General features: G+C 40.7%; 2 protein-coding genes across 4 annotated transcripts; one reads left to right on the top strand and one right to left on the bottom strand.

The window, feature by feature from the left end:
* Positions 1-469: 469 nt before the first annotated feature.
* Positions 470-52,848, top strand: CCDC149 (coiled-coil domain containing 149). 3 transcript variants are annotated; one of them, XM_065699661.1, is made up of 13 exons: positions 471-632; positions 10,500-10,661; positions 11,195-11,233; positions 22,657-22,764; positions 29,217-29,333; positions 30,935-31,107; positions 32,211-32,283; positions 33,596-33,680; positions 34,942-35,086; positions 41,336-41,412; positions 46,504-46,611; positions 50,468-51,046; positions 51,694-52,848. In XM_065699661.1, the coding sequence occupies exons 1-12, from the start codon at positions 561-563 to the stop codon at positions 51,043-51,045; spliced, it is 1,737 nt and encodes a 578-aa protein (XP_065555733.1). In that variant the 5' UTR covers positions 471-560; the 3' UTR covers position 51,046; positions 51,694-52,848. The 3 variants fall into 3 exon arrangements, with proteins under 3 accessions (XP_065555748.1, XP_065555733.1, XP_065555741.1); XM_065699676.1 differs by lacking the exon at positions 51,694-52,848 and having other exon boundaries at positions 470-623; positions 50,468-51,578; XM_065699669.1 differs by lacking the exon at positions 51,694-52,848 and having other exon boundaries at positions 50,471-51,578.
* Positions 52,849-55,469: 2,621 nt separating this feature from the next.
* SOD3 (superoxide dismutase 3) lies at positions 55,470-57,171 on the bottom strand. Its single transcript, XM_065699688.1, has 2 exons — positions 56,869-57,171; positions 55,470-56,393 (listed from the first exon to the last, which is right to left on the bottom strand). The coding sequence occupies exon 2, from the start codon at positions 56,375-56,377 to the stop codon at positions 55,655-55,657; it is 723 nt and encodes a 240-aa protein (XP_065555760.1). The 5' UTR covers positions 56,378-56,393; positions 56,869-57,171; the 3' UTR covers positions 55,470-55,654.
* Between the last annotated feature and the right edge of the window lie 14,315 nt (positions 57,172-71,486).

The raw sequence follows: 71,486 nt of genomic DNA on the forward strand, positions 1-71,486 counted from the left end.
TGCGCACATAATTTGCAAGAGGTTTATTAAAGCCTCTGCTGCAGCACAGCCCCGATGCCGTTTCCCATCATGAAGCGGTCCATGGCTATGCCTGGCTGTTCAGACCCTGGGACTGCAGCAGAGCCCTGCTGTTGTTGAGGAAAAGCACCAGAGAGAGATGGTCCCTTCTCTGGGCGACGCAGCTCGGACACGTATGCACAGCCCGAGGCCGGTGCCGCTGGCAGCGAGGAGCTGCAGCGCGCCGCCGTGCTGTGACCCACACTGTCCCTTGCGCACCGGCCCACCTGCCCAGGCACCACGGCCCGGCCCGGCCCCGCTCCGCTCTGCTCTGCCAGGGAACACCGCCGTGTGGAGGCGGCCCGGGCGCCCCAGCGCTCAGCGCGCACGGCCGCGGCAGGCCCCGGGCGCTGAAGCGCCACGGCGGGCCCGGCTCCGGCAGAGCCGTGCCCGGGACGCCCCTGGGCGGCCCCGGCCTGCCGGTAAGAGGCGGCCGCAGGCCCCGCCTCTCCCCGCAGGCTCCTCGGCAGAAGGCCGGGGCGGGCGCAGCCGCTCGTTGCCGCATGCCGCCGCGGCCCGCTGGAGCCATGGGCTCCCACCGCAGCGAGAGCGACTGGCAGGGGCTGGTGAGCGAGGTGAGGCGGCGGGGTCCCGGCAGCCGCGGGCAGGGGTGCCATGCCTGCAGCGGCGCGGCCTGGGCACCGGCCCTTTCGGGGCCGCCAGGGGAGAGGCGCGGGCGGGCCCTGCTGCTGACCCGCTCCTCAGGAAACTTCAGTGCGGCGAGGGGCATAGCCATCGGGAGGGGGCCCAGCCTGCAGCCCACAGGACCGCCGCGGCTCGGCCGCGGCAGGTGGAGCAGGCGGCGCCGTGGCGTTGAGCTGTAGGCAGGCAGGGCTGAGGTGTACGGCCACGTCTGCCCCGCGGCGCTGCCCTGCCGCCAACCGCCCTCAGGCTGCCGGGTCCGACCGCGCACGGCGGCAGGTACTGGGGGACGCGTGTCTGCGAACCTCTCGTGTGTACTAGCTAGCGTGTGGCTGCCGGAAATGGGGTTTAGGCTCCCGAGCCTGCTGTTGGCTGGCAGTTGCCAGGGCCTCGCCTGTGGCGATGGGGTGAGGCCTCTGCCTGGCCCTGGTGCCAGCGGGGAGCGGAGTCCAGCAGCAACGCGGCCCTGCTGCAGCCGGCAGCGAGGGTGACAGGTCTGGTCCCAAGACTTCACTCCTGCGGCATGTGCTTTGTTTTCTTACTTAATCTGAATCAGAAATGAGAGGGTTTGAGACCCATGGTGTCATTTGTATAATGTGAGAAAAATCCATAATAACAGTGGCCCTGAGCTTCAATAAGGGGAGGATTTTTAAAATATAAGAGTAGAAAATGATATTATCTACTGTATCCACATTAAAAGATCAACAGTGTCTGCAGGTACACATTTTCATGTAGGACAAGTTACCTAACTCTAACAACTTGAGGTCAGTGTGGTTTGCAGGGGTATCATCAAGTCTGTTTGACAGGCAAACCCATAAAGTTTGAAGTAGGTTGGCATGCCGATTTTTACATTGCATTTTGTATTGCGTTAATTTTGCGTAGGTATAAAAATAGTATTTTTCTATTTACAGCTAGCAAAACTTCTGTGCAAATGGCATAAGCCTAAGTGAACCAGACTGAGCCTACTGTCCTGGAGTACGATGTTCACAGATGAATCCCTCTGGTTTCAGGAGAGCTTTGCCTCTGTTATATTATGTCAGCATAGCTTAAGGTCCAGACCTGTCAAAAAGAAGTGTAAATTTAGGGTCCTGAACCTGTCACTTGTCTAGGCAAGTTCAGTGGGAGTTTGTACAGGCCTAGATCTGTGCTAGAATGGGAGCCTACCTGTGCACACAGTGCTTGGAAACACACAGACCAGTCCACAATAAAATGAAGAGGGTACTTCCAGTAGTATCCTGATTGTACACTGTTGCATCTGACATCTCATTTACCAAATGGATTTTTATTTTGTGGTGGGGTGGTGTCACATAGCAGGGAAAGGTAAGAGACAGAGACAATTCATGAGGTGTGTTCAAAGGAAACATCCCTATTCTTGGGTTTAAAAAGTAATCTAGACTTAATTTGGAACTTTTTTACTTTTGATATGATTTAACCTAAAAAGTTAATCCTGAAATTGAGTACTTGTTTCTGGTTTAGGGGCTTCTTGATAGTTGCGAAGTTTAATGACTGCACTAAGCTACATTATTGCAAATAATTAAGCATACATATAGTTTTGGTTTTTTTTTTCCCCAGGAACAATTGGAGGCCTGGTGATTCGCATTTCATTTTTCCTTCCTTTCCCTCTGTTCCCACAGCAAGCTTACAGCCTGTTTTTCTGCGTGAAGTCTGTAGCATGTGCTGTAAGGGTATAGGCTTTCCTCTTTTGCCTTCCTTTGGCTGTTGTGATTAACTTTGCGTGATTTACCCATTAACAGCAACATCCTAATGGGTCTGTGAGGAAGTGGTTCTAACTTCTGAAGCAGCTTGTGATAAGTTTTTCCAGTTTCCTGTATCCTCAGTTGCACAGAGCTTCTCCAGATCTCTTAGCTTCAGTGTCTGCCAAGATAATTAAAGCTTTGTTCAAAACGCATTTTGTAAATATTGCGAAGTGCTTTCAAAATATAACACAGGCAAGAAAAGACATGGTAGCTCTAAACAAACACTCTCACATTGCTGATGCTGGACAGTTAAAACATAGAATGCAGTTCAGAATCTCCAGAAACTGGTGAGATCAGATCTATGGTCATGTTCTTTTTCATTTCCACAAGCTCAGTCCTCAAATTTGAAATCTAGGAGTAATTGAAGTATTTGCCAAAGCAACTGTAATATTTTTTTTAAGTGTGGTAGTGCAGGTGTTAAGTGGTAGGATGTATTTTTGGTCCTTATATATATACACACAAACACTTGTACACACAGCTTTATTTTTTTGTAGTTTGTCTTTTTATTCTTCATTGGATAAAAACAATGCTTGGGTTTTTTTTTTTTTTTGTCACGTTCCAGTCTTTTTCTGTGTTTACTCTTTTTTTTCTTTTTTTTTTTTTTAATTTCCTTTTGACTTTGTTTCATTTCAGTGCCTTCTGCTCTTTGCCCTTTCATAGAATCATAGAATAGTTAGGGTTGGAAAGGACCTTAAGATCATCTAGTTCCAACCCCCTGCCATGGGCAGGGACACCTCACACTAAACCATGTCACCCAAGGCTCTGTCCAACCTGGCCGTGAACACTGCCAGGGATGGAGCATTCACAGCTTCCCTGGGCAACCCATTCCAGTGCCTCACCACCCTTACCATAAAAAATGCTAAACTTCCCCTGTTTAAGTTTGAACCCGTTACCCATTGTCCTGCCACTACAGTCCCTAATGAATAGTCCCTCCCCTGCATCCTTATAAGCCCCCTTCAGATACTGGAAGGCTGCTATGAGGTCTCCATGCAGCCTTCTCTTCTCCAGGCTGAACAGTTCACGTTTCTTTCTCTGCTTTAATTATGCTCATCACTAACTTCTATGATTCTATGATTCTTGCTTGTTCTTTTGCCTCCATGTTTATGTATTTTTCCACTTATTCTACAACCACATCCATTTCAGGTCTAGTGTGTACCCAGAACTCTGAACAATCTTTGCAGCACATGTACTTGAACATTCTTTAAACCAAATGAATAGGATGATGTAGGAAGGAATACTGGGACAAAACCTACTTAGCAAATATTGAAGGAGACCAAAGAATCATTATTTCCATTGAATGCAAAAGAACAAACTTCAGGAGTGAGAATCCACATAAATTTTGCCCATTATTCAGCTGAGTTCAACTATTGGTGGTGGATGAATATATATAAAAGGTACTCTGTTGGGCTACCACCTAATTTTTTGCTTGGGTTTTTATCTAATATTTACCTCCCATAATGACTCATGGTTAGGATATTTGAAAGCCTGTCTAAAGCTGTAGGATGAAGACCTGGTCAATAACTGCTTGTTTGACACAAATAAAACTGAGCCATAGCAAGAACTTTCTTGCTGGCTAGACTGCAGTGAACTGGCTGTTTCCTTCAGAAACAAGTGATCATCATAAATCTCAAAATACGATCCAGATTACTGCCCATTCCTTTGAACAGGCCTTTGAATGTCTCTTATTTACAAAAAGAAAAAAAAAGATAAATCCTTGATGCAAACAGAATACCTCTCCAACCTGGAAGAGAATGAAAAGAGGAAAGTATGACTGTTACTAGTTGGTTTGCTGAGTGCACTGCTAGAAAGCAGTCGCAGGAAGGTGCTTGTACTGTACTCTTTACTGAAGAGAATGGAATTCTTGAAAATAACATTGGTTGCCAAAATCTTGGTTGCAGAGTTTTGACTGGTTTTAAATGTTTTTAAATGTCCATACTTCTCAGCCTGACAGCTGAGCTGTGATTTACAAACTCATGTGAGTCAACTCCTTAGTGGGTCAGTTTTCCTGTCTTCATAAGGGAAGTGAAACATAACTAAATCCCATGAATACTAGTGGAAAGCACGATATATGAGCTTTGTTCGAGGCAAGAATGTGATTTCAGTTTTTGCATTAATTCCATGTAATCTGTTCTGGAATCATATGATCTAAGGATGGTGACGGAATCAGTGATGGAGAAAGGATTAAGTGGTCGCATGATCTTAGGGTGGTGCGTTGAGTTAAGCATTGTTGGGAGATCATGTGTGGTAGGGGAAAAATGCTTCTATATAATCACAGAATGGTTTAGGTTGGAAGGGACCTTAAAGATCATCTAATTCCAATCCTCCTGCCATGGGCAGGGACACCCTCCTCTAGATCAGGTTGCTCAAAGCCCCATCAAGCCTGGCCTTGAACACTTCCAGGGATGGGGCAGCCATAACTTCTCTGAGCAACTGGTTCTAGTGTCTCACTGCCTGCATAGTAAAGAATTTTCTCCTAAAGTCTAATATAAATCTCCCCTCTGTTACCTTAGAACCATTCCCCCTTGTCCTGTCACTACATGTCCTTGTATATATAATCAGCAAGACTACCTCTGCCCTTGCTTTAGAGAGCTCACTTCTACAAGTTTGGTCTCCTTTCTGGTGAAGTCAGTGAGTGTGCTTCCATTCACTTCATTGAGAGTTGGCACTAGTCCTAATTTAATACTGCTTGGAGAACATGCACTTTTGGCGGTGATTTCCACTGGAAGCAAGAAAGGTTTCCTAGGAAACCCATCAGACTAGAGTGGTCCTCTGTCCGTTATGCTTCTCTCTCTCAGATTTGCCAACTTCTAGAATTAAATCCAATGTCAAAATGCTTCCTTTTTCTTGTCACCTCCCACACATTAGAACATTTACTGTATGCTTTACAGCTACTCATATGTGACTGTGCCTCCTAAAAAAAACTTGAGGAAATTCAGTCTCCATTTAATTTGTCATTCTCAAGAGGATATTTCTTTATTATTAACTATGTCTGGTCTTCAGCACTGCAGAGGGAAGGAGCACGCTTGTGCTCTTGAATTCCCTTGCCTAATAATTGCCAACTTAAAACTTGGAGAAAGGATTTTGGCGGATTATTTATCCAACACTCAACTGCTGAGCAGTAGTTGTAGTTGGAATAGGTGAATGTTCCAAACATGAATTCTGAGTGAGAAACCTAACCTGCTTGTAATTGGCAGAGCATGCCTTTCCTATAGGTTGCACAATTTTATGTGGACAAGAGAGAAGAGGAAAAACAAATAGTGAGATTTTCATGTTTGTAATATCTAACTTTCTGTCATGTTGCCTTTTCAAACAGAGAATGAAATATAATTCACCAAACCTAGATGAGGGAACCTGACAGGCTTTGGAGCCACTAATTTCAGAGCTTTTCTAAATGCAGGCAAATACCAGTTGGCTGTAGGGAAGAACGAAGTAGACTGAATGCTCTAAGGCCCCTGCGTGATTGGGTTGGCATTATAACACCTTTGTCATTTGGAAAAGGAAGTGGAAACACTAAAAGAACTGGCACTGCCCTCCAGAGTTCTGAGGAGCTGTGGGAGAGGGGCTACAGAAACCTGCATGCTGGGCTTTCACACAAAACAAGTGTTTGCTTCTCATGTTTCCATGTTGGACTAAGATACCCACAGGGTATTGAGAAACAAACACGAATAAATTAATAATGTAATCCAGTGCACAGCATACAAAACTGTAGAGGGTTGGGCCATATTTTGCCATTGGGTGAAATATTGTTGTTTTGACTAATCAAATGATGGTAATTCCTAAATGACTAGTGAAGATAATGTGGTGTTCTGGGGAGCTGCTTATATCACTTATATCATCAGTGAATGATGCCAGCCTGCTTTGTGCTTCAGAATCAGGAGGTAGCTAGTGAAGCCGATCCCTGGGCAGCAGGAAAAGCAGAGCTGATATTGTGGGATAAACCCAAGGACACTGCATTGTCTCAGGCTTTATCAGAGATGAGGACATGAGATGAGATGGCAGGCAAAAGGCCAGTAATTGTGTGTTTCTCTGGGTTTGAGTGTTTGATTCTTTCAGATAAGTTGAAGTTTAATCTGAAGTCAAGGGGAGCAACATTACTGAAACACATTCAAAAACCACCCCAAATAGTAATGTTGCAATGCATTTTGGGACTCTTCAGTTTGTCATTTCCACAACACAATTGCCTCCAAGAGTACAATGAGGAGAAATTTGATACAACTTCACACAGTTCAATAGCAGTTGGATCTCTTGTTCAAAAGGCGGTGAGTAGAATTCTCTGAGAGGTTACCAGGCCTATGTACAATGTGGTCGCCCATTGCCATTTGGGAGGACGCTAGGTCCTGGAGTGTTGAGAGAACACAGTGGTTCCAAAGCACGGTTTAGAGATAGTATCTCTACTTTTACCCTCAGAAAATTAGATATTTTCCTGCTAATTGCTATTAAATACCCAGGTATAGGCCAGTAATTTGTACTAATTTAAGAGAAATTATTTTGTGATAGAAATTCAGTGTGTTTGTTGGTTAACCCCCCCACCCCCCCCAAGTCTAAAACCGTGACTCTCCCAGCTTCATCAGATTATTAGACCATGTCTACAGCGTCATTAATGAGATCTATGCAGATTTGTCACTAAAAATAGCAATGGACAAATAGTAAGAGTTTGATGTAGAGGGTCACCTTGGAGCAGTTACACTCTCCTGTAATGTCAGTCTCTTTTTACTCAATTTCACTGAAGTAGTCATCTGGCTGTAAAACAGTTCAGGCAGTAACGTAGAATGTCACATATATTCCTTTAATTATCATGTTCTTCCTTGTAGCAATTATAATTTGCTTTATTGCAGATAACAGCAAGTTGGTAGATAAAAGTCACTAGACAGATAGGAGAAGTTGTACGCTGTAGCTTTTAGATTGAAAGTATAGCAGCTGGTTCTTGGTTAACTTTGTTTTTTAAACTCAAAGATTATTTTGGAACATCAATTGAAAGGAAACAAAAGACAATAGGAATATTTTTTTAAGGTAGGTATAGTGCGTAACAGTATTCACTTGCTTGTCTCACTGGTAGACAATACATGAGGCATAGGCTTTCCCTCAGTTGCAGAGGAAGAAATTTCTATGTGAATGCCAGAAGCATCTATTGAATATTTTTTGTCAGACAGTTTGAGTTAATTTTCCTTATTGTGTGCATCGCTCCAAAAAGGCTGTTAAAGTCCTATGTACATTTTGACAGCATACCAATTTTGCTGCACTTACTTGTCCATATATGAGAAATTGTTGGGGGGACTCAAGCAGAATCCATTTCTGGTGAAACAGTTGTTAGGTCACCTTATGGACATTATTCATGCTTTTATGTATTTATTTATTTTAACATTCAGAAGCGTATATATTAAATAAACTCTTTGAGACCTGTCTTTGTAAAATTTGGTTTTCCTTCAAAAATGGTAATGGGAATTGGAAACATCGTTCTGTTGAATAATCAAATTCCACAGAAATGCTGTGGCTTTATTGTTTCTTGTACCCCAAGCCTGTGGAAACAGATTGCATTATCACTATTTTTAACCCATTTATTAGGGAAAGTCAATATATGCAAAAGGCAGAATGGCTTCAAAAAGTTTTCTAGGTGGTCATTTTGTTAGTAAAATCCAAACAGAACATTGATGAGAAATGCCAAGCCTGTTCCTTCTGTATGGCACATCATCAGTTTATAATTGATCAAGTTAAAACAAGGAGGAGATCATTATTCCTTTTCATTTAGACCCTGAACACAACTGTCTGTTTATGGTTCATTATCCTAAACCTAACAGATAATGAAAAATTCCCTTGCTCTCGCCTGTGCTGCGGTGAAAGGTGAAGCCTTCTTTTATGCTTTGAGTGTGTCTTTTGCGGAGGGCTGTGACTCATGGCAGAAGCAAGATTTGTTTAGCACTAGGTCTGCATTTCCTGCTTGCCAGATATTATTTTTTATAGTCTTATCCACATGCTCCAGTTGGCTTCCATTTCTCTTGTGCGCTGTTTCATATACCAGCACTCATGGCAAGGCTCGGAGCTGGTGGTGTGGGTGTCCGAAGGTGAGATGTTTAGCTTTGCTCCCCTCCATTGTGTACCTTGTATAGTCTGTTCTGCTCCTTGTAGGTGTCGGCTGGGTGGGCCAGCTTCATTCTTCCTGGTGGTTAAACGAACAGGACAGGCTACTTGGTTCAGGGGTTTGAGCTGTTGTTTTCTGTTGTTGTTTGTAGGTTTTTGTAAATGATTATGAGGTTTCTTTCTACTCCTTTTTATTTGCAATTACTGTATCAGATTGTTAGTATTTAAAAACAATTTTGTGAAGGCAAGATTTAGAATTGACTAAGACATGAGATGAAACTGGAAAAAGAGGAGAAGTTGTCAGAGGCAAATATTTAACTGTAGGAGAAGGAATTATTTTATCAAATTTGAAGCAGTTTATAGTGACACAGTTCTGTGTCACTATAATCGCTTGCTGACAATATTAAAGTTTAGCATCTGATACCATTCGGTGCTTTATCAAGGGACTTCACATTTGTATAAGGTATCAGTAAGGACATAAGTACATAGGTACAGTTGCCTTTGTTGATGCCAAGGCATCATAATCCAGAAAATTTATGGCAGGATTTCAGCTTCAGTATTGCCAGAAATAAAATTAATCCAAGGTGGAAGTGTCCTTTTTGAGAGTTCAACTCCTTCTTGGAATGGCTTTTCTCATTCCCTTCCTGCTTTTTTGCAACTAAGCATTTACCATTTTTGGAAAACATTGGCTATACTAATATATACCAAACTCGCTTTTCCCTTTCTCATTGACTTGAAATTGCTGTTAACAAAGTCAGTTCTAAGCAAGTAGTACATACGAGTAACGATTTTTGTCCCAAAGAACAGCACTGACTTGAACACTATGGAAGTGCTGATGCTCTTGCTTTGTGCAAGAGCCTATAATGACAAAGTATTCTTGTCAGAGAATATAATGGAACTATAAATTGTTTTCATGACTGCTGTGATATTTGGTCTCTTGCAGTGCACATTCAGAAAGTATTTAGCTCCATGTCTTAATGTGAGTAACATCAGAAATAGAAATATATGCTTTAGCATGAGGGTCGAGTGATGGGTAAGAAGAATCTGCTGATTGAACATCATGTTAAGTGAAAAAAAGTTGCCTGAAACTTCTGATAGGTAGCATTCAGCCACTGCAGGAAAGGATGATATACACGTTACTCTCTCCTTCTCTCAGTGCGGAAAGGCAATGAAGCAGGTCAGACTACTGCAGAACAGCTAAGATTTGCAAGTTCAGCTTTGCTTGGTGCGTGAGCCCTGTGCATAAGAGGTGGTGGCTGGCGGGGGAGGCCTGCCTCTGCCTTCCCTCTCCATCCAGGTTTTTGCAATATTCCTGCATTATTTCCCATTCTTTTGACTCAACAAGAGCATGCATATAGTATCACAGCTGAGTAAGTTTCCTTTACCTGGGCCAATAGGGTGCCACACTGTAACTGTTTCAGACTCAAGGTGAACTTTGGTTGTCACTTGTGCTACCCCTTCTACTGTAACATGGTCCTGTTTCACTGTCCAGCTGGGAGTCTGAGCCCAGAGGACATCACTCGTAGCAGGGAGGAGAAGGAGGGAAGTGAGAAGGAGGAAATGCTGGTTGGTAACATCTGGGTATTGTGGACACAACTAGGAAAGGGAGTTTGCAAAGGAATCTTTCTTCTAGCAGCCTTCCCAGGACTACAGGCCAAATTGTGAAGTTTCATATATTCCTCATGCTTATGAAAATAAAGAGGAGAAACTTGAATTGCTGATTTGTTTCTAATTCATGGTGGTTGGATGAGCAATCCTTACAAATGGATTTCAGTCTTCTGATACAACAGCTTCTGATACAACAAGCCCATGATTGTTATCAATAAGCTAAGATGACTTGTGGCAGACTTCGATCTCATGCAGGGGGGCTTCCATCTTTTTGGACAAATACTTTAGCCTCTCAAACCCAGTATTGGCTGGAGCTGAAATAGCCTGTTACAATTACATGGTTTTTTTTCTCTTCTGCAGTATCTGGTGTGCAAAAGGAAACTCGAAAGCAAAAAGGAGGCATTGCTAATCCTATCCAAGGAGTTGGATACCTGTCAACAAGAAAGAGACCAGTACAAGCTTATGGCCAACCAGTTGCGGGAAAGACATCAGTCTCTGAAAAAGAAGTATCGGGAGCTGATTGTAGGTTGTTCTTTATGAATACTGTATGACTGGGGGACACGGGTTAACCTCACAGAATTGGAAGGAAGTCCATAATGACTGCTGTAAAAATGTGAAGGTGCTTGTTTACAGCAGTCCTGCAGTTGTACAGTTGTGATCATGTTATTACTCATTTGTTCCACACTGATGAGGTAGTGCCTGTTACATAAGACACAGAAAGACAGTGCGTGATCTGAGGAAATTAGTTTCAGTCATAATTCTATTTAAAAACTGACTGCAGTATTATTATTCCACAGCAACTTAATGTACCGTTATGAAAAATAATGCAACATAAATTTGTAATGACCCGCTGTTCTAGAAATATAAACAAATCTTCAACCTTAGAGGGTTTTTTGAGTTGAAATTAATACTACTGGTATTAATCAAAATGCAGTATTTTAGAAATAATTTTAAACCTTTTAGTTTAAATACATTCTAAAATTTAATCCAGAAAGTTAATACGGTTGCTGGCTTCCGAATTAAGTTGCCAATAAAATATGTCCATTTATTTGTAGGATGGGGATCCATCCCTTCCGCCTGAGAAGAGGAAACAGGTAGGATTTATTTTTCAGTTGACGTTATTTATCTGCTACAGAAGTTCTTGGGAAAAGTGTGAAAATGTTAACAAAAAATCCTGGTGAAGATCAAGCATTTCTGCCTGAAAGCCTCAGTTTTTAAACAGTGGCTTCTTGTGCTTTTGTCTAAACAAGTTTTACTGTGAAATATCTGAACTATTGTTAATTTGAATATATGGCTGTTGCTTTTATGTTCACCTGAGACTGAAATTGGTCAGAGTACAGCCACTTGAGATTGCTGTCCTCGTTGTTTATCCCTGTATTGAGTCCTAGAATGGGTTCGTGACAGGACTTTTTATACTTAAAAGCAATCTGGGAATGCATTGTCTGCATTCCATAATTGTTAATTTAGTGTTGTGAGTACTGTTTTCCATTAGGTACTCCCCCAGGTCGGTTGGGCTCTATGAGTTGTAAATGATAAGAACAATGGTAATTGCATTTTATGCTTTTACTGAAAAATCTTTTCGCCTGCTCATTTGTGGTTTTTTTTTGTTCCCAGAGATCCAGGTAGTGTCCCCCTGTTGTGGAGTATTGGTTGTCACATCTTAAAATTATCTTCATTTTTAGAGAAAAATGGCACCCAAAACACAGTGTGTGAGCAGGAAGAGGGGAACAGCCCAAACCAACAAAAATCGTTACTGTAATTGCTAGTCCTGAAAGTCTTTTAGTCATATTTAAAACATGGTTATTGCATTCTCGCATGGATCAGAAGTTTTACTCGTCATCCTTTCCCTGGGAGTTTGCATGTAGTTTTTACTATTTTTAACATATGAGGGGCTTAGCATTTTTCTTGTTTTAAACTTAACTTTCAAAGGCAATATAATTACTCCAGGCACTTAAACAAATGGCTGCCAAGAAGTTGGTGGCTCAGTGTAGAATCATTTAACTTCCTCATTGTTTAGCATAATTTATTTGAAAGCCTGTTATTTCAACAACCAATAAAAATTTATGACCAGATATAGGTTTATGCATTCTGACTAATAAAAGTGGAGCTGTATACAATTAAAAAGTACATGGGTCATTACAGAAATAAGTAGGAAGGGAGATTTTCTATCCTATGGATGTTGTTCTAATTCATCTTCTGTCTTTCAAAACAAATAAATCTGACGCTTGTTTCTATAATACTAGCAAAATTCAGTCTAAATTCAGCAGCTGTGGTTATATTAAGTTTTGGCATATCTTACCATGGTAAGTGAGGCCTCCCTGTGCATGGCAGGGGGGTGGGAACTAGATGATCTTAACGTCCTTTCCAGCCCAAACCATTCTATGTTTCTCTGATAAGTACCGGGAAACCCATTTAATGATCTAACTAAGAGGGAGGATTTTTGGTTTCTTTTTTTTTTTTCCCTGAGGAAGTTATGTATTCATGCTAGGTAACAGTGAAAGAAAGAAAAATCTTGTTCTCAAATGGGGTCATTTATGGGTCTCCCCCAAGGACAATATATACATCAGGCTGTTATTGTACTTGAGTTTTCATTTTCCTGAGAAGTGTGTCTGCAGCATCAAGGTGGATAATCTGGCATAGTTAGGGCAACCTTTCTGAAGAAGAGTATAGTTTTGCTTTGAGAAATGCATCGAAGAATAATGAAATCAAGTTACTAACGTTTTCTCATTATTACTGTATGTACGTTTCTTAGCATTTTATCATCTAAGAAAGAGTGAAGTTGTCTGTGCTCCTCCGCATTTTTTTCCATTTCTTTTTTGCCCGGAAGCCTTGTTGCCTGCTGGGAAAAATTTCTGACCTCAGTCACTTCATAAAAAGAGTGACCCTAATCCTATAATGAATTTTGTGTGACAGAAAAAGGACGTGCTGTTTTCACAGTCAGAAATGAGCTGAAAACATGGTGAACAATGTGCTATCTGTTACGTTTCTTCACCAGAACTGACCAGAACTGAGAAATTATTGTTGAAATTGTAATCTAGAACCTTAGAGGTAATAGGTGGGTTTGAATTGCTGCTTTCTTCTTCTTTATGTCTTCATTTTTCACCTGCATAATTATCAATTATGCTTTGTGACTTCTTAAAAGATCTTGTTTCCCACACCGTGCCTTCTCTCCCTGTTTTGCAACAGAGAATTTTCATATCCTGTATCAGCAAGCAATTAATTCAGAATCTGTTTGTGCAAAAATGATGTTACTTACAGGTATCTCAATATGCAGTGCTCTGCAGTGTTATCCCTCTCAAAGCTGTGTGCACAGTGGTACCCATTTCTGACATAATCCATTTGGACTCGATGATCTTGAAGCTCTTTTCCAACCTAAGCAATTCTGTGATGGTTCTGTCCCAAAATTGCTCCATGTGTATCACCATCTGCCAACTGACTAGAACAGGAAATGAGAAACTGTGCTACTGAAATCTCTTTTCCTGCAGTAGGTGTTTTACCATTAGTGTTGTTATCACAGCCTGTGAGCTGTTAGGTGCTTTCCTGGCCCCTCTTACCAAACATTGACAATTAAATGCTGCAGTTGAATGTAGTTTTAGAATGTGTTGTGGTGTCAGGTATAGGGTAATTTTTGGATAGGTGATGGAGGGGTGAAATGTTTCAGGAGGATGGGAATAATGAAGAGTTGATTTTGATGTTAAAATTCACTGGGAGTGGTAAACAATAGACACTCCCCTGAGTTGCTCTGTCTACAGAGCCTCTGTTGTGCATCCTATATAAACAGACATTTTACCGTTCTGCAGTGGTATGCATTTATATGCATTTGCTGTGATACAGAATATTTTAATGACATTGGCAGACATATAGTGGATATCTGTTGGACAGTGTTGACATGCTGGGAAACTTAAAATAATAGGTGGGATTTCTAGCTTGATTTATACTATTATTTTCATCTACATTGCTTAAATTTTCAGTATAACTTCAGTTTTGGAGAAGCTTTGTTGTTGAAATAACAGACTGATAAATCCTTTGACCTTCTATATGAAATGGAAGTTCTTCTAATACAAATGAGATATTTTGAATAAACAAAAGTGAAGTAAAATGCATGCTTAGGAAAATGACCGTGCTGGGCCACAGTCGTAAATATGTTTTGCTTAATTTGATCTCAGTGAGACCATTCAGTTGAAGGTAATGGGTTTGCAGGGGGGCTGACTGTCAGAAATAAAGCCGCAATGCATATGTTAACTGGTGAAGGCTTATATTTGTATTTCAAATGTATAAGGAATTAAACTAAATGGAACTAAACATCACAAGATTGCAGAATGGTTGAGGTGGGAAGGCAGCTGTTGAGATCAGCTCGTTCAATCCTTCTGTCCAAACTGGACTACCTAGAGCAGGTCCAGACTGGGCTACCTGGAGCAGGTTGCCCAGGACTATTTCCAGTCAGGTGTTGAGTATCTGCAAGGATGGAGACTCCTCAGCCTCTCTGAGCAGCCTGTTCCAGCATTTGACCACTCTCACAATAGAAAAGGGGGAGGGGATGGTTTTCAGATACCGGCAGAATTGGGGTAGCTAAAGTCCCTCTTGAGGACCAGGGCCTGTGAACATGAAGCTTCTTCCAGTTGTATGAAGAAAGCCTTACCTACTACTTCTTCCTGATCAGGAGATCTATAGCAAATAACCAGTACAACAGCATGCATGTTGATCTGCCCAGTAATCTTGACCCAGAAGCTTTCAGTTGACTCCTGACCTGTCCCAGGGCAAGGCTTCATGCATTCCAGCTACTCTTTCACACAAAGGGCAACACCCCTCCTCTCCTTCCTGCTGTCCTTCCTAAAAAACCTTTGCCCCTCCATCACAGCACTCCAGTTGTGTAAGCTATCCCATAGTTTCTGCATGATCCAACTGATATTGTAACCCTGTAGCTGCATCAGTCTTCAAACTCCTGTTTGTTCCTCATGCTGCATGTGTTAGAAGACAGGCCTGTGCGGGGCATCCAAGTGTGCTGGTTCCACAGTAGAAGCTTGAGAGCTTTCCCCACAATGCTGTTCTACAGGCACTTCTTTCTTTACATACCTGTGCTGAGAGGAATTGCACTTCAGCTCAGTTGCTTTGTGAATTGCTGTGTTGCTTCTCTTCCCATCATCCCAGGCTCTTGGCTTGCCTACTCTATCCCAAGCCTCCTTGTTTCCTCCTCCTTATTTTCTGATATAAAGCTCTCCTTATGAAGTTGGCTGGCCTATTGGCAAAGATACGTTAACCTCATGTAGTCAAATGGATCTTGTATCTTCCAAGCAGCTGTTGAGCATTAGAGAGGGTCCCACGGTCATAGAACCCTCTTTGAGGGTCTTAATAATGAGCCTTATAACATAATGATGATATAGTCCTAGTACAGACCACAGCTTGATAGCTACTCTTCTAGCCAGGCAAAAAGTCTTATTAGAAAACTTGTGTTCATCTTTCCTGAAGAGTGTGGTCCTTAACTGTTACAGTTCTCCGTAGGTGTCCCAAAGTGCTTCATTCAGATGAAGACTCTGGCTGCTTCAGTGATCATTGGCATCACATGGGTATGTTGCACACTTAACTGAGATGCTGGTTAGAGAGCTTGACTACTTCTAGTGAGTTCACGAGTGTGGCATTTTGGGGCAAGCAAAACATCAGAAGGACCAGAGGTTTCAGGCAGGAGAATGTTGTGACATACCGCAAATGAACGCATTTTGATCCTTTCACTTCCACTTCGAGCTTGTAGCTTAATGTACTCGACTATCACAACTCACTTGCGAAACAAACTCCAGGGATTACCTTATGACTGTTTTTGACAGCATCAGAAAAAAATGGCTAGTGTATTTCTTGTTAATTAATGAATTTGGGAAGTTTTGCTAGTCTTGTGCTAAGGCACAAAAGCTGCTTTCAGAGTCCTATGAGATAAAATCTGCAGATAAAATATACTACAGGGTAAGCAATCATTTTGTGTTTATCTCACAAGAGTGCTGTAAAGATTAATGTGATTTCCTTCTCTCTTCGGAGGGTTTGAAGATGAAAAATATTATGCATGTGCCAAACTTAGACCTGTGTGCTTTGCTCTGGTTTGTAGGTGCATGTGTTTGACTCCCATAATATGAGGTAGCAGGTGGAAAACAGTGAGATCATTTGCTCTTGAAGCACATCGGAGAGCAATATTCCCATAGACTTCAAGCTGTGCCTGCTCTAACAGCATAGCTGGTGAAGAGACGGGTTGCTGCACACTGAAATTGTCTGTTCCATTGGTTAGGAGCAGGTAGCAGTATACAGAACTTCTTAGCCACTAAGAGTCATACTTTGAGAAGTGACACTTGTTTCTTCGGCACATAGGTTCTTCAGTAAACATGGGGTTAGAAGAGCAGAAATACTGATTCTACTAGATGTGATAGTCCCTCTTTAAATTCAGAGTGCTGTTCAGATCTGATGTGTACAACAACCTCTTCTGTGCTTGTTATGTCTTACCTTAATGGAATAGCGATACTTGTCCACACCCCTTCACCTAAACACTGTTGAAAAATACACTGTTAGTCACAACACTCTTAATGTTTAATGGATTTTGGTTGGTTTTGTGCATTATTTCAAATTTTTAAGTTGTCCTTAGGATCACTAAGCAGCTAAAGTATTTCTGATAAAACAAGCCAATGATACAGTCTTTTCTTCTATTGTAGTATAGTAGTCTTTGTATAAGTACAAATAAATAGTCTCTCTTTGACTACATTCTTCTGCTGTCAACAAAAACTTGATGCCTATAGGAAGCAGGGAGGGACTGAAGTACCTTACTGAACATTCACAGGGAAGGAATTTCTGCCAAGTAATTCTTCTCATGATATGGGTAGTTCATACTGACACCCTCGGTAGCTGCTTATAATGTATGTTAACAAGTTACTTTGCAAAATCTGGCCTCATAAAGAAGTCTGTAGTTGATGTTAACCTTATTTTGTTTGTCAGCCTTCAGCAAATGCTATAGGTCCAGCTGGGAGATGTTTGGTCCCGTACAACACTGCTAATCTAACACACAGAAGACACATTGAAAGGGAGGGAAAAGTACCCATTTTATATGTCTACTGCTAGAATGGCTTTTTGGTTCTATTAATCAGCTCTATAAAAATTCTGATTGCTGAGTGCCTCGAAGGTACGTGAGTGCAAGTGAGTCTGTCTTGTTTTGCAGAGCCTTGTCAGGTTCTGGCTGGTGTACATCTGTGAAGGGATTCTTGCCTGGTTCTCAGCGTGGCAGATACTCAGAGGAGAGGATTTTCTTCTTCCTCTAACATTTTTGCCCAGGGAGGTTGTGAGTGCTCCATCCCTGGCGGTGTTCAAGGCCAGGTTGGATGAAGCCTTGTGTGGGATGGTTTAGTGTGAGGTGTCCCTGTCCATGGCAGGGGGGTTGGAACTAGATGATCTTGAGGTTCTTTCCAACCCTAACTATTCTATGATTCTATGTCAAGTGATTGCTTGGCAAAGCTTTGATTTTTGCTGTTGTTTTTCTGTGGGGAAATATGACCCAGCTTAAGTGTATTTTGTTTAGTATGCCCAGGACCTGTAAATTCAGAAGTCTTCTCTACATGGTTCTTCAACTTAAAGAGAAAAATACAGTGATTTTTGCTTTTTATCATAAGGAAGCTATTGCTGGGGGAGGTTGTCAGTTCTTACGCCTTGGAGTGAACAGTGGTAGTTGGTAAGCAAAGCAGGTTTTTCCATATTAATTCAGCCATTACAATCATGTGAATGCATTGGAGTAGAAACTGCAATTAAATTTGCTATCAGTCACACCCATCAAGTGTGCTTAATGTTTCATCCAACTTTTTTTCTGTCAGCCCTATAATTCGGTGTTCTTCTTTGTTTGAAGGTGTGGCTGAAAGAAACTTAAATAAATGACTGTAAAGTGCAATATAGAAATGCTTGTTTGTATTTAAAAATATTTTTAAACTGGAAAGGTATGGTGGAAGTTTCCTTCTCTTTCTCCATCACCAAATTACTTTTTCAGGCAGTATCTAAAGGCAGAAAGTCCTGTTTTTTTAACTTTCTCTCTTTTTTTTCTTAACGTTGAATAAGATTTATGTGCAAGAGAATTGAGAGCTATATTAAAGTCTGTGTTACTATCCATCATTTTTAAAGTGGTGTGAAGAAAAATAACACTGTGTGTATGTGTAGCTAGATTTGCAAAATTGTTAAAGGAGCCAAATTTCAAGTGTAGTGCATAATGCCAGGGATGACTACTTGGAGTTACTTTTTATTTTCACTGTCTTCTTGGGTCATTGGTCAATAGTGAGCAAGGAACTGTTGCTGTCCGACTGGTATTCACTGGCTAATGCTAATAAATATTTATAGGTATTTTTGTTGGTGGTTTCACATGCTCATCTGTAGCTGGAAGTAAAGTTCTCTTTCACCTTCTATCCCAAACACATTCTTGCAAATGTCTAAGTAGAAGGCTAACTAGACTAACAAAGTCTAAGTGAAAAAGGGTGAGGTCTGTGCTTCTGTCCCACTGAATCTTTCACTCTCTGGTCTATTCTGATTTATGGTGTTCTTTTCCCCCTGATTTAGTAAAGGTAGGCCTGTTCCACTTGGCACCCTCACATCAATCTTTTTCTTCTTTCTTCTTAGCTTCTGGTGGGATCATTGGCTGTGGTCACACTTGATTTTGGTCAGAGGAAAAAACAATATGGGTGCAGTTTCTTAAGTATAGTACTGCAGTGAAGGTTTGGACTGTGCCAAGTCATACTTCACTGGGAGGGTTGGTCACTGGAACAGGCTCCCCAGGAAAATGGTCATGGCACCCAGCCTGTCAGAGTTCAAGAAGCATTTATAGGCAAACCTCCTAGTCATATGGTTTAGTTTTAGCTGGTCATGCAGGAGGCAGAACTCCCTGATTCTTATGGGTCCCTTGCAACATGAGATATTCTGTGATTCTATGATACATGCAAGCTTCCATGGCAGATGGATGTAAAAAAAAATAGCTTTTCATGCTGCAGATGCTCAAGAATATCAGCTAGAAACTGAACGTTGCTAGAGGTGGGCAGAGCTCTAGAAAGGCTGTGATACCAGGCAGTTAATCAGACTCCAATGAAGCACTGTTATTTAGTATTACAAGCAGTTGCATTGAGAGAGGGTAGGAGAAACAGTTTCCACTGCTGTGGGTTGTTGCAGAGGCAAAATAAAGCAGCAGAAGTGTATAGATCTCTGAGTCTTCCCCTCCCACTACCCACGGCTCAGAAATCTCTCTTCATCAGTACTTCAGAGTTAGTTTTGAATACTGTGAGTGAAAGAAGTGAAGTCTGTGACAGTTACAGGAGTCTTTTTAAGGCTTCAACTAGAATCAAAAGAAACTGTTGAAGAAATAGAGTCTAGAGAAGATGAATTTGGCTGATCTGCAGACAGTTGGTCTCTGTTGCACAGGTAAATGATACAGGCTTTATTGTCAGCTGAAATAACTTGTCTTGAATTGCTAAGTGAATTCTGTGTTTGTTCTATGAATATTGAAAGAAGTTGCCAGGTGGAAAAATGAATTGCCATTCTCCCTGCATAGATTGCTCCTCTCTCCTCAAAAAAATACATGCTTACAGATTCACGAAGCCAGTCCTCCATTGTTAGTTTTATCATCTTTCAGCCATATGGTATGTTTTCTTAGATATGCCAAAGAAATGGTACCAAGTCCAGGTGTCGTTCACCATGTCTTCTTGGCTGGTTCCCTTTAAGCCCACTAGAGCACTTTTGAAAATCCAGTATTTCTCCTTCTATCCATATTCAAACAAGGGCTTTAATGAGGTCTTGCCAAAACCTTTAAAACTTGGAACAATCTAAATGATATGTTGTATGGAACCTCTAAGCCAGGGAAATGAATAATTACTGGAGACTACTTCTGTGACATAGCTTGGTTGTTTTAGTTTAACGGAAGTATAATGGAAGCTTCGCATTAAGGAGTTATTCTGTTCTTAGCTCATTGTAATGCTCTTAGAATGCTTAAATGAGGCTGGTTTGTTGGGGTTTTTTTTGGTATCTAAAATTCTTTGTTTCAAGTTTCCTCCAAAATCCGTACCTCGAGTATAAAGGTTTTTGTCACATTAAGTCATTTATATGACTGACAAATAAAATTCAGCATAGAATTGCAATCCCAGGGAAATGGTTTTAAAGGAAATAAATCTGAGCAGGAAGATTTAGTATAGGCATGGTAATGCCTTTTCTGCAGTTGCTGTGAGCTGGGTTTTGACTACAGACTGCTAGACTCCTGGTGGTATGGCTGTAAACACTGATTAGTGAGTTTGAGTTCTTCCCAGGTGTTGAAATTACATGTGCTATTGCATTAAGAGTTGTTCAAATTCATCATAAAATGGGACTTTATAAGTTGAATTGTTTCAGAAAGGTTTGTGCAAATCATGTTCCTTTTGACTGGGTTTCTTTACTGAAAGTCACCTTCTTTTTTTAATGAAAAAGCATCTGATCAGTAGCCACAGATACTTCAGTTTAAATACAATTTCCTGCAAACAGGTTATTTGTTTTCTTTCTTTTAAACAGCCATTAAGAAGTACCTCTCAAAACCGTTGATTGACTGTGTTCTGAAACTTCGTGATTGATTCAGTATATGAATATTACACTTTTGTTGAACATGTACTAAAAAATGAACTCAGTACACTAAAGCACACTTGAAGAACCTTTTGCACTGCTTGAATGGTTGCTGTCTTGAAAACAAAACTAGAGGCAGCTTAATTTTGGCCCTATAATTGGCTGTTTACATTTTTTGCTATTACAGTTTTCCCAAATTATTTATTTGCAGTCTTTAGGTTTATCAGTAGTTTAAAAAACACTTTAATCTCTTCCAAAACTGTTGGGAAACTTACCTTATTTTCTTCTGAACCTTTGGGCTCGAAGCACCGGAAGTACAGAAGCAGTAGCAGTGAATTAGGCTTGTTGTTCCTCAGATAGGATTACAGTTTCTCAAGTTATTTTTCCTGTTTAAAGTTTGAAGCTATTGTTGGTTTAGACCAGTGGGAATTTGAAGCCAGTGTCATCATATAGTAGCATACCAAAGTTCCAGTTGATGATAGTCTAATAGTTTAGTAGTCTCATCTTGCAAATGCCCAGATACACGCATAGATAATGTGCATGTTAATATATTCATGTTAATATATTCATGTTAATGGTTCTCTTAATTCTAAAACAGGACGTGTTGAAATAGCAGCTGTTATTAAATAAGGGGCAAGATTGCAGGAATGGCTATTAGATGCCTCATTTTAAATGTAAACCTCACAAAAACATCCTATGAGGCTGTCAAGTGGTACTGAGAATGACTGGGTATAAGAGCAGGACTTGAAAAGGAAGAGAGAGATCAAAATAGGGAAATGGGGCAGTTGAAAGAGAAGCATAGCAAGTAGGGAATCTAAAACTGAACCTAAAATATCAAGAGAGGGCTAGGAACAATCAGTTGATGCATTGGCCTCAAACCCAGGGAGTACATAGCTTAGAAATATTCACTTGTGGGGCTTTACAAAGTCATGCTTAGAAGATCTGAAAATTCTTTTTTCATTTCTTTTTATACTCTTCAGATTTATGGCAATGGATGACACACGTAGCTGTCCATAGGCAATGTCTTGAAAGGCTGCACATTAGCCACTGTGATTATCTCCCTGAAGAGATATCAGTGGTAGGCTCTTCCTGCGCTGGGTCAATGTTTGTGTATTCGTGAGATATTTTTAGGATAAAATACAATCAATTTATCTGTAGTATTTACTATGATATTTTCAGATATCATAGATAGGAAAGGAGGAGATTGCATTTGGGGTTTTTTGTTAGTGATCAAACTGTTGGAATTTAATTGTAAAATTATAGTCTAGTCCCTTGCCATCCTAACTCAGTAGGTTAATGTGGATTGTAACTTTTGACCTGGATTATTATGGGGGGGTGGGGGGTGTGTGTGTGTTTATTAATCTCTAGCTTTCACCTTTATTTTTCTGGATATCTACATAGTAGCTAATATCACATTTGAAGCTTTGTGCTACTAGATATCCATGGTACAGCACCATATAGGGGTAGGAACTCTGGCTGGCATCCTCTTTACTGGCTGGGAATCTGCTCTAAGCGCTGTAAGGGAGTTTAATTATATAATAATTATTTCTCAGCTGTGGCTTTTGTCTAATTATATGCAAGTTTAACACTGTTATTTTGTCAATTTTGTATAAATATTATCAAAATACTCTGTATTTTGCTTTTCCCACCAGCCAAGATACCAAGATATCAGAACTAGCATGGATGTTTCCCCTTTGTCTTGTTTGGGGTTTGTGTGCTGTTCTGGGAGTGTGCATGCACACATGCTGTATGTCTTTCCTACTATTAAAGGAACCCTAGTGACTTTTGTTGTTATTTCTCTAATGAAGCCTGAAGTCCGGGTACCAACAACAATAAAAGTAAAGATTTTTGGCAGATAAGAAGTAAGCCTAGGGTTTCTTTTCAATCACCACTTCTCTCCATAGGCACTAACTTCTGACTGATATTTACTATTTTCTAGGCAAATCTTGCTCAACTACTGAGTGAGGCTCAAGATCGAAACAAACATCTTGGAGAAGAGATTAGAGAGCTTCAGCAGAGACTGGGAGAAGTACAAGGGGATAATAAGGTATTATAACTTCTGTTATCAGTAAATGGCATGGAATGTGCAAACTGGGTTGGAGTTTTGTATCTACTTCTTAGGAAAACAAATGAAACAATGGGTAACAGAACTTCTAGAATACTTTGATTACAGTAAATGCTCAAAACAGTAGAACACAAGAAGCTTGTACAGGATACGAGTAAGTGTAGTTTATTATTTTTCTATGCTGCTTTTGCCCCATTAACTATGTATTTTGTACCTAGCCTTCCTTTAGTGCTCTCAGACGTTCTTTCTCTTTTTAATACAATTTATTAGTGGTATTTTCTCTTACAAATAAGTACAGATAAACATGTTGTCTTCATCATGTGATGATTATTTTTTTCAATGAAAATGCAAGATTTTAGTAGACTGTAAAACCACGGGAGGCATAATTCTTCCCTTCAAAAATATGGAGGAGTTGATCACATATACAGTGAGCTTTGTATTAAGCCCTCATCCTATTACCCTTACATAACCAATATATTTTATTGCTAAATTTAGCGAGTTATATGGAACATTGCTCAAAATCTGCCATTTGGTATTAATCAAACTCCTGTTGTCTCTGTTAATTGAAATATTTAAACTCAAGGCAAATGTGTGTAACATTCACAGCTGGAGCTGTATGCAAAAGTACATTCAGAGATCAAACTACTGAGAGATTGAATTTGAGAGTCGAGGTGGTTAACGAAGTAAAAAATGAAACAAATAATGAATGATAACTTTTCTCCCTCAACTATGGTTTAAAGTTCCTGGATTTAAAAATGTGAATAAAAAATGATGCAGCTTTTAATTTTTCAGATGTTTGGTTTGGTTTTGGGTTTTTTTTTCCATGTAAGTCAATTTTATTTATTTTATTTTAAACTCAAGTATATTGTGGTAATGAAGTTTTATTCATTATTTATCACAAAAGACTACCTTGAAGGTGTGTAGGGAGCTGGGAAAGGGTTAAGGAAAACCTGAATTTGTAGCATGCACAGCATTCACTGTCACTTGCTCAAGTCTTCAAAGACCAGCTTTTTCAGTGTTTCTTTTCATTTGCATGTTATTGTTTGAACTGTATAACAGTGTAGAACACAGTGCCTTGCAGTTCTTCAGTACCAATATTATGCCATACAGCCTTTCCCAAGCCAGTCCTGAACAGATAACAAGGGTTTGTAAGTGTAAACAGAACACAAAGGTAGTAAAACTATGGCATATTTAAATATCAAGGTTATGTACCTATTCCGATTGCTTATAACAATACAATCTAGGTGACACAGAGCCTACTTTTCTGTGCTTGAACTGGCTTTGTTTAGATTTGCCTCTGTGGGTTCACTTGATATTAGCTGGTAATCTTTGTAACATCTGTACTCTCAGCATGAATTTAAATCCATAATCCTCACAACGAATGGAAGAATACAAAAAGAGGTATTCTGCCCACCATGGCTCTTTCCGAAAGGTGCAGAATAGTGCATCACTAAATAAAGAGGGGGAGGAAAGGACTGCATCAGACAGGGATTAATTTAGACTAGGATTTTCATTTCTGGAACACATTCTTCACTTTCCTAGTAAATGAGAAATAGAGCTTATTTTAGTCAGGTTGCTGGGTTTTGAAGTGCCTAAAAAAGCATTGCTATCTCTCTGAGGGATTTAACATGCTCCTCCTGTGTCAGATTTTGCTCCCTCCCAGCTTCCGTGATAAAATTCTAGGCTTGTTCCCGAAGCCATTCTGTTCTGCTCATCAGTTCTCCTGTACTGGCAGCTGGGTTACTTCAGGCATTGGAGTCCAGATAATGCATGGTATATACAAAAACAAAGAACTATAATAATTTGCTTGTTCTTACATTTTCCCCCTGCATTCTTCTCTCTGCTTTTTCCAGAGTGAGGGAGGGCATCGTGCCCAGCTGGTCTACGTCAACCTTACTTCTGGCAAGAGATGAACAAACAGCTGCTTTTGCAGCAAGTGAAGCTGCTTATGGACGAACAATTCTGCCTGTGTCTGAGCAGGGGTGACTCATACAGGCTTTGTCACTGGGTGGCAGGAGCTTTGTAGGACCAAAAAAGAAAAAAAACCTCTTTAAATATCGCACATCAGCTCTTATGGACAAGGGAATGTTTTGATGCCTTGACTTGTTTTTCACCACTTTAGTGTTTGCTGCTAGTAGGATACAGTCACTTGGATTAGCAAGAAGACCTTAAACTAGTGGCATTTTACTTGTTGGAATCACATGAAGTATGCCATTAGTTAGCAATAACAAATCACTTGCATTTGGCTTAACAGGATTGTTTTTTTCCTTTAATTTCAACTAGAATTCTGTTGGCACAGATAATACAACTTTTTCAGGCAGTTTCTGGAAGGATTTGTTGCTGCAGTTTGAGAAATACAGCAATAGACTGCAGCGCTCCACCAACAGATACCTAAGACTATTTATTTTTATGACTGATCGCAATCTCTTATCAGCTCTGACACATGAAGACTATTCTGTGTTTATGATAGTTATTTGTAAACCTTTTTTCTTCCTAATGTTCTGGCAGCCGTGCTTGGAGAACAATTACTGAAACTTAGGAGAAGATAGTTAGGAAATCTAATTCTGTCTTGTAAAAGGGTAAAAATAGAAAGCGTAAGAGAAGCTAGAGGCTTCTGGAAGATTAGATGACTCAGTTGCCTTCAGTTGAATGCCTACCCACACAAAGAAATGGTTTTGTAAGCTGTCGAGGGCAGTGCTAAGAAAGAGGAAGATGCATGGATAATAATGGCTGCTGTGTTACTGACAGTTTGTTATTATAAGGCAGACAATCATTCATGCAGCAGCAGTGCGAAATGTGAAATGCAGTGCATATGTCTTGGCAGAACTGGGACTTTAAGTAGCAAATTTGCATAGTTCCAGTCCACTTTTTAAGATTTTGTAGACACCGTGGTGAAGACAGTTGCTGTCAGTGACTGGCTAAGCACGATGGTTTCTGCCTTCCACAAAGAATTTACTGGTTGTGCTTGTTTCCCTCTCCCTTCTGCATGTTTTATTGTGAGTCAGGAATGTACAGCTTGGGCACAGGCATTGTTTGTGGACTCCTAGCCTGCACAGCAGCTATTGCAGTGAAGCCTGTTTGGGGCATTGTTGGGCTGTAACAGAGTTGCTGTTTTATAAATCATTATTTTGGTGGACACTGATTAAGAAAAAGCTGTGGATTTAAAATAATAAAGACTAGTGGCTTGCAGCACTGGATTGTTTTGGTTAACAATCCGTGGGTTCTTGACAAACAGGAGCTATCTCTGATAAGGTGCCATTAATTTAAATCCACTGTGCTGTGGCTGCTGTTCACAGAATCCCGAGGGGTAGCGTTAACCTGTTCTCTAGCTGCAAAATAAACTTGAACGTTCTTTTCCTCAGTGATTCCTGAATGACTGAAATAAAAATACAGCAGCCAGAGGGCAGGTGTATAAAGTTTATAACAAAGCACTAATATGTGGAATAAACCCTTAACGCTCTGGCATAACATGTAGTGTCTCTTTGGGTCACAGCATTTTCAGGGGAGAATTTTATGGCAGGTGGTGCTTCCTCATGAAACATTCACAATGCAGAATTAAAGGATTTGGCCTGTTCTGCCCTGTCAACTCTCTGATTGGCCAACTATCTGCAAGAAGCACTCTGTTGTTTTATGGATTGGTATTTTACTTTATGTATGTTTAGAATGCTACTTTTACTGGCTGAACTTGGATTCCTGAAGCATTCTTTTCATAAGACTTCATACCTTTTTTTCCTTATTGTTCTTTTTGTTTCAAAATCAGGAGTAAATAGAGAGTTCTCCTTTCATTGGCAGACTCTTTGACCTTGCAAATAATAATTGCTTGAAGTTATAATTGCATTTTCTGCGTCACCCCCTCCCGGGCTAGAGGAGAGTTGGTCATAGTGCATGAGTCACAGCTCTGATCCAGTTCCCAGCCTGGTGCTGAGCGTACGCAGAAGTTCTGCTCTGCTGCAGGCATTGGAGGCATTAGCAAAGTGTGATTTCCCCTTCCCATTTCCAGTTTTTCTGAACAAGATTGAGTCCTCAAAATGTTCTTTACGTTTGTTTCTTACTACTTCTGTCACTAGCAAGAGATTCTAGAAATTGAATTAATCTAGCTGAATTTGTTCAACATCTTTGTCGGTGACATGGACAGTGGGATTGAGTGCGCCCTCAGCAAGTTTGCCAGTGACACCAGGCTATGTGGTTCCGTTGATACGCTGGAGGGAAGGGATGTCATCCAGAGTGACCTTGAAACGCTTGTGAGGTGGGCTGATGCCAGCCTTATGAAGTTTAACCATGCCAAGTGCAAGGTCCTACACCTGGGTCAGAGCAATCCCAGGCACAGCTACAGGCAGGGCAGAGAACAGATTCAGAGCAGCCTTGCAGAGAAGGACTTGGGGGTGCTGGTCGATGAGAAAATGAACATGAGCCAGCAGTGTGCGCTCGCTGCCCAGAAAGCCAACCGTACCCTGGGCTGCATCAAAAGTAGCATGGCCAGCAGGTCGAAGGAAGTGACTCTGCCCCTCTGCTCTTGTGAGACCTCACTTGGACTATTGTGTGCAGTTCTGGTGTCCTCAACACAAAAAGGACATGGAACTGCTGGAACAAGTCCAGAGGAGGGCCACGAGGATGATCAGGGGACTGGAGCACCTCCCATATGAACGTAGGCTGAGAAAGTTGGGGCTGTTGAGCCTGGAGAAGAGAAGGCTGCGTGGAGACCTCAGAGCAGCCTTCCAGTACCTGAAGGGGGCCTATAGGGATGCTGGGGAGGGACTCTTCATTAGGGAAAGTAGTGATAGGACAAGGGGTAACGGGTTAAAACTTAAACAGGGGAAGTTTAGATTGGATATAAGGAGGAAGTTTTTTACTGTAAGGGTGGTGAGGCACTGGAATGGGTTGCCCAGGGAGGTTGTGAGTGCTCCATCCCTGGCGGTGTTCAAGGCCAGGCTGGACAGAGCCTTGGGTGACATGGTTTAGTGTGAGGTGTCCCTGCCCATGCAGGGATGTTGGAACTAGGTGATCTTGAGGTCCTTTCCAACCCTAACTATTCTACTATTCTATGAATTAAAGCACATTACTACACCTTTTGTTCATCAGCCTTTTAGTGTTACAAAAAAGCTAACGTCCCATAGCTATGAAGCCATTCCAGGATTTGCTAGTTGCCTTTTTGATTGACTTGTTTTGATAAAGAAATTAATAAGAATTACATCTCCTAGGATCCATTCAGCCTTACTAACTGTGCAGTGGTCTGTACTTTCCCTGTGGGGATAGGGAAATGTAGTTTGCCAAAACCAGTTACTTTTGGGGGCACAGCTTTCCCTGAACAAGTAGAGTGCTTATCAGAACAAGTTGTACTAGCTTCAGTGACTTGCACTGAACTGGAGCTGAAATAAGTGGGAAGGATGATTTTGGTAGTCTGTCTTGCATCAGCAGGATTTTAATTGGCACATTGCAGCTATGGTGACTGGCATCCCATAAATACCAAAGATAGATTTTAATGTACAATCTTCTACTTCAGAAGATTGATTTTTTTTCTAACTCTGCAATATAATGATGTACATTAATTCCTTGGTGCAGTCAAAGATACGGGGAAGGTCAGGCTGGTTATTGTGGTGGGTTTCTCTAGTCTCTGTGAAGCTCCTACAAATGAGGCCATGGGGAGGCAACACTTTTGCCTTGTTTTACTCAGCATAAACAACTGTAAATGCTGAATGCCTTATAGACTGTTATTTTAATGCTCCATTATTCTTAAAAGGTAGTTGCTTTTTGCTTTGGATATCAAATATAACTGTGTATTAATTCAAGTCAGGCTATTTTCAGCAGTCACAAAGCTCATGAGTTTATTAGTTGTTTAGCATTTGGCCAGGTCTTTCTGTTGTTGGCCTATTTTTTTGTTAATTCATGTTAAAATGAATTAACTTTTGTGAGGAGATGAAAAATACAGTGCACAAGAAAATGTATTAGCAGCTGTTAATTCAAATTCTGCACTGATGTGGCACAGTGGGGTTTTAAGTGGTATCAGAAGATGAAGCCACTTTGTGCCTTTTTATTCTTAAGTAGGAGATCTCTGCTGCAGAGAATTCTAAGATTTACATCTGAAAATGGCTTTCTGAGAATTCTCTAGTTTTAGTCTGACCAGGATTAGATCCTGTCACTCCTTAAAAACATTGATCAGGTGTCAGTGTTTATTTGGTTTTTCATCTTTGTGGACTCCGGTGACTTATTGTTGCAGGGGCTAATTCAGCTCCTGTTGATGATTTGCATGTTTGGAAGTTTTCACTGAGAAGAAGATTGAGCCTTCAGCTCAGAAAATTCCCTCTGGTTTAAATAATACCAGCTGTTTGGCCCAGAAGAGATGAATTCTGTAACAGCTTTGCTCTTCCTAATGCAAATGTACTGTGATGCTATAGCCTGTGTTCTCTTGCTTACCAAATCTGTTTTTGTAATGTCAGCTCCTTCGAATGACAATAGCAAAGCAAAGACTTGGAGATGATGAAGTTGGGGCTCGCCACTTTGCAGCACATGAACGGGAGGACCTTGTTCAACAACTGGAGAAGGCTCGAGAACAAGTAATAACTAAATGGGCATATATTGTTGTGTTTTAAAGGGCTAGTGCAGTCACAAGTAAATTACTGCTTCTGTTGTGTTTGGAGGGCTGGTAGCTGATTAACATTGCAAATAGTGGTGAGGATGTTGGGATTTTTACTGGAATAGTTGTTATTGAGCACTAACTTAAGCATGCATACATGGTTAGAGTGAGTTTCCTACTCCCAGGAATTTCTTCTCTAGATTACTGGATCTCTTATAATAATAATTACTATATTACTATTATATAGTAATATAGTAATACATTATATATTACTATATTATAATAATAATATAATAATATTATAATAACATTATAATAATATTATAATAATAATATAATATAATAATTACTGGATCTCTTATAATGTGCAGCAACAACTTGTGACAATTGAATATTGTTGATGCATGTTGATGAAAGAGACTTATTAGTGAAAGCTGTTAAAAGTATTTTAACGCAATATGTGGTTGCTGATGCAACTCCTAAAGATACTCTCTGAATCAAATTGTCTGTAATAGTGCTGTTAGTCTCCTCTTCTTCTTGCCTTTTAGGTATTTCTTTGTCTTTAGAAAATTTCTTGCACCATGCCTCTTTTCGCTACCTGTATTAATACTATGTACCATGCAGCATCCAGTTCATCAGACTGCTTCCCTAATCCTGATAGATAGCTTTCTGTAAAATTTTGGGGAGTTGTGTTCATGCATTCATTCCAACCAGTTCCACCCTGAATAAGCCATTCTGTGACCCAGGAGAAGGTATATTTCTTGTTTTTCAGTGTTCACTCAAGTGCAGTGTTACTTTAGCTTGCCAGAAGGACTGTTGGCTGCACTTGGTTGGTCTTCTTCCAATGTGATTCTCTCTGGTATCTCTGTTCCCAAGCTCATATTCTCACTGTTCATCATCTGGCCTCTTTTCACATGGTCTTCTGTTTTCCTTCCTGACTTACCAGTGTTTCCTTAAGTGCCATTGGAGACTTCTCAACTCATTGCAGACTTTTCTCACACTCTCTGTTTCTTCCTCTTGGAAGTTTGAAGCTCTCTATTCTTGAAGGAGCTGCACTCCTTCACCTTTTTGCTATAGCAAACCTTACTCTGTCAACTCCATGCTGGTTTATTTTATACTTTTTGTAGTTCTTTTTCCTGTTCTGTGGAACTTTATTGCTGAAATGAGTACATTAGTGTATATTCTCCCTTACAGACTTTTTTATCATCTTCCAAATTTGCCACATTCTTACTCAGTTGAGTTCATTCCACAATTCCTAGAAATTACGTGCTAAAACCAGCTTCATATGTTTGTAGCAGAAGCATAGTGTGGATTAAGGTTTCTTTTGCTGTTACATTTTAATTGGTTTCTAGAAGTTTTGTAAAACAAGTTTAACTGCTAAAGTTACTTAACTTCAAATTAATCAAATAATACTAAAATAGAATAAAAGTACCAGGGGTTATGGGCTTTGGAAAGACTCTTAACTCTCCAGTATCAGTCCTGTTCAGACATGCAGTGCAGTGCTGTTGTTGTTTTCAGTTTGGGTGCTATGTAGTTGTTTAAATGTCAAAATAGTCATACAGCTCTCCTTTTTTTTCTCAGATTGAGACTCTGAGATACGATCTTCAGGCTGCACTGGATGAGTTACAAGATGTGAAAGAGGAACGCTCTTTTTACCAGGATAAGTCTGACAGACTAAACCAAGAACTTAATCATGTCTTAGGAGGGCATGAAAACCGTATCATCGACGTAGATGCTCTGTGTATGGAGAACAGGTGAGTGCACTGCAAACCTTACTGTTACCCTAGAGCAAGCAGTGTATTGCTTTAATAGGAGCATCAGGAAGTCAGTCACAACAAAACTTCAGATCAAATAGATCCAAGAATAAAAGTTAACAGATATTTTTGCCACTTGCTTGGGAAAAAAATGTGGCTTATGGTCTCTGCTAAGAGTCAGTGACAGACTGGAGTCACTGACAGAGCCATAGCAGACACCTCCGTTAATGTCAACAATTGCCTTAAAGTGTAATAGATCTTGTAAGACACTTTCTATTTATAGAGACTTATACTCCAGATAGGAAAGTGTAATACCAAAGGCATTGCTTCCTCCCAGCAACTCCAGTGGTTTTTTCTGTTTTGGTGGCCTACAGAGTTCTGTATCAATTTAAGCCTCCTGCTTCCCTGGCAGTGAGATGTTGGTTTTTTTTATTTCCTATGAAATACTTAAATTTTCACAAACCCTAATTCAGTTGCAGTTGCACTACATGAAAGAGGGTATTTCATAAACCCTTTATATGTGAAAAAACTATTTTCCTATGTGGAAATAGCCATCTAATCCAAGCACATAAACTGTATTAGGAAGAACTGTACTCTTTCAGTTATACCATTTTTCAACTATGCTGTTAAATTTTCTACTTTGTGATTGCTAATGAGAAGTGCCATGTAAGTGATGGATATTGCAATGCAAATGTTCTGCATAGTTGAGTCTTGTTTTGACATACATACAAATCTTCATGTGTCCATCTCACAAACCTTCAAGTACAGAGGACACGACTAAATGCTTCCTATTTCATCTAGCCATAAATACATCCTTTTAGCTTCCCTCCCCCAAAACCTAAGGACTGATATAAAATGGTTGTGCATCCTACTTGACAAATCGAACCAAAGAGCCTTTGGTCCTTTCCTCATGCCATTTGTTTCCCTACTTAAAGTTTTATGGGGTCAAGAGCAGTAAGATTTTGTTATTTTATCCCTCACAGAACTGCAGAGGGAAAAAACCTCTCAGTAGTTCAAAGACAGGCCGTACCAAATAGTACAGGGGAGTGCTTGAGGCAGTACTTGAAGGTAACATGAAGTAAAGGATTATGTTTCTTTTTCAGGTATCTTCAAGAAAGATTAAAACAACTTCAAGAGGAAGTCAACCTTCTGAAGTCTAATATTACTAAATATAAGGTAAGATCCTCTCAGTTTATCATCTAAACTGTGCTTCATTGTTCACAGAGGGTATTGTTTATTCTCATGTTCATATACATTTAAAGAATAAAACTGTGTCTTCAAAGAAAAATCCATCATTAACACTCTGACCATATTAGTATGTATACATATTACATGATCAGCCTTCCTTGTAGGCTTCTTAGCTGATGTAGTACAAAAGGCTACACACTGAGTATTTAGAAAAATGAATTAAGTATTTTTAAGTTCTGTGTTGAAGCTCTCCTGCTGCTGGGAGGGTGATCAGCCTTTCAGCCTGATAGTAGGTAAAAAGTAGCATGTCATGCAGTGTGTGGTGAATGACTGCAGCTGTGTTGCTGCCACAAGCAGGCATCATTTCCCTTTTCCCTAATGGCCACACATTTCTTCAGATGTCTTAATGATTGCTACGTCTTCGTTGTTCTTCCATTCCTGGCTTAAGATACATGCTGTTTGGCATGAAACCTTCAGGACTGAATCCTGAGGGAAAAATACTGTTGCTCTTCCTGAAGTCAAGCACTCTGTTTCCTTCTGCAAGTGATTTTGGGGTGTGGGAGGGGAGGGCTGCTTGTCAGGGCATGAGAAGGGTTGTCTTAGGACTGTCAATAGGACTTCTTAACCATTTAGGTCACTATGAAACAGTCACAGCACTAATTGCTTTTTGTGTGTGAACAAAGTTCCTCAAAGTACCAATTTCAGTGTCTGTTCACACTTGTGACTTGGGTATGTCAGAGTGTGAGTTAGTTTATTGGTGAGAAGTGAGCATTTTGGTGGACTCAGTTTCACAGAACTGCAGTTGTTTTGGAAGAGCTGGACTTCTGTAGCAGGATCATTCTGCTAATTCCTGAAAGTCAGTATTTGCTACTGAAAGGGCTTCTAGAAACTGATAGAGGAGCCTGAGCTTTCCCTTTGAAGCCTATCCAAAGAAATTCTGGGAAAAGTCTGATTTTGTTCCCAACTGTTATTCTCTGCAGGATACTGCAGTATATTCACTGGCACTCAGACGATTAAACAGTAGGCAAGTCTTAAAAATATATTGGGGTTGTGGGTGGGGGAGACTACAGTAAAGAGCAGTGAGATAGGATGAGTCTTTGTAACATTGCAAAGACTGTTCTGGCTGGACAGTAGTACTCCAGGGATCACACTCCCACGAGTTACTATGGGTAACTCTAGGTAGCTCTAGGGCCTGCAGAGTTGTTCTGAGACCAAAATACAAAGTTCCAGTTTCTTTACTCTTAACGAAAGGGTTTGTTAGCTACTGTTTTTCTAAACAAGATGTTTGTTGTTTCCTTAGACTGCACTAGAGAGACGAAAGAATTCAAAGACTCATGGTAGATCAAGTAGCAGTGCTCTGACTGGAGTCCTGTCTGCAAAGCAAGGTATTACATCAGTGCAGCATGGTGTTGCTTATCCTACTGAATTCCTTCCTCTTTCTGTCTTACCTCTTAATTTCAGTAACCCTTTCCTTACCAGCCAAACCAAAATCTTTCATCTCTTTCCTGTTAATTATTATGTGTTAATTTTTTGTCCTTTTCTCAGTTGACTTGAGAGTATGAAATTTGCCTCTTCGGTACTGCTGCTCCTTTTGTTACTTTTGTCATTCATTCTCTCCCCCGTCAGTCTTATCTTTTTTAAAATCTGTAAACCTTTCTGCAGCTTTACCCTAGCAAATAACTTGTTTATTCATCTCTTTGCTCTGCTAAGAATGGTAATCACAATTCGTATTCCTAGTCAATTCATAGACTAGGTGGCAGAGGAGGGGCCCTAAGTCAGGTTTTCTGCTACTGTTTTTAGAAGCTTTTACATTCTGATGTTTTGCGAGAAAGCCTGTTGTCCCATGTTTCTTCATGGGTAGCAAAATGGAGTAATCTCTTTTTCTACCCTTCAAAGAAAATACCAAGGTTAGGAAAGAAAAGGGAAGAGAAAATTCTTTGAGCAAAACTGTACACCTGGCACCCTACTGTTAGGTGTTGGTGTATTCATACACACAAGATCAGTAGCATTTGTCATGGTAGGTTGAAACTTGCTGTTCTGTTTTTGACTTCTCTTCTGTCCTCTTCTCCATGTACTTTCATACATACAGATAAATTATATTATATACAAAAAGAGGCACAGCCAGATTCTAGTTACTGAAGTTAGCAATACTAGCAAACTGTCTGATATAGTTGAGAGGTACAGGCTCTAAAAGCTGCAGAGGAAGAGTTCATGGTTGACTATATTTTAGCGTCAGTCTTAAATAACCTGACGGATGTAATTATTCTTAAAAGTAATATAAAAGCTTCTTTGTGGGCTTATGTTCTAATGTAAGTGGGAGAGAAATGACCGTTTTTTACTGATTTGTAGGCCTGTAGAAGAATGAGCTTGTTTCCTTCTGAACAAAAATAGTTTTCCAAAAGCAGAGTTAAGTTAACATAAGGTATGTCTGCCTATATTTGTTCTGGCAATTGCTGTGGAATAATTATCAGCTTAGAAAGCCACCATCTTTATGCCATTTCTGGGCTTTTGGTTTTGATTGTAAGTGGAAGGAACAATATCTGTATTAATTTCAGTAATGAGAAAGTTCTTTAATGCTAAGTAAATGCTTGTGTCATGTCTCGCTACATGAGAAGCCAAAACTCATTTGTGTTTTTAATATTACAGTCCAAGAGTTGTTGTCGGAGGATCATGGATGTAGCCTACCAGCCACACCACAGTCCATTTCAGATCTCAAGTCACTGGCCACTGCATTGCTGGAAACTATCCATGAGAAAAACATGGTCATACAACACCAAAGGCAAACCAACAAGTAGGTTGCATGAATTCTAAGTAAAATAGAACTTGCCAAGCTCAGGAAAAGTCATAGTTTTGGGAGAGTTTCAAGGAAATGCGAAAGAAGATCCATTTTCACAGAAAATTCATTGTCATTGTTAACTGGTGGGTTCTTTAGGTTTTAAGATCAAGTATGTGTTTAGAGAAAAACTGCGTTTTCAAAGTAAAGCCTGGGGTTGACAAGAGACCTGTCTGCCTCTACTGGGCAAGGTTTGCTGCTCAGGTTTAAGATAAACCACAATAACACAGGGGGGACTTGCAGCAGGTAGTCATAGGGAGGGCTAAAGAAAAGCCGCTGGGAGGAGGGACACCCTTGAACTGGAGAAGGTATGTGGTAATTGTTTGTTACCAGTTTGTAGGAATTTGCTAATGAACACTGTGGGCATAGTAAATGTTGCACCTAGAAAAGGATCTGAAAGGTTTTAGTGTAACATTTGTCACAGGCTAGCAGCCTGTGTGTCATACAAATGATAGCTGTTGCTCCTATAGTTACTTTGCCAAAATTTGGAAAAGATAAACATGGTTGGATTGCTACTGTGTGATTTTTTTTTTTTTTTAACTGTGAACTGAACTTTCAGGGAGAGTTTGTTTACCCTCAGCTGTTCTACTCATCAGTAGAATTCTTTGTGTCTTGCACAGCTCCTATCATGGCAGAATGTAGTCATTTTTGACACATTTTCTGACATTCTTCTTGTCCTTATGCAGTGTATGAAAATCAGAGCTAGGGAAGAGTTCATGATTCTGTGCTCCGGGGTATTTTTAATTTTTTTCCTTTTTTTTTCCCCCTTTTTTTTAATCTATTTCTTTACCACTGAGTCAGTACTGGTAATCAGAGGTTATTCAGGCTTCTCAAAAGCACATCAGGACCAGATGCCAGAAATGAGCAGACATCTTTCATGAACAGAAGGAGTAGTACCGAAGTAAAATGTATTGCACTAGAATAGATGATTCATTTTGAAAATTGATAACTCTGATACTAGGCAGACTCTATTGCATAATTCTTAGTGATGTGGCAATAGAAGTAGAGGAGCAGTTTATAGCCACTCTTAATACTCTTGAGAAAGCAGATGCCTAAAGGGAGACTAAAGCAGTGAAAATGTAGCCCATACCTAACTGATGGCAGCTCAGTCAGTTCATGTCTGTGAATGTGTCATGGAATGCAAGAGGAGTTCCTGCACTGAGCAGTGCTAATGAAGGGCTAACGCCTGCTTACTCCCTTCTCACTGCTAGTGTGGCATCAGAAGGAAAACATTCAGAGAACAACTTTTGCTTGTTATATTTTATTCCAGGTATAACCAGCCTTTTACATCCAGATATTGTGTCATTACTCAGTGTTCTAGTTTGCATACTCTTGCCTATAACTAAAGCAACCTTCTTTCTTAATTTTGTATCTCTCAACTGTATCACTACTATGATGGCTTCACTTTCTGATGCCACTGTCTGGCTTTCAACTGTTGAGTATGGGTCTGCTTTCGCAAGGAGATACGATTCTTTCATCTGCATACCCAAATGGCCATACATAGCCACAAGAGTAGAGATTGGATGTGTGCACGAGCTATTATTCTGTGCCTAATAGAAGTTCAGGTCTTAGAGGGAGGAGACAGTCCACATCTCTCCCAGGTCAGGACTGTGCTCAGAGCTGTAGTGTTGTATTCACTCAAGATGCTTTGGAAGGTGGGGAAAAGGAAAGGATAAATCCTGGGCAAGTTGAGTGAAGAGCCTCAGCAGCACTCTTGTATGGTATACTCATTCTTTTTGTGACCTTTGGCTTTAGTTGGATTAAAGATGCTTTTAAGAAGCTAGAAGGAACGAGAACTATTTCAAGTAGAAACACTTAAGGCACAAAAACATCAAAGTGGAAAAGGGAAATGCAAGATAGGACATAAGGGAAAAACATCCCTTTTTTGAGGTACATTAGCTGGTTATTGGGGGCACTTGTCTGCCATGCAAGAAGTTACAAGATAAGACTGCTGATTTCTGAAAAGAAACTGCCCATCTGTCAGAGTGCACAAGTAAAACAGATCCATAAACTGGCACTAAGAGAAGATGCATTCTTTTGTTGAAGATATTTCTCCGTTCTCCAAAGCAGGAAGCTGAGAAAGATATGGGGCTAGAGAGAATTGTAATGACAAAAAGTATTACATAAATTGGAAGGTAGAAGAAGTCTGCTTCTTCACTCCTCTGTCCTGTTTGCCTGGCTTTGCCTGCACGAAGAGCATGTTTGGAGGGCACGGTTACTCTGTGAGTTTGTTGTTCGAAGAAAGTGAGATTTATTGGATAAAGAATGTGAGGTTTTGGGGTAGTTGTTTCATTAAGGGTAATTCTGAGTTTGATATTTGGTAGATGATTGACCTGTTAGTGATTCTGTTATCAGTAAATGAGACTTTTCAGACTGTATGAACTTACTCTCCTCCAAACAGTTAACTTACTGTAAAACTAAAACCTCTTTTGTTGCTTGCAGATTGAGAGATGGCTGTGTAAATTTACAATAGCAGAATGGTAGATTGGTAGATTTGGTTTCTGATTAACTGAAGCAATAACAAGATAGTAGGTTTTTAAAATGTAGATTAGAATTTGGATATGCTGCTGAAGTTGACTTTCTGACGTTATGCTGTTGTTAAAAACATCTGTTGCCACTTGCTCTTGGAACAGACACACTATTACAATTGTCGCTTTTCTAAATATGTGCCAATGATAAAAGGAGCTGTGGGAGTATGTGCCTAGGAACAAGTAGGCTAAATCCAGCCTTTATTTTTCTAGCCCCACTTTTAAGAAAAAAAAAAAAAGTTGTTTGGGAAGAAAACAGGTCATTTTCCCCAGGTGATTGGTAGCCAGTACTGCTAAGTTTTAAGTAGCATCCTATGTTTCTCCTCACAAGCACATTAGCTTAATTTCAAAAGGCAGTTATAAATGAGTTCTCTATGCAGTAATGTCTTGCAAGATTAAATAGTTGCAGAAATGCAAAAATAAACAGTCCTAACCGTGCCTAGCAAGTGGATAAAAATCTTTTTTCTTCCACCAGCAGTAAACAGTTTATTAGGCATTCTTTTTAGTGCAGTTTATTCCTGAAATCGCCAGAACCCATGTAAGCCAGATGAAGTTGCAGTAGAAGCTGCTCTGCTACTTGGTCATGTTGGACTAATTTTAACAGTTCTAACTTGGGCGAGCTCAGTCATGACCAAAGTGGCAAAAAGGATTGTGTCAGTCTGTAAATGTTTCCATGTGATGTATAGAACTAGATACATGACTGTGACAGACCCTATTAACAGACATTTGGATGATGGTGTCTGTATGCCTTCTGTAGCAAGATCTAAATTGAAAGTGAGGTGAATAGATTTCAGGTGCTGTAAATCAGCACAGCTCCCTTCAGATTACAGCCATGTATGTTGGGAAGCATGGAAAAGCCAGCAGGGAGCTTCTAAATTCAGGTGGGAGCATTGCTGCTGTTATGTAAACAGATTTCTGTTAAACCTTATCCTGGAGGGAGGTTTAGACTAACTTCCTCATTGCATTAGACACAGGACCAGAGAACCACAGAAATAGCTGTCAGCACCTTTGTCAACATGATCCTTGTACTTTAGTCAAAGGATCTGGTCCACTTTGGCTAGAGATAAGAAAATAGATTAGGGAATTTGATGCTACCAACCTATTCAGCCCCTTTAAAAATACCTGCTGTTCCAGGCCACCACAGCTCAGTCTTCACACAGCTTCTCTCCATCTTCACATATGGAGATGGCAAATTATCTGGAGATCACAGGGGAAAGAAAGGAATGGGATAAGCCACATGGTGTTCAGGTTTGCTTGCACATCTGTTTTTCAAAAAATGGTTCTGTAAGAACTTGCAGCTTTATGTAGGGTTCATTTCTCCCATAGCTATCTTCAGATAACGTGGCTTGAAGCAAACTAGAATCATACACATCACTGGATGTATTTTGCTCTCTTACTGAATGAAAGGAATAGGGTTAAGCATTGTCCTCTCTTTTTGCCAACCATTGTTCAGAGCAGCAGAATGATCCTTCTATGTGACAACCTGCAACAAAAGTTAAAAAATAGCTCAGCACCTCTTCTGAGGATCCAGCAGGAATTATCAGGATATATTTCCTCCAAAACTTTTAGAAATCATGTGGTACAGCTGATAAATGAATTATAACATTTAAGAGAAGTAAAAGAAAAGTGACTTTGCTATTGTCTGAGTAACAAGAGCAGTAGCAATAACTGAACTTGATGAAGGCTGAGTTTCTTTCTGTGATAGGCTAGCTGACAGAGAGGGCAGTATCTTTCCACAGTTTTCTGCCCTGGAACTACTGGTGAACTACTTATGAAAATAATAAGGATTTTTTCTTTTCCTGGCAGAAGTACTAAACTTGTGACCCATTTGTGGTGACAGTCATTAGCCAAATCAACATTGTTTTGTCATCTCCCTCGATAAGCTAATATGACATGGAATCTCTGTCTATTTCCTGCCCCTCTAAGTCAGGGGAACTCCATGTTCTTCAGCTGAACCTTGGTGGGACCTTAGACACAAAGATAGGAGTGGGCTCCCAGTAGAGCTTCTTGAAAGTTGCTCTGTGTCTTTCTCCATCACCTTTGCACTGCAGAGCGGAGTTGCTGGATGTCTGGCATGCACTGGGATACAAAAATAGAGTTAAGGCTGAGTCTCTTATGATGAAAGCATTCTGAAAGTGAAATCTAGACTTGAACAGTTTTAATTGTCGTTGGAGAAGACAGTAACAGATCCGTCATAACCTTGGTAACCTATTTGATTACTGAGTTTTAATGGGGAAATAAACGTAACTGCTCCCAAATGTCTTCTCTCCTTTGCTTGTAAATGTGATGGACTGTTTGTTTGTTAGTTGCTACACACCCTTGTACCTGTCAGTGCTTTCTTTGATAGCTATTAAAAGCTTTCTGTTTCTCTTTTACATTCTCTCTCTCATGTTGATATTTTTGTAATCTTTAAAATGCTTACAGGCTTTTATAGTGTCACTGCAGAGCCCTCATGTAGAGATTTAAAAAATAGTCCTTGTTAATCAGTTTTTCTAGCCCCTTTGATATTTGCAGGGTTTGCTGTTCTTCATGTCCTTCCCAGATTTTGCCATCTTGTCAGTAATGACATTCCCAGTATACTCAAATGTCTGCAGCATAAAACCCTCATTGGAGAGCACGCAGTGCAGTATTGCACAGCTCAGGTGAGCATGGGAAGATGCTGTTGCCTAGCTGTGTTGTGATATGCTGCTTCTCAGCATTCAGTTCAAATTTAACTGACTTATCCTGTTGCTGTAATTTGATGAGTAAAACTCGCTGTCTATTATCTCTGCTGTCATGTTTAGAATTGCTGCCTCGTCCAGGTTTCTCACTCTATTGAGTATTGTTTGGGATTTATTTAAAGACTTCTGACTCCAGGAGACTTGCTGTGCCTGCGAGAGAAATACTTTCAAAAAAATCATTGGAAAAAAGAGCTTTCTTTGCAAGATAGAAATCTCTCATTTGATCTGGGGAGAGAATTAAGACTAAAAGTTAAATCCTGCAGGAGAGCTAGCTGCAAATAGCGTTTTGTAGGAATCAGATACAAAAGAAGAGATGACCCAAGAAATGCAGTGAAAACTAGGAGTGGGTGATAAAGGCACTAAAGAGCTTGAAGCTTTTTAGTGAAGTAGAAAACAGAGTTCAGCACAAAAAGAAAAGATGTAGCGGAAAAGATATTCTTTGCCATTTTAAGCAATCTTAGTGATAGAGAAACCTCTGTGAATAAAGGACTATGTCAAAATTGTGGTTTAAAATTTTAAAATCTATCTAAATGTTGTCTTGAGTTTTCTGCATTTTGTCTGCATAGCTTTTATCTTCTGCTTTTTGCTGTAAGAGAAATTAAAAATAACTGGGAAGACATATTTTCAGGTGAGGAAGTAGATATACTGTGAGTTGCTATTCTTCATCTTTACCAAAGGACAAAGGCTGAATGTCCCGTACATCCCAGACCTTTTTTATTTTTTAAAGTCATGGGATAGATTAGATAACTCTATTTCATTTTCTTTTAACTCTGGGAGAGGTTGCCCATTGCCATTAGTGAGAAGAGATGACCGTGTACAGGTTTAGTACACTAGTGAAGTAACAAGTTAAAAATTCAGCTGTAGTCTGTAAGCAATTGGGCTTTGGTTACCTTAGTATAAGAAGGAAGCTTATCTCAGCTGACTATCCCTAGCTTTTGTTTTTGTTTTCTTTTTCCAAGAATTCTAGGTAACCGAGTGGCAGAACTAGAAAAGAAATTAAGAACTTTGGAAATTGCTGGCTTATGGAGTCTTCCAGGTTAGTACAAATTCAAGAGAACCTCTTGCATTATTTAGTTTCAATGGTATATTTGCATTTAAGAAAACCTTGGCTGTATTTTTTTTAATGACAGTTATTTTGTGAACGTGCTGTTCAGCACATTTTCAAAATTAGAAACTCCTAATAAACGTGAAGTCGAAACCACAAATCACGGGACTCGTTTAAACTCAAAGTCAAATATCTATACTGGAAACAAATAAATTCATATACTGGAAATAATTGAATTGTCTCCATAGTCTGCAGGCAAAAAACAAAAGGGAACTATTTTTTTGAAACATTGTCTAAAATGATGCACAGGATATTGGCCATTATGTTTTTCAACAAGTTGTATTTATTAATTTTTTACTTCTTGCAACTTTCACATATTCTGTCACTGTATTTTTAATGCTTTTTTTCTGTAAAAGCATAAACTCTAAGAAATTGAAATGTAAATTATCTTAAATTTTCTAGTCCATCTCTCCAGAACAGGCTTATTCCCTGTAGCATCTTAAGTATTGTATTTGGTTTTGAATTACTCAAGTAACGGGAGATTAATCTATTTCTTAATAGACCTCGCTGTTAGGAAAATGTGCAATATTTAATTTACATTTACTTTTTGCTTCTTTTCTTCTCATTACACCTAATTGTGTCTTCTTTAACCACTGTAAATTATGCTATTCCATTGCTGGTGTTTGCATCATTAGGCTTCGTTGTTTACGGTTTCCTGTCAGTGCTGCTGGGGGTGGGAGGTAGTGTGGTTTAGGCTTCTGTCTTTTTGGCTCTGTTTTTTTGCCACCTAACCCTTTCATCTAGAAGAAAACATTTGACAAAGCTGAAGGCACCTTGTGCCAAACCTGCGGTGTTCAGCTGTTTGGCCTGATGTGGTGTATTTCCCCTTTAGCTTGCAATCCCCTTTCTGGAACTGGCTCTCTTCTTGATGCTTTCCAGAACTGAAGGTCCCAAGTTTGTTTCCATGGTTTACTCTTCAATTAGTCACTTAACCATACGTAGTGTACTTAGTGCATTTGTCCCTCCCCACACTCTTCAAAAGATGCAGGTGAACTATTTGTCTAAGACCCTTCTAATGTGGTTTTGTCCATTAATACAGATGTGTATCATAAACTCACCAATTTAAGGTACTGTAGGTTTGTTTCGTTGGGTTTTTTGTTTGTTTGTTTGGGTTTTGTTTGTTTTTAAAAAATTTCAATGAAATTCCTGCACTGCTAAATGCAGGGTTTCTAATCTGTGCAAAATATATTAAAACAAGGGGACAGTGGGAACTTCTTGCACCATTGTTGTTCTATGTAGGTAAGACATCAAATGAATGTTTGTACAATAACAACTGTCTCTTTCCTTCCTTTCTTTTGCTGCCTGAAGGCCTGAGCTACAATATCTCAGTGGGATTTGGGAGTAGGTTCTGCTTAACATATATTTTTAGTAACTGATTTTAGCAGTACGTTAAATATTGTCACTGCATGGAAATAAACAGAAATGTTATCTGAACATTTTTATATCCAGCAGGTTAGGATGTTCGGTCAAGTTAGATGACCACAAGAGAAATAGAGACTGCTCTACAAGACAATGTCTTTAAATTGAGAAAAATAGTAAGAAAGCATGATGTTAAATAGTGGCAAAGGAATTTTACACTGGATTGCAAGTTCTGTTGAGCCCCAAGGTTTGTTGAGTTGATGCTTGCCTTTTAACTAAAGAGTGCACTTTTGTTTCCAAGTGCACTCTAGTCCCAAGGTGGTCAGAAACAGCCTTGCAACACCTGGTGGGTCACCAGTTTTATTTTCAGAGCATGAAAAGCTTCCGCTACACAGAACAGCAGCGTGTAACAAATAGTGTGGGAACTACCACAGTGGACTCTGCAGCTGAATGTTGGCTCTGGTGAGGGGCAGAACATGGGGAGTATCTGAGCCTAGTCAGTCTTAAATCCAGAGACAAAAAGTATTATTTGCTTGAGAATTGACCTTTTTTTCATTGGAAAAAATACAGAGCTGAAAGCTGATGTTCAGTCTAGCACAAAAAGAAACACATAAATTGCAGGGTTTTAATCTGAAGTTAATGTTCCTACTTAGGCATCATTGTCCATATAACATTTATAACATCCGCTGTCACCATGATATTAGTATCTTCCAAATGGTGTTAATAAATGATGTTAATAAACTTTATCCTATTGAAGAAAGAGCTTGACCGCTTCTGATTTTTTGTTAGGTGACATATTTGTCATCTGCTTTTTGAACAGTGCATGAACGAGCTATGGGAAAGCTAAATCAAGACCACATATTTAATTTTTGAAAGGTGGAGCTGGCAGCATAGTTCATTTTCTGCAGAAGTTCTAACTACCACAAACTATAGCTTCCGCTGTCTGGCAAATGGGCTTTAATTAAACAAATCTCTTGTGAGGTTCATTGCTGAAAAGAAGGCAAACTGGGGCATAGATTTGGCTCTGATTTTCTTGTTAGGAGCACGTTTGCCTTGAGAAGGAAGCAGAGAATGTGATGTTCGCAGAAGGATTTAATTAATTGCTTTGTCTTAGGTGCATAGTGGTTCAAATATGCACACATAATATATTGTGTGCTCAGTAATAGTTCATAGTAAACACCACCTTATTCCTCTCACAGGAGGTAATTCTGTCTATTTTTGAATCTATCCTTTCCTGAAAATTCAAGATTTCCACTGAAAAAAAAAAAAAAGTCTAAGAAAAGAGCCAGCCATGACTCAGCCTTTTTCTGTCTGGGATGATAAGAAAGTTTTGGTGCTGCCTCTTGCTCTGCAGTAATCAGTGTGAAGCAAAGGCAAGGGAAAAATAATGGGCTCAGCAGCTGCTGAGTGTAGGCAGTTACAGCTGTGCAGGGTGCAGCAGAGGCTGTGAGAGGTTACCCAACCCTGGAGCAGAAACTGAGGAATTTACTACTACTGAAAACTGATTTGTTTGCTTATATATATATCTGAGATCTGTATGCTTTTCACTAAAGTCCTTGAAAAGTTCATTAAATAGAGGAACATAAGGCTGTATAAGTTACGAAATTGAGTTTACATGGCAGCTAAAGGAAATTCCCTGTGTGTAATCCAACTTCAGACCATGATTCACGGAATGTAGTGCAGCAATACCCTCCTTTAGGCATGGGTGTGAGTCACTTAATAACTAAATATGCATCAGACTCTTTGGGCCACATCTGTTGCTTAGATGTGTGGATACTGAGCTTAGCATTATTTTCTGTAACCAAGTTGGTTTTCAGACTAAGATGTGGAAGTAAATCTGTGTACTGTGTAAATGCTGGCTGAAAGTCAAGAAGTTTCTTTTTTGAAGCTCATCTTGCGGTCTTTTGGGACTTCAGCTCAGGCTGTACTTTTTTTAATTCAAAACCAAAAGAAAAAACCTTTGCTTGCCACCTTTCTACTTTGCTGTTAAAGCCCCCCCCCCCTTTTTTTATTCATAATTAATCTTTTTTAATTTTACTTCCTCTGTTGCATTAATTTGTATCTTTATGGATATGTGGCCACTTTTGACCCTGTATGAGTATCTATTGCATGTTTTCATACCACTAATTCCCTGAATGATTTAGTTCTTCTTCCAACACAAAATCCCTCCCCTGTTGCAGCAAAGCGCATTCCTCCAGCCTTTTGCATTTTGAAATCGCCATCGGATTTGGTTTGCCTTTTTTTTTTTTTTCTCCCTGTTCTAATTAATTTTGCCTTACACGGGGGGGTTCTCCACTTCGCTGTTAGTTAACATTATTGTTTATTGCGTGCTATGGTGAAGGCAGAATTCTGATGCATACTTGGCAGAGACATCAAAGCTTGACAAGATCCACTTTTCAAGAGCATTAATTGCATTCATATTGTTATAGTATATACCCCAACATGTTAAGGTTATAGAAACGTCATTAATTACTTCAGGATCAAGGTGTTTACAGCCAGTGCTTTCAAAAGTAGTTAGGGATTGGGGTGGTCCAGTTTAGACTCCATGGGAACAGCTTGACTTTCATTATTTCTTAGGAGGTACCAGAACTTTCTCAGAGTTGGATTTATTCTGGGTATCTCCTGACCTGGTGCTCTTTTGAAAGTCTTTGTCTTGGATGGGTGATTAGATTTAGGATGTTGCCTTAAGGTGAAACGTACAAGCAGATTTAGAGGGGAGAAGTGGTTGTTACATAAATGTCCATTCTTATGGAGATAAATAGAGCAGTAGCTTGCTGCCTCCCCAGCCATTACTTACTGGCTGGCAGTTGTTCTGGAGGCCACACAAACACCATGCTTAGCTGATCTTGCACATTTCCTGCCATTTCCCCTCTAGGTTTAAGGTAGTGTCAGTCACTAAAAACATGAGCATTGTGAATAGCAGAGGACTTCCTGAAGGATCTGCAGGTGTTGCTTTCTGTATTGCTAAAATATGTAAAGTTTAGGCATCTACAGCAAAGTCCTCAGCTGAAGAGTTTCTTGCACTATTTTGTCTGTAAAAGAGCTGGAAAATTGCCCTTTTCCATTTGGTTTCAAATGAAAATGCTCAGAAATGCTTTTGGAATTTTCAGATTAAAATCCCTTACTCCCTCAGTACTTAGTTATGCTGAGCTTTTCATATTCTTATTTTTTTTAAGGGAGCATTGTAAGATAATATGTGAGTGAGTCTGATAGCATACAACTACATATGTGATACAAGCAAGGTTGATCATTGAGGCACAGTAATAGAGAGTAAAGAGTCAGTGCTGAATGCTTGCTGGTTAGTAGCATGCAAATGATCTGTTACTGTTTGTAAAACTTTTGGTATGATCTGATTATTAATATTCTGGATTGAATGCTAAGTGCCAATACAATTTGCTGCATACAGCACCTGGTTGTCTTTCAAAATCTGTCCTTTACTCAGTACAGAGGGTAAAAACATGTACCCTTCCAGTATTTGACTTACTCTGTACTGGAGCTGGAACATGCATTTTTTCCATACTGTAGAAGGATCATTTGAGATGCTTTTCCTGTTCTGTACTTTTCCATAGCATTGCAAAAATATTGTAGGATATGTTTGAATATCACTAGTGCACAATGGATTTATTCGGTGAATTAATGGTTCTAACACTTGGATTGTTTCAGGTGGAAAGGATACTATAACGTTCAGTGACCCAGCCTTGCCTGTTACACAGCGGTCCAGGTCACCGTTGTTAGCGTTTACTGACAAGCCACTGAAAACTGAAGTACAAGGTGAGCACCTGGAATGTGGGGAACATGATGAGAGCTGAGCACTTATTTCTTTCCAAATAAAAAGGAATAAATTTCATGCTGGGTTAGCAGAAGGCAAAATTTCAGTGGTCACAGAGATTGAGTAAATCATCCACAAATAAAATGGCTAGATGGTCCCAGTACAAATAGCAAAGAAACAGCTGAAAACTAACCACTGAATAGATTGCACAGGGTGAGAGATCAGGTCTTACACCTCAAGGAGTTTTCCTGCCATATAACTTTATACTGTGAGAAGTTATTCATGCCATCTATGTTACAGTTAACTGCCTCCTGCTCTTTTTACCTCAGTTAAAATGCACAGTAGGGAAGCAGTCTATGGAACTGGTTTAGCACTTTACTGCATTATAGCTGATATCTAGATGAATGGCTTCATGACTGCACCCAAGTAAATTGAAATACCTGACTTGTTTTCCCAGAGAAATTGACTGCTTTTTTTATACTCTTGCGTGTGTTTTGCTAAAAATCCCTCCCCAGTAGCAAGCTTTGACATCTTTCCAAAGTTAAGCTTAACTTTATTTGTCGGTAGGAGCAGATATTGTTTTGCTGATAACCTTGATTTTTTTTTTTTCCTTAGTTTTTCATAATGGATGGAGATGGATTATTATGCTTGCCTATCGGCATTTGGATAAGCTCTTTAATGGGCATAACATTTTGGTATGCCTGGTTCTCACTCAGCTAACCATGAAGTATCATAAACTGTTTATTTGTTAATCCTGAAACTAAATAGATTGTGGCTTAATTTTGACTTTATTATCCATGTCATCATCTGATCAAACCTGACAGCCAGACTGATCATTTGTTATAATAATAGTGATCAGCTGGTATTTTTGCTAAAAATAAGATGTGAAACTATAGTGAATAGTTCTCTGGTGAGTAGTAACAACTCATAAATATTCATTTTTTGCTTGCTTAATCATTGATTTTTAATTAAATCTGCAGTTACTGAAAGTATTTACTTGGTAGCATTATGCTTTTTCCTTTACGTATTTGTCCGAGGTGAGGCTGGTATTACAGTTTTGATTAAAGCTGCCTGTCAAATCTCATCAGACCCTGTTTCTGTTGCCTTGTAATACTGCCAAGCTTCAGCTCTGGGCTGGAGCTTTCCATGCTGTGTTTTCTAGTTCAGCTGTTTTTTTTAATGTCAGCCAAATAACTGGTTTGTGTTAGATTCTGATGACCATGTAGGGCTTGGGTTTGGGCTTTTTTTCTTTGTTTGTTTGGTTTGTGCATTTTGGGTCTTTTGTTGGTTTGGGTTTTGTTGTTTTGTGGGTATTTTGTTTTGGTTGATTGGGTTTTTTGTTTGTTGGGTGGGTTTTTTATGTGCAAGCATTTAGTATATCTGTAATTGAAAGGAATTAGAAATCTGAGGAGAAGTTTTCCACCCTCAGAAAACCAGCTGAAATTTCCACCCCATTCTTAACCATTCACTTTAAAATCTCATCAGCTAAAAGCCAACCCAATGATTCTCTTGAGCTAGCTTTGTGCCACTATCACTGGTGAACCTCTGCATGCACCATTCCTTCAAGATAATGTAAACCTAGAGGGAGCAAAGCCTGGAGCAGAGGAAAGGAAGGCTGAGATCAGGACTCTCAAGCGGTGGGAAGACTAGAGTAGATGGGTAGGAGGGCACAGCTCCTCTGCAGTCAGCAGCTATATGGCAGTGATACTGAGTCACTTTTTGTGCCGCTCTGCATGGGGAATGACTGTGCTGCTGAGTTTTAGGGGCTTGGTGCATATTCTAGTTTCTCATCTGTACAGTGTACCTCCAAAATCTGGAGGAGCTTGGCAGCTAGGAAGAGTGTAAGAATGCCTTAGTTTAGCAGCAAGTATGCTCTTGGCTTAAAAGTATTCCTGAAATAAGACAAACTCACTTTTATTCTCCTATTAGTTGAATGATCAGTCAAGTGAAAACAGTTAATAAGGAGAATAGTGATCTTTAAATACTAGGCCTGATGTCATGTCAGTCAACTATGGTCCTTTAAATAGTGCCATTGATATTTGGCCCAGGGAATGTTTTTAGCTTTTTTAGGAACATACATTCGTATCAGAACTTTCTGTAATGCATCAAATGTTGCTCTAGCTAGACCTGATAATAATCAGAGGGTGTTTTCAGGCTTTTTTTATCTAATCTATCTGCTTACCCTGGTCTCATCAAGGCCTGTTTTCAATTGTACATGTTATCATTGCTACAGTTATGCTGGATGGTGGAAGTCTGTAGGATATACCTTGCAGTTCCTGTGTGAAAAGGCATAATGACATAGTGCGATCCATGAATTAAAGACTGTCTTGTGCCACCAAGTCTCACTTTATCCAGTGCACAGGATGGATAGTGTTCGTGGGATAGATTGTACTTGAGCACCGCAGCTGCTAATGAACAGCTATTTGGGTTTTTTCCTCTTCATTGTTGAATGCATTGTTCCTGCTGTATTGCCTGTGTGCTATTTCAAGCATTCTCTGAAGACAGAAGTACTGTTTTTCTAAGAACTTTTTTCTGGTGACACAGTGCTTTGAAACCATTTATCTTTAGAAAGTAGCAGGAAGGTGAAGGGATGGTGTTATACCGCTATAGAGGGAGTAAACTGAAGCACACAGTAAGGTAGAGTCCCTACTAATTTTGAATGGAGATTTGAGGTACACAAGTTTTGTCTTTCTGGAGCACTTTGGGTATGTATGATCAGATACATAACATGAGCAGAGCAGTGCTGCAAATCAAACTCCTAGGTTTCCAGCTGAGTGCTCTGATAATGAGGATTAGATCCAGTGTGTGATCACCTTTTGAAAGTTAATTTATCCCTGCCTTTTCCACAAACTTAAATTCCAACTCTTTAGAGTAGCATTCCTAGCTTCCTGGATAGTAGCATCTGTTCCCTTCCTACCAACCCTTGTCTCGCTCATACATCAGCTCCCAAATTATACATGAGGTGGGTCTGACAAAGACAGTAGGCTCCTATATTGTGTAGCTCTGGTCCCTCCCTGCAGCCATGCTATCCCGTGCATTGCATGAGGCAGGATTCCTGCCAGAGAAAGAGAGTAAACGCTCATATATGAAGAGGTAATGCTTCTGCATGACCAAGAGTCATTTTAAGCTGTCAGTGCAGCCATACTTCTGGCATTTCCTAGTTTTTCTTACTAGACTTTGCAAGCTTGTTGTCAATGAGGCTTTTTGTCCTTAACTGAGATGGGGACAAATCCGCTCTCCTTCACAAAGCTGTTTGTTTACACTTTGCTGTTTTCTCTATACTGACACTTGGTTCAGTGTTTGCCTTTTGGTATAATGGTGCATTTGGAATTTGTCCACTGCTGCTTTGTTTTCTGCTGTTACCCAAATTAGAATAATCTTTTATGTTAAGAGAAATGTTGCAGGACCAGTAAAGAAACTTCCGTATTGGATGAAAGCCTGTGAAAAGCTCAAAATAAATGGAGCTTGTGTTAACCACTGAAAGTTGTAGTGATGTGGGGATTAATGTTAAGCTGTGCCAAAAATTTCTGTAGCTGAATGCCTTGCTTAGAGTTCATATTCCTTTGAAAAAGTTTGCCTGACCCTGCTGTTCTACAGTATGGTATCAACTATGACTCTTTCAGAGTTGTCGGTGTTGGTGAAAGACAGGCTTTAAAACAGGGCGAGGTCCAGCAAGAAACTTACACTGCTTATGATCTGGGAAATGGGCCTAGGATGGGATAGGGAATCACTCCTGGCAGTTCCTTACTGAGGTAAACATCTTTGTGGTCTGGCACTGGTGGTGATGGTCTTCAGGTCAGATATATAATAAATGCCTGTGACTGACTAGAGCATCTCACTGTTCTGTTTCTCTTTCAGCAGAACAGAAGGGAGAAGGTGATGCAACTTGTCCTGTTGCAAGCGAGTCCCTGGCTCCAGAGGGAACAAACTTAAATAACAGAAACCAGAATAAACATTTTTACCCTTCATTACCCCAGCTACGTTCCCAGGAAGAAGAAATAAACAAGCTCGGAAGTCAGATAATTAAACTGACAGAGCAGGCGGTTGCAGAACTGGAAGGGAAAACAGGAGAGCAGAACACGGTGGCTGGAGCAGAGCTTAATGGTTCATCTGAGGGAGAGTTCCCACTTTCCAGCCCTGACCCATCTGACCCTACAGATCCCTCAAACTCAGAGAATGAACAAACACCTGAAACCAAGGCTCAGAAAGACAATGACGAAACCTCAGAGAGTGATTGTGACATTCCAAATGAAAAAGGGGATCAAAATAGCAGCACCGTGAATGTGGTGCTTACTGAGGTCCCTGAAAGGCGTGGAGGGCTCAGTGTTACAACTGCACACACAAATAACAGCTCTGAGGAGCTCCCTGAATGTGAAAACAAGAAACCATCTGATCCTGCTGAAAACTGTGAATATTTGGGTAACAGTTTGGCTTGAGGTATGAAATCCAGGCCCTCGAGCATCTCACTAATCCTTTTGCAGTGTCTGTGCTGCTGTGAATGTGATCAGTGAAACAGTGTGCATAGGGCTGATTTTTACATTCAGCTGTTAATGTTTGTCTAATAAAGGTGGTTTTCTGTTAGTTTTGGCTACAGTGTACCAAAAATGTAAATTACCGAAGGGAAAGAATTAGCAATGAGGTTTAATCATCTTGGGGGTTTGTAATTATTTGAAATTTCTACATAGATTGATGTAATTTACATTAGTGTAGCAAAGAGACCAATGATAATGATTTATCATGTTATCACTAGGCTTCTGTAACATGTTTGGTCCTTGTGCTGGACCGTATTTTAATGGTTAGAAGTGCCTACCAAGGATGCAAAATTTGGGATAATAAATTGAGAAGCATCTTAAGGCTGCAAGCTTTTCCTCATTTCTCACGCTGTGTTCTATTTCTCTTTATGTCTAGTGATTTAAGTACATCCTTAGAATAAAATCACTGTTCCCTTATGGGAAGTTTCTGAAAACCATTCCTGCGTGTGTATGTGTGTATATATATATATATATGCATATATATATATATTTCTCTCATTACAAAACTTTATATCTTCTCAACTACATGAATTTTTTCCTTCCCTCTCCCAGCTCATCTCATCAAAAAGCAGGGAGTTATTTCACCAGAACCTGAGAACCCAATTTAATGAAGCTCTGAAGGAAACTTCACCAGAGAAGCCAGAAGTCTTTCAGTGAGAAATGGCATTGCTGTTCCAAAGCAAGGAGAACAGCAAGAGGAGATCCAGTGATGCCTTCTACACCTACTTGGCGCTCTCAGTTACTGGAATTGCATTTCTCAGCTTATAGGAGCTGGAACAGCCCTCGGGCTGAGTAACGGGTAGTAGATTTCAGCCTGTTCCATCTGTGCTCTCCTTTTTAAAGGAATCTGTGTCTTTTTTTATTTTCTCATGGTTTGGAGTTAAGGATAATTCTTCCTTTCCTCCTCATTTCACCAGTCTATAGTGTGGTAGAAGGGTTTTTTGCACTGTTGCTGCTTTCTAAAATTTCTTCCCTTGATGATGTTTAGCCATAGGAAAACATACCTATAATAACCAGGGGAAAAGGAGGCTGCTGTGTCATTCCCTAGCTTGCTCCTGATGCTGGAGCCATGCCACTCTGCTCCTAGGAAGGCAGCAACAAGGGAATACTTAACATTGAAGTCAGCAGCTGTTGGAGAAGGGGAGGCAGGTCCTTCCTCTCCTGTTTGTAGCATAAGGAATAGTCTCTGCAGCTGTGGAGCTTCTATGGGCCAGCAGCCATCAAGGCAATTTTTCTGCTGGCTTGGGACCTAATTGTCTGTAAATGTTCATTTCTCACTCCTAGAACTTGAAACCAATCAGAGAGAATTAAACCAAATTTAATAAAATACTACTAATAAAAAGGAGAGTCCCTCCCAGATTAAGTGCTTCTTTGACAAATAACTGCCAGCTGCGAATTTTTTACAGCCCACTTGTCAGCTACTGAATAAACAGAGTTTATATTACCAGTACAGACAAACTCTTCTGTATATGGAAGATGAGCTAGCAGGTGCTGCCATAATCAAGGTGTCAGAGTCCATGAACAGTTTGTATTCAGCAGAAGAAAGGCTCTATGTAAATTATTACATATAAATATAAGGAATGATAGTGGGAAGGTGAAAAATGTGGCTTGTCACTGTTCTCATGTGTTTTCCCCAGCAGGTGCATTCATATAGCCATTTCAGTGTCTGTCTGCAGGCAATAAAGCTGTACTCACAGTGCTCCTCAAGTATGTTTCCTTTCTCTTTAGAGGTAGTTCGACATTGCAGCATTTCACTGGTATTAAGCAGCTGCCCTTAGGAACAGAAAATATCTGTATATTTAAGTGTATTAGGGACACGAAGCAGTAACAAGTTTTTATTTCATTATCCTGCTGACCATTCAAGTTCCTCATCACCTGAAAAACGCAAGAAGAGTTTAAGCATTTGAAAGATTGTCATGCTGTTCCCATTAATTGTAACTGACTGCATTATTGACTCATTCGTATGACAGTGCTGACAAGTCGGAAGAGAAATAGCTGCAGAAACTGAAATCGCTGGGAGAACGTGGCAGGATTTTTTCCTTTAATGCTTAAATGTCACATGAAGTAGGATTTTGTTCAAGATGTATTCTTTTCCGTCTTTCACAGACTAATCCTGAGCTAAATACCAATGCAGTCAGAACTGAGGCAAGTGAATAAGGTCAAGATTCCATGTAGGTGAGCTCAAAACATTGAGGATGCTATGCTGTTTCCCTGCCCCGTGTCTTTCCTGACCCACAGTTGTGTGAGTTGGCATTTTGCTCCTGGTCCCTTAGCAGCCAGTTAATTCTATTAGTTAATGAAGAGCTTGGTGCAAAATAATCAAGCCAGTAGAAACAGTGCTGGACCAACAGCCTTTTAGTGCCTCATTTGTTGATCCCTCTTATGTTCTCACATTCTTTCTGTGAGAACATAGTGATGTACAGCGCAACAACTGGGACATCTTGGTAATTATCCTCACCCCATTCTCCCTCTTAGATGCCATTTTTTATCTTTGCAATCATTAAATTCCGGTAGGATGTCTAGGTCTCTGGAAACCTAATTTTTAGTGCTATGTCACTGCTGCAGTACTGTCCCTCTCCTTTCTGCCCTAGTACAGGTGTATTCTAGCTACGGTTTTAGCCTTCTCCCAGGAACCCAGGGCTTCAAAGGCAGGAGATTTGTAAAAGACAGACGTCTTTGCTGCACCATGTGATAACTAATTGAATATTCTCGTCAGTATCTTTCTTGGATATTGTTTTAATTGCTATTGTTGTGCTATTAGAACCATGATTGTTTTCCCAGTAAATTAATTAGTATTTTATTGTGGGCCCAACACTACTTCAGTGTTGGGGTTTTTTTGGGGGGTGGGGGGGAAGGCAGGGAGGGGCCTTAGACTTGTGCTTCCTTTTTCTAGGACTTTAGAAATGCAGAAATTGCATTCAGACACATAAGCCCTTTGGTGCTGGGCTTTGGGGAAGCGCACTAGGAAAGGGATGTTGTGGAAGGGGAATGGTGCATTTCACAAACTGATTGTTACGGAGTTTGTCTCACCTAAAAGTGAATTGATGCATTATCTGTGCACGAAGTTCACCTGAAAGTGCGATGCTGTGGTTGTCTGAAAAACAGTGTTCACTGAATTTGTAAAATAAGTGTGTGAGAATGGCAGGTTAATGACATCCTTTAGAAAGCTGCTTCTTTTCTAAGTGAGGCTATTTTTAAACATATGGGGAATTTGTATAATAAAGGTAGTGGCGTTTCCTTAATCCGTATGGGCTCAGGAATGTATCTCAGAATCTTAACTGAGATTAAGTTGAAAGTCTGCTGCGTTTCTAAGAGATAGGATTTTGTTTACGAGCTTCTGTTTTGTAGTTTTACTTTCTAAATTATGCAGTTTAATTTATTTGCAAACCTCCCTTTTGTTGCTGCCTGGATGAACTGCACAACATGGTTAAACTATATTAATACAGTTTGTCATCTTTAATAAAAACATTTCCTGATCCGCTTGTTCTACCTGCTCCTTTCCTTTTCTCCTCTCAGTAGCAGATGAATGATAGCCATGAGGTAATGTTTTAGTGTTTTCAGCGAGATGTGCTAAATTAAAAAAGCAAAAGCTTTATTGAGTGAGAGTTTTAAGGCTGAAAATTATCGGGCTTAAATCTTTTCACTGTCTGAACTGACTGATTCACTGCCGCATTTTTGCGTGAAGAAACACACTCGGTATTTCTTGACTTTGAAAATAATATTTATGTCTGATCTGTTAACTCTGTCATCCCTGTTTAAGCAGCATCAGAACTTCGTGTACAACTGTCTTGGTTGTATACAGATACGACAACAGCTTAGTTACTGTTAACAGGCACAAACTAGAGGCTTTAGGGACTTTTTGCCAAGGAACAATGATAAACTGGAGTCTTTCCTGTAAGTCTGCTTTCAGATGTAAACACTGTGACTTACCCATAGCCATGTGGACAATACAAAACAGTTAAGAACCTGGCACATGTTTGAGAATAAAACTTGAAAATGCAAGTAGAATAACATAATGGATCTAAAGTTTAAAAGAGAAATGTGTACTTTCCCTTGTCTTTAGGGGAAGTCCATTATGCAGGTCCTGCAACACAACACCCAGCACTGCTGAAAGCATAGAAATGTTTTTACTTTTCAGATTGGCAGCCAAGTAGAGGATAGCTTCTAATTAGAGGCAGTTTCTTACTTATTCATACTAACTTCTTTTTCCTTTGCTATCTAACTTGGGATCCCTTGTGGTGCACAGACACTTTACAGACTATGGACCATACCCACGAGCACTCTTACTTACATGCAAGGGAATCTTTTTCAGAAAATACATCACAATGTTGAGTTGATGCTGTTTTTATTGATGGGCTTACAGAAAGGATGCTCTACAAAGTGGTGATACATGTTTCTTAGAGGAGCAAGTAAATGGAAATGAGAAGCCTTTTAGCCATGTATCTTGGTGGCCAATGGCACAGCCTGAGGTGCTTTGTGCTGCCCACGCTGTAGCCCTTGTGTTGATCTTCACTTAAGCCTGGTTCTGTGTTCTTTTGTTGCGCCCTCTCTTCTTGTCTGTAACCTCGGGCAATTTCTCTTCCCACAAGTTCTTGTTGCACATCCCAATCACACAGCAAGCCAACCGCTTCCCAGCATTCCCGTTTTCCAAACTGGCCTTGTTGTTGCCCTTGCCCATGTCATCTTCCTGCTCATGGATCACAACGGATCTGCCCATGATGGAATATGGACCAAACATAGTGGCAAAGAGATTCGGTTTGTATTTTCTGATCTTGCCTTCTTTAGGGAAAAAGTTGCCAAAATCTCCCGGGTGCCGGGGGTGATTCACACTGAAGGGGTTGTAGTGTCCTCCTGTAGCATCACAGCCCTTGCTGAGATCCCCAAGCTCATGGATGTGTATAGCTCTACCAGATTGATTATTATCCAGTGGAAACCCATCCAGGTGAAAAATGGCTTCTAATCTTCCAGATGAGTAATACTGTCTGAATAAGACTTGTCCAGTCACTTGTGGCTTGTCAGCATCTATTTTGGAGCTGGGCTTCATTTCACAAGCGGCGTAAATCATCCCGTCGGTCTCATTACCAGGCATTACTGGGTAGAGCAAATTCTGCCAGAGGTCGTTCACTTTCTTCTGTATGTCCTGAAACCACTCTTGGCTTGGATCAGTTTCTTTGTCTGTCATGACCCCAGAGGTGGACATGGCGAGCCCAGTGACCAGAGAAAGGAGCAGAAGCATCTTGGCAATTCAGAGCCTGCAGAAGGTACAAGAAGCCACAAAGGATTAAGGGTGTTTTGCAGCTGCGTGGCTGGAGAGGAGGCTTGCAGCCTGTGGTTCGGCTGAGCAAAACAGCTGGAGTGTGATCCCCATAGACTGCTGCTTGCTGAATCTGGAGCGTGATCCCCATGGACTGCGGCTTGCTGAATCTGCCTAATGTAATGAACTGAAACTAAAAACGCAGCTGTGTGTTTAAACACACACAACTGATGCCTATGACTAAAAAACTCCAGCAATTCTCTATTTTACTCTAGATTTTGATCTTAAAAACCGCCTCTGTTTCCTTGCAGGAAGCAAGTATGCCAACGAGTTACTAAATCTGTTTCTGAGTTTGTATTGTGACCTTTCTTCTCCTACAAATTCCAGCAGGACAGTTTGCCAGGAGCCTGTTTCTGGTCCGTCTACTAGCCAGGCATTGCAAACAGAAAGCAAAAACCCCACAGGCTGGTTACCTTGCCGAGCTGCCGCAGAACCCCTCAGTGGTCGCTCTTTGCCTCTGCTTCCCTAAAGCGAGGTGCGATCGGCCAGAAAGGCAGGGCTGTTTGAAGGTGATGCTCATGGGAGCTGCGTGTTTGTGTCAAGGTTAGGTAACGGGCTGAGGGGAGGCGTCACCCGGAGACCTGGGGGAGGGGATGGAGGGAGGGAGCAGGGGGAAAGTTTGAGGCATTCTTGTTTTGGGCAGGGTGAGCAGTTTGTGCTGTCTCGGTTGGACTGTCAGTCTGGCCCTGGTCCCCACCGACATTCCAGAGACAAGGAAGAAAGTTACCGAGCTTTTAAATTAATCTTCCTGCTGATGACTTCACGTGCTTATCTAAGCCAAGTGACCTTCTACGTGCAGAGCAAGGAGCATTATGAAGGCACAGCTGGGCAGTTCGCTCATGTATGTGCTGGTTGTCGTTGAGCTGGTTTGCATTTTTATTTCTTCATTAGTAGAAATCGAAAGTGGTGCATGAGCAACATGAACTGTTCCACATGGACGGGCGCCAAAGTTTCTGTGCTCTTAAAACCTGAACCCAAACTGTAGTGTTGAGGTACATCTCAGCAATGCTTCCCTGAAGTTTTAAGGGCTAGTTAGTGCCTGCTGCTTTAGTCTCCAAGTTATCTGCTCCCCTGAAGCCTTTCTTTCTTCTTTTTGGAGGCAGCAGGGATTTCATTGCAAGAGGAGAAGTGAGCAGTGCTGAGGCAGTGCAACATCAGGCTGAGGCGCAGAGACTGTTTCCCAGAAGCTGGCTGGAGCATAGCAAGTTCACATGCGTTTCATCGTGCCGTGAGCTGAGGAATGCTCCGCTCTCAGGGACGTCATCCTGCCCGCAGTGCTTCCTGCTGCTGCAGCTGAAATGTGGGCTCAGCCATCACCAGAGCAATTGAATGGGCTGAGGTTTCTGCAGAGAGAAGAGCGCAGCTCTGATTACTCAGAAACAATTCTCAACGCCAGAAAATTGCAAAGAAAATTCTTTTTCCCAGTTCATATCTCCTGCCAGCTGGGTAAGGAATGGGGCTGTCAGCTTCCGGAATGTGTGTGTTAATCTTGCTGGTGCTGTACACTGCATCAGATCCAAGGCACTCGCTTATCCAAGAGCCAATATTTTTCCTCTCTGTATGAGGGAGAGTAGAGTTAAAGGAATGTCAACTGCTCAGATCATTAGCCAGGGGATGGAAACAGAGTTAACTTCTGCTTGGAATATTGGGATATTGGATGTGCTCCTTTAGCCCTGGGCTTCAGTTCCTAATCTCTGGAACACGATAACCAGTATTTCTTTTTTTCAGGGTATTTATGAGTTGTTCAAATCACTGTGCTCATGGGAACCATGCAGTGCTCAGTGAAAGCCAAACTGTAAGGCCGAGACCCAGGATTGCCCATCACCCCAGCTCTGCCTCCCATGCAGCTTTTCCCAAGCTCGCTCACTGCCAGGCTCAGAGCTGGGGAAATCCATACTTGCGGCAGGGTGATGCTATGAAATTGTGTGGGTTTAAAGCATTTCAAAGAGTAAAATGTTTCATAATCAGGTTTTAGGAGTGTATGCAAAACTGTTCAGCCAAAACGAGCCAAGTGCAAAGGGGGATGGTTTCAGTTTGTAAAATGCAAGAAGCAAGTGCCCAGTCTGGGTGCTGTTAGAAAAACTATTTTGTAGCACCATAAACCATTTTTTAAAGGGACACAATGAATGGAAGGAAGAAAAGGGCATTTTTCATGGTTTACTCCCCGAGTCATAAATTAGTGGACTGAGTTTAACACTTCTACAATGCAGTTTCTGAGTCAGTGGTCAGTACCCCAAGAAGATAATTGTAAAGCTTTTAGCTGAATCATAAGAGGGTCAGAATCGTAGCTGGTTTAAATGAACACAGTAAATGCTGCAGACTTCAGTAGCATTTGTGCTGCTTTACACCAGCTGGGATTCTGTCCCTGAAAAAAACCCACTTGCTGCAAAGCTCTTTTTTGATGTACTGCACATGTGGGATGGAAGCAGAAATGCAGAAGGGTGTAAAGGAGACGATCAAGGGGACAGAAAGGACTGCAGCGAAGCTAAATGATGTACTTGTAGTGCTCTGCACTTCAGAGAGTGAAAAGGAAATACTGTGGGCTGCTGTCGGAAAGATGCATTTTAAAAAGGAGAAGGGCTGATAACTACAAGAAATGCAATTGCCAGGGTGATTTGGCATTCAGTCTGGGTCTGAAGGATGGTCGCTAAGTACTAACCAGGTGTATCATTAGAATCTGTTATTACTCACTGCCTATGTTTTAGTGTTCTGGTTAAAGAGAGGTGCTGAAAAACTAACAGCCTTTAAAGCAGAGAGCGGTGTGCTGGTTTGTGCTGCAGTAGAGTTAATCTTCATATTTGCTGGTATGGGGCCATGTTTTGGGTTTGTGCTGGAAACAGTGTTGATAATACAGGGATGTTTCAGTTACTCCTGAGCAGTGCTTACACACAGTCAAGGCCTTTTCTGCTCCTCACACCACCCTATCAGTGAGTAGGCTGCAGGTGCACAAAGAGCTTAGGGAGGACACAGCCAGCACAGCTGACCCCCGCTGACCACAGGGATACCCCAGACCATACGGTGTCATGCTCAGCATACAAGGCTGGGAGGAGGAGAAGGAAGGGGATTTGATGGTGCTTGTCTTCCTGAATAGCCGTTATTTGTGATGAAGCCTGGGGGTGGCTGAACACCTACCTGCTGATGGGAAGTGGTGGATGAATTCCTTGCATTGCTTTGCTTCTGTCTGTGGCTTTTGCTTTACCTTTAAACTGTCTTTGTATCAACCCATGAGTTTTCTCTTTTACTCTTCCAGTTCTCTCCCCCATGCCACCTCGGGGCAGTGAACGAGTGACTGTGTGGGGATGAATTTCTGGCTGGGTTTAACTATGATGAGTGGTTAATAGGAGGAAAGCCCACAGTGATCTGACCATGTGCTCGTACTTGTATTGCAATGCTTGTTTAAAAAACAGACCCCTGCTTTTGTCCCAGCTGTACAGAATCATTGGATTTCATACAATGTCCTGGAGTCTCCTGGCTATATGAGACCACATCGAAAAAACAAACCTAGGTATAAGTTTTGTTTATGTCATGGGCTCTACAATGGACTTTACACCAGACTCCTCTCACAAACTCTCAATCCATGCTATGACCTTTGGGGTTGGTTGGTTGGCGGGTTTGTTTTGTGGTGGCATCATCCTTCCGCATTACCCTGCTGTTCAACTTCACAGCATTAGATTTGTCCAGTGTAGAGTTAAACATGATGAAGAGCATCCTTTTGTAGCAAGCAGTAGCCTTGTTTTGTGTCTCCAGCACTTGGATCGGCTCTCAGTGATTTTATGGTAGAATGATTCTCCATAAAAATGACACCCAGCGAAGGCAGGTTTTATGTCTTCTGCAGTGGGTGATGGAGCCGACTGCTTTTCTCCACGTATGGCTGAGGCTGGAGCTGTTAAAAGAAAGGGAATGTTTGTAGCCTCAGAGAAGCAGAGTCCAGATCTTCAGGACCCTTATCTGCTCCTTCAGCTCAGGGCACTTTCTGCCGTTCCTCAGTCATGGTCCTAGCCTGTGAGCCAGTTATGCTGGTGGCTCATCAGGCAGCACCAGGGGCATCTGGCATTTGTTCATGTGTGTATTAGAGACTGCAGGGCACCAAAGCTCCCTCATTGAGTTTGGTGTGGTATCATGCCTGCTCTGCACAGCAATTGCCTGCAGGCACAGCACCAGCCTCAGGTGACATCTGGCATGTCCCGGTACCTGCCCGTGGGTCTGCAGGTAAAGCCTGCAGTTCTGGTTTTCACCTGTAGAGCTGCCCAGTTAGGCAGGATTTAAAAGCAGAAATGCTGTCAGGGTGTCCGTGAAGGCGCAATGGCTTTGGCTATTTACTGCCTGTCCTGTTGTCCCACACAGCACTGAGCTCCAGTGCTCAAGAGAGAGGGGCTTCATCCTGGACATGAGTGTTGTCAGCCTGCATGGTGAGCATGGGGCTGGCACTGGGCTGCAAACAGCACCTCATCCCGCAGGAATCATGGTGGAGGAACTTGTTTGCAATTGCTTTAAGGAGAAAAAAAAGAAAAGAAAATGGAAAGTCTTGCTGTAGCAAGTGGAAAATCTGTCACTGGTCTGGGCTTATCCTTCCTGTTTATTCCTGTTCCTTGACTTGGTGTTTCTATTTAAAGAAACAGAAGTATTTAGTGCCTGAGATAAGCATCCATTTATAATATTCTTGCAAAAGAGCTGTACGTATTTCCAACTTTTAAGGGCATTATCCATTAAAAAATCAAGTTAAATAAATATACAAAAGGGAAACAGCACTGTTCTCGCTGAGGAATAATTTCTCTTGCAAATAGAAGATCGTGCAACTGCCAAACTATTCTAGTCAACCAATCTGAAAAAAAATGTTAAATTCTTCCTCTTTAATAGCTTGAGAAGAAATCATTTTGTGAGAGTGAGGGAGAGATGAACTGTTAGTAAGCTTTTTGAGAAAGCTGCATTCAGAAACTCATTCTTGGTCTGGCAACCTAATTTAACAGAATTTCCTGTTCACATATGGATATAATATATAAATATAGAATCATACAATCATAGAGGGGTCTGGGTTGGAAAGGACCTTAAGATCATCTAGTTCCAACCCCCCTGCCATGGGCAGGGACACCTCACACTAAACCATGTCACTCAAGTCTCTGTCAAATCTGGCCTTGAACACTGCCAGGGATGGAGCATTCCCAGCTTCCCTGGGCAACCCATTCCAGTGCCTCACCACCCTTACAGTAAAGAACTTCTTCCTTATATCCAGTCTAAACTTCCCCTGTTTAAGTTTGAACCCGTTAACCCTTGTCCTGTCACTACAGTCCCTGATGGGATATGTAATGTAAAAAGGAGGGATGGAACCCAGCTATTCGATAGCTTGGGTTATTGTTTATGTTTGCATCAATTCCCTGATCCTTTATAACACGTTTATCCTTTCTGCTGCATAGCGTTAATCTGAAGAGAAATTTGCTGTTTGAGGGGAGACAAGAAATGCACACAAAACTTTCCACAAGTTCAGTGTCCAATGGCCATACATGGAAATACCTTGACTTCTTTTCATTTCAAGATGCACATTGCACACATTATTCTCTTCCTTGCAACAGCCTTGTGCAAAATGTTGCTAAACAGTTTCAATTCTTTTAAGTTTTCCTCCTAAGTTTTGTAGGCTCCTATATTGAGTAGGTTGCCTTTTCCTATGGTCTGTGCACCTCTTTCTGAACGAGAAGTGCACAAACATCTCAGCTGACCAGCATGGACTTGTGCTGCTCTTGTCTCGCAGACTATATTACTCTCTATATCATACTGTGATCTTTGCCTGATCCTTTCCTGCTGAACTGCTGTCTATGCAATTGTTTCCATTTTATGTTTCTTCATTCCTGCCAAGTGTGGGATTTTACCTTTGTCTTAATGCAATTACCTCCTTTTTTTATTCCCCCCGCCCCTTATTGTTTCTGCAGCTTGTCACGAACATTTTGAATTCTAATCCTTCCCCACAGTGTATTTACAGCCCTTCCAGCTTGGTGTCAGCTGTGAATTTAATCAGTTTACTTTTTGTTCCGTCACCAAGTCATTAACAGAAGGGCTGAATAAAACCAAACCACAGACAACCTTCTGCACCAGAGGCAGGCTGTCCTCCCCACTGGGAATGGACTGGTTTCCAGACTGGGTGCAGATTTCCCACGGACTCTGTACCTGCTTTATAAGGATGGGATCAAGACCATTTCCCCCCCCAGTCCACGTGTAAGACTGTCACATGAGGTAGTGGTGAAAATATTCAGAAAAGCAAGTAAAGCCAAGATAAACATCTATTACTATTTCTGTATGCAAGGCTGATTACCCTCTCTTAGAAAGAACGTTAAAAGTTCCTCAGGTCTTTTATTTATTTCCCTTTCTGGCTTTCAGGTGGATGCAAAATGTTTGCCTTCTTTAGTGGGTTTTCTGTGGCTGTGACTCCTGGATTGAGCCTCACCTGCCCTCCCTGAATCCTCAGACTTCATGGGAAACAAAATCATTTACTAGCTCTATCTCAATGTATCTGCATTACCAGTATTCCCCTGGAAGAGCCAAAATGTTTTTGAAGTGCTGCCTGACACTAAGTGGTGTCTGAAACCTCAGGCATCCAAAACCCAATGAAAGCCATCTTTTACATGCACATCCCCACACTGTATCTCCCTTCTGCCAAGAGTCAATGGGACCCACTGGTTGTTAATGTTACATCAGCTATGGAAGCAAAGATGAGGTTAGTTTATGCTAACTAGACTAAATACATTTCCAGAGGTTCATGTTTCTGACCCTCTTACTTCTTGCCAGCAGCACCTCCTTGTGAAGGTCTCCCAGTCTGTCCCTGGGGGGGACCTCCATTCCAGTTGCCAATACCGTAAGGCACACACGCCAAACCAGGAAAGCTATGCCTGTTCCTAAATTTGCATTTTAATGTAGAGCTATACAGGCATGTCAGGTAATTAAATAGAGTTTCTTTACAACCTCAGCAGGATCTTGGTGCCCCCATGCCACAGACAAGAAGCCTCCCATCAGCACTTGACTTCTTGCAGGCACTAAGGGCTCTGCTTTGCACAAGAGCAAGCTGAGGGAAACCATGCTTTATGAAGACAAAAGCCCACCTGGTTTTGATAGCAGACAGCAACTCCTGCTCTGATAGGAGCCCAACTGCAAATACTGTGTGTGGAGGTTAGCAGCTGTGGAAGGCAACAGCCCTGGGCTGTTGTGGGAGTCAATGCTCAGCAGCATCTGGGAGGCTCCTGAGGAGGTTCCTTGTCCTTGAACACTGCAGGGTGCAGGAGAGCAGGTTTTGTTCCTGGAGGCTTTCCCAAAGCAGGTATTTCACTGCAGATGTTGTGATATGCTACTATGGTGTATATATATAAAAAAGTGTAGTTTATTGTTGGATATCCATCTCCTTTGAAAGCTGTGCAGTGTAGTTCAGGGCCTGAACCTCTGAGTACTTTTCAGCGCAGTTTGTGATAAAAGCCATTGCATTTGATTGTTTCAGAACAGCAGGAAAAAACAAACCTCAAAAACAAGCATGCTTTTTTAACAGAGCAACAATTGTTTTCATGGTAAAGTGGCTCCCCACCTTTTTAGCCATGTTTATTCTAGTGGGTTGATTTTTGTAAGCATAACTGAAACCCTGGGAGGCTAATAAAGTTTAACAATGTGTGTTAATTATATCCACTTTTGTTGTCTCGGTGAAAAAATGGGATCCTAAATCCTATTTACAAGCTGGAATTTCAGAGGTTCCAGCCCCTCATCTGTCTTTAGCATCTCTTAGTTTCATGCAGCTTCTGTAAGCCTATGCACATACTTAAGTTCCCCTGTGGAGAATGGCTTTGGAGATCAGACATTCGGGGATTAGGAACACAAGAGGTTTTCTTTACCCTGTTTAAAATCATTTTGACACTTTAGTGTAAGTCATTAAGGCTATTTTCTTGAACAGTCGAATGAGCCACAGTGGGGGTGAACCATTTATAGGAAAATTAAATAAAACCATTTTAATTTCTAAATGATTCACCTATAAGAGTTTTAACATAAATACTTTGCACATTCTGAAGCTTCAATCTGAGGTAAATTCTTTCCCCTGAATTCTTCCTAGGAAGGTGAATTCCCAACCAAGTGAATACTTGAAGTCAGGAGAGACAGCAAGTAGAAATGGTCACTTCCATCTGAAGTTGTTCTTAGTATTGTTTATATTTGGATCTGCTTGCCTTATTCTCCCCCTTTTCCCTTTATCCATGCATTAGAACAAAGTTTCCCCAAATGGAGTCAGGATTTAGGATCTCCACAGAGATGCAGCTTGGTTCTCTGGATTCTGATTTTGGACCAGGTGAATTCCATTGGTTCCACCCCAGCAGTGCAAAGGATTCGAGCATCTCTGAAGCTGGGTGTATGGCTCTACAAAAGCTGGATGGATAGAAGGCAAAACACATGAAGGGACTGTATTTTTACCAGCTCCAGTGTATGCATTAATAAGCAAGACTGAGAATGCCACCTGCTTGCAGAAAGGTTTTCAACTTGAAGGGCATGGAGTTCTTAATAGTATTCCATTAGATATAATGAGGTGTGCTGGTGCAGATTTCCCCCATGAAGTTAGTACACATTTGTACAAAATAAGGCTCCTGCTGGGGTGTTTTATGAATGTGGAGTCTTTCAGTTCCAGTTAAATAGGATAACCAGCTGTTTTCCAGGGCACATGGAGAAATCCTTGGATTGGTTGTTGCTCCTGCTCTCAGCATGAAGATGCCTGCGAAAAAGGAATAAAACCACAGAAATATTTTCCTGTGGCCTTTTTGAAGGGAAAGCAGGCCTTTGAATGCATCAGAATTAGTTCTAATAGATGCAGGGAAAAACAAACAAACAAAAACCAAAGAGAAAAATACATTTCTTTGTCCTTTCATTTTGTTACAAACCTTCCTTCTGTCTTCAGCCTCCAGGTTTCCCTCCCTTGTCATATGTTTTATTGCTTGCAAGGCTTTATTCACAAAACCTGCTGATGTTATAAAAATTGGGGATGATAAGGTTATGCAGTACGTGGTAGAAGCCAGACACAGATTGGATGTATTTCTTAAAGGATTACTAAATTTTGTTAACAGGAGTGTGCCTGAGTAAGTCCACTGGAAGCTCTGCTGTGCTTGTTATGAAACATCTAATCCTGAGGCAGATACAGAGCTGCTCCTTAGTAAGGCCCAGTTCTCTAATCAGGCTAAGGTTAGGTCACTTTTGTAATGTGTAAAGCTAGATCATTAAATGGTGTATAATGGTTTCACTGGAAAAAGTGTTGTGGTCTTGGCAGGAAGTATCTCACCTACCACAAAATGCCAGTATCCCAATGTCTTGTTCACTTCAGAATCCTTTTCCATTGCTGGCACACAATATAGGCAACAAAATAAAATCAGCATATGAAGCATGGGCTTCAGTGTTAGTTTTAAATATAGTGAAAATATATAACACTTTCTGTAGCTTTTTATAACTTGCATATCCTTAGTACATTACACTAGGCCCTTAAGAAAACTTGCTGCTCCTAAAGGCATGAGATTATGATGACATATAACTAACTCTCTTAATGTCAGTACATTGGTGTGTTTGTGAGTGAGGGGCTAACTCAAGCAAGGGAACCTGAAGCAAGAAATCAGAGGAGAATATCAACACTAAAAAAACCCAGAAAAGACTCTGATCTTCCAGCCACCATTTTCTCACCGTGATGAACCTGTCTAACTAAGGCTACCCAGGAGCTACTGAGCAGGTAATTTCTACAGGCTCTTCACTTAAGAGTAGGGTGAGCCAAGACATTTCCAGAAGCTTCAAGCATAATGACTTGTACGCTGCTGTGGTGAGGTAACCCCAGTGGGCAGCTCATACCCACTCAGTTGCTTGCTTGCTCCGTCCCCAGCAAGGTGGGAGAGATAATTTGAAGGGCAAAAGTAAGGAAATTCATGGGTTGAGATAAGACAGTTTAATGGGGTGGTGGGAGGGAAGGCAAAGACAATACATGATGAAAAAGCAATCACTCCATAGCAGGAGACCAGTGCCCAGCAGTCCCTGAGTAATGGCAACTTCGGAAAAGCTTCAGCCCCTTAGTTTATTGCTGTGTGTGATTTCACGTGTTACGGAATATCGCTTTGGTCATCTCCTCCCAGCCTCTTGCCCGCCCCAAGGCTACTCACTGGTGGGGCAGTGTGAGAAGTAGAGGTGGCCTTAATGCTGTGTAAGCACTGCTCAGCAATAGCTAAAAAAGCCCTGCGTTAGCAATGCTGTTTCGGTCACACAACCAAATCGCTGCACTGTATGAGCTACTATGAAAGAACTTAAACCCATCTGAGCCAGACACCTGCAAGGCTGGATGCTGGCATAGCCCTGTACTGGAAAGGGAAAGAGGAAACATTTGTAAGTCACAGCTAATGCGGTTTGCAATTCCAAGAGGAAAGTGAAAGGTATTCAATAAGGACTTTGTTTTGTACTTCCAGGTACACCTTTCTTTCTGCTTCAGGGCTGAATTACCATTGGTATGCTAATAAAGGCCACTTGATTTGTCTGAACAAACTCCTAATTGCTTAATAAATTGCTCAAAAAGTTATTTGTTGAAGTGGCAAATTGTTAACTGGCTGGAGATTCAGCAAGCAGTTGCTGTTTCATACTAGAAACTCGACTGGGAGAACGGGCCCAAGAACACCTGTGTTCATTGCCAGAACCATGATTTTTTCCAAGTTTAAAAGTTATTCCTCACTTGTATCCACAAGGAAATGGAAAGTTTGGTTCAATGTAATATAATCTTACAGTGTAATTAGTGTCATAAATGACCATTTGTTATTTATATTATATTTATGTATTTCCTAGCTGTGAATTAATCATACAGGTCCTGTTCCACTCTGAATCTATTCATCAGTTTGAGTTCTTGTGGTTATTCAGTTTATTAAAATCCAGTTCTATGTTTCTGCACAAAGAATGAATATCTTTTGCCTTTGTTATGGATATTTATGCATGTTTCTGACGAGATCTGAGATGGCACAGTAGGGTTCTTAGTTTATCTTTTGATTTAATGGATAATTTTTAATTTTAGGATTGCTCTATCAATATCCAACTGGGTAAGGATTTTGAAATCAGCTTTAGCAGAGTTCAGCTAGAATTCCAATACGAAATTCAGATTAAAAAAACCCATCACATCAAAAGGTAAGGATCTCTTATAAGGTAGAATAGAGCATACACACTATATGTAATCACATAGTCCCACTGTTCCTTATTATAGCTAGATAGTCCCCTTTTTCAGACAACAGAAAGGAATCTCTGTGTTTTGAACGCTTCTGGTGTGGTGTGACTACATAATTTGGTAATTGCTGCATGTAGCTTCATCAAAGAATATTGTCAAATCACGGCAGGAAATGTGGTCCTAAGATTAAAAGGCAGATTTGGATTCTGGATGCATTTTAGTCAGTGTCTTTCTCTTGACATGGAATAAGCTGTCTAACCTCCTCTTACCTCCAATTTGCCCTTCCTCAAAATGTTGATAACGATGACTCACTTCCTCATGGGGGCACTTTGAGGCTTAGATGAAGTCTGAAAAGTTGCTTCTGACCCTGAGAAAATTGATGTCAGAAATTGCAATATTGGAATACTAATCTTCCAAGGCTTAGATAAATAATTGTCCACAAATGAAAAGCTATTTTCTCTGCAATTTTTTGCCCCCATCTATAATATCCCCTGAATTAGTAGGGTCCAAACTTAATACAGACAACAGAGGAGTCAGTGGACACTGCCTGCTTAAGTAAACAACAGCCAGAGCCCAAATTATTAGTAAATACCAAGGCTTCATTTAGGTTGAATAACGCTGCAATCCAACAAATAAATGAGCCATCAAGTTTGAATTTATGTAGCATACGAAACGCATTAAAGCCATCTGACCATGACAAAGGCTTTTTCTGCTGTGAATAATGAGGCCAACATATTATAATATCCTTTAGATGAGACATTAAACCCAAGGTCCTTTCTGTTTGTCCCTGGTGGCTGTCCAGGTGGAAGTTAAAGACTCCATGGCATTTCACTAAAACCATGGAAAATCTCTGCCCCCCACTGGTATTACTTTCCCAGAAATAAATAAATAAATAAAATAAATGTAAAAATTAGAATAGCCAAGGCTATGTATGAGTTTAATATCATCAAGCAAAAGAACAGTTTTACTATCCATGAGGATAATGGGAAAAGTTCTTTTGTTTACTGAGAGCAAGGTCAGTGTCCCTGGCACAAATGTAGAACTTTGAAGCATTTTTATGTGCTTTACATTCTTAAAATCCCAAAGGACTTTCATTCTCATCATTAACAAAAATTGTGGTAAAGAACAACAAATCCAAATCACTATATGTTTGCATGTGTCTATGCTTACGTAAGTAGGCATGCACATTTACACATGTAATTTCCAAGAAGAAATAGCTTGGAGACAAACAGGAAATAATTACGCCAGGAAGAATTCCTTGCCTTAGCCTGTATATACGTGATTTACTTCAGGAAGTGAATCACATATATATTACATCTCAATTTTCAGCTTCTTTTGTGTAATCCTAATGATTTTTGTATCACCTGAGATATTTCAGCTATATCTTTAGTTTGGTATGAGCCTCAGTGAATGTTCATCTACTGTGTGAAAACCAGGCTCTTGTTCACTGAGCCTGCATCTTAGTTGCATAGTTTCACACCAAAGTTTCTTAGCATTAGGCTCTCAATAAGGGCATGGCACAATAAGTCAGGTGACAGGTAAATTTCAGAGCCCTCTCACAGGTGTAGATCTATTATCTTACTGATACTGAGCTGACTCGACCCACTTGTTTGAATTTAAAGGAATTAAAGCGAGGATGAGGGAACAACCCCCTTGAAAGAAACAGAAGAATCAGCTAGAGCTGAACCCCCTTAGCAGCAGAGATAATAAAGCCTTCAGGAAGAACTGACTGATGAATCTGGACATCTTTCAGTTTTCTGAATAATGAGCCAGTTCTTCCGTCTTGCCGAGAAACATATGGGACATGAGGAATCTGCTAGGAACCCAGCCGTGTCTGTCCCATTTGCCATCCTCTCTGTTAGAGGCAGGGAAGTGGTGCCTTACAAGGGAAGAAGTTTTGAGGGAAACCTTGGCATTCAGTTAAAGCAAGTTCAACCTTTGTGAGTCCTATGCCCCTTGGTGTCTGCTCCCCTTTTATCAACAGGAACGCCACAGAAAGCTGAGGGACTTGACCAACAGAGGTTAAAGCTATCTGGGCTAAGGAATCCGTTCTGCTTCCTTTTTTTACTGCGTATCTGCTGGAAACTCCTGACTCGACAAGAATGTCCCACAGGTCATGTCTTTCAGGTCCTTGTATATGATAAAGGTGCTTTCCAAGAGAGGAGAGGGTGGTAAGAGAAAAATAAGGTAAGTATCTATCCATGACACACCTTAATATTGATTTTCTTGACTTCCTTTTCATTCATCCCCACATCAGTGATAGGAAGCTCTAATAATGAGGACTGAAAACACAGTCTGGCTTTGATATTTCTTTTTCTTTCTTTTTTGTGTTTTCTTTTCCAAAAGTCATTAAAGACTATGCTTTAAATATATTTAATTACACTTAAACATATATGTTCTTTGTGGGCTTTATTTTCAAAATTCTAAGACCTTAGTAGATCAGACCACGTCACGCAGGGAGGGTAAAGGTTACTGAAACAGCAAAGAGAAGCTATGACACAGGACCAGTCTGAATGGGCTCCAGCAGTTTGCCCCCAGCACTGCAGAGCAGAGATGTCTAAGCTTTCCTCAGGTCGTGGTTTAAACCCAGTCAGCCACACAGCTGCTCGCTCACTCCCCCCTTTTCCTCCTCTCCTCTCCCAGAGGGATGGGGAGGAGAATCAAAATGTAACTCCCACGGGTTAAGATAAGAGCAGACCAGTAACTAAGGTATAACACAAACCACTGCTGCTACCACCAATAATAGTAATGATAATGGAAATAACAAGGGAAGAGAATACAACCACTCACCACCCGCTGACCGATACCCAGCCTGACCCGAGCAGTGATCTCACCCTTCTGGGTAACTGCCCCCAGATCTACATCCTGGGCATGACGTGCTGTGGTATGGAATACCTCTTTGGCTAGTTTGGGTCAGGTGCCCTGCCTCTGCTTCCTCCCAGCTTCCGCTCCTCCCTGGCAGAGCATGAGACTCAGAAAGTCCTTGGCCAGACTAAACATTACTTAGCAACAACTAAAACCATCGGTGTTATCAGCGCTGTTCCCAGGCTGAAAGTCAAAAACACAGCACCCCACCAGCTACTAAGAAGGAGAAAAATGACTGCTACTGCTGAACCCAGGACAGAGATTGAGAGTAATGCATAGGTGGCATCCTAGGAGTGCCCAAGGTTGATGCTGTGGATAGCACCTGCTGAAGGCTCTGCCTGTGAAGTGACAGTGCCTCAGCTCCAGACTCCTGAGGGGGTTGCTGCTTCCATCCTGGTCTGACACTTAGGGGATACTATGATAGTATAGTCTGGTGTGATGCACATAAACTGGGTCATGGCAGAAGGAATGGCTAAAAAGCTGTGAAGCTGGCCCTGTCCCTAATGATCACCTAATGAACACCACATTTCACCCTGTGATACAAAAACCTCAAAAAGTAAGAAAAAAAAAATGTTCCAGATCTTCCTATCAACAAAACTTGTGTGCGCTATCCATGTTACTTCTCTAAATGGGAGAATATTTCAATATCGAATGGATTTTTAAGCTATGCCTTTTCTTTCATGGCTGTGATCAAAGATGCTATTCTAACCTATGGGGACAGATTCAGACTGTGTTTGTGACAGCTGCTTTGTATGACGTAACCACAAACTTTGAAAGTAGCATAAGTGGCCTTCAAAGCAACATGTGGCGGTCTTTTTGTTGTGGAGCTCTCCTAGATAGACACAGAAGGAATTTGTCCCTTCAAATTCAGCTCACTAACTTATAAAGAAATATTTCAGTGATCTGAAAAAGTTGTCTAATCTTCCACGCGATTTGCTTTGGTATCATTGTGTACCCTTCCACCAATTGCCTACAGAGCTTTAT

The sequence above is a fragment of the Lathamus discolor genome, chromosome 1 (assembly GCF_037157495.1).
Source record: "Lathamus discolor isolate bLatDis1 chromosome 1, bLatDis1.hap1, whole genome shotgun sequence".
Taxonomy (NCBI): domain Eukaryota; kingdom Metazoa; phylum Chordata; class Aves; order Psittaciformes; family Psittacidae; genus Lathamus; species Lathamus discolor.

Coding starts and splice junctions, on each gene's coding strand:
- CCDC149 (XM_065699661.1), top strand. CDS start 561: ATGCCGCCGCGGCCCGCTGGAGCCATGGGCTCCCACCGCAGCGAGAGC. Junction 33,681..34,941: donor AGTCCTGTCTGCAAAGCAAG/GTATTACATCAG, acceptor TTAATATTACAG/TCCAAGAGTTGTTGTCGGAG. Junction 46,612..50,467: donor ACTGAAAACTGAAGTACAAG/GTGAGCACCTGG, acceptor TTTCTCTTTCAG/CAGAACAGAAGGGAGAAGGT.
- SOD3 (XM_065699688.1), bottom strand. CDS start 56,377: ATGCTTCTGCTCCTTTCTCTGGTCACTGGGCTCGCCATGTCCACCTCT.